The sequence below is a fragment of the Helianthus annuus genome, chromosome 5 (genome assembly GCF_002127325.2).
Source record: "Helianthus annuus cultivar XRQ/B chromosome 5, HanXRQr2.0-SUNRISE, whole genome shotgun sequence".
Lineage (NCBI taxonomy): Eukaryota > Viridiplantae > Streptophyta > Magnoliopsida > Asterales > Asteraceae > Helianthus > Helianthus annuus.
Genome location: NC_035437.2, coordinates 11,527,878 through 11,599,966, shown reverse-complemented (window position 1 = coordinate 11,599,966; position 72,089 = coordinate 11,527,878). Strand labels below are relative to the sequence as shown.

The following is a 72,089-nucleotide window of genomic DNA, read 5'->3' as shown; positions in this document are numbered from 1 at the left end:
TTTAACTTGTGAACAAGTTAAACACTTGGATACGTATTCAGCTATATCCTTTTTCATTCCTATCCACCAGAAATAATTTCTTAAATCTTGGTACATCTTATTGTTTCCTGGGTGCATAGTATACCTAGATTTATGAGCTTCTTCTAAAATCTTATTTCTTAACTCTCCTTGCTTAGGTACCCAAATTCGTTTCTTATGGAATTTCCATATTCCATCATTTCCTTGTTCTAGTTCTTTTAAGTAACCTTTCATTCCTTCAGCATCGTCTTGGATTGCTGTTTTCTGAATTTCTTTAATTTGTGCTATTAAATCTACTTGTAGATTTAACCTCAGAGCACGGACTCGTTTCTGTTTCTCATGGTACTTACGACTTAAGGCATCTGCAACTACATTTGCCTTTCCTTCGTGATATTGAATATCACAGTCGTAATCGCTTAGCATCTCCATCCATCTTCTTTGCCTCATGTTTAATTCTTTTTGCCCAAATATATATCTTAAACTTTTATGATCGGTATAGACAGTAAACTTACTTCCATACAAATAATGTCTCCATATCTTAAGGGCAAAAATTATGGCTCCTAATTCTAAATCATGAGTCGTATAATTTTCTTCGTGCTTTTTCAATTGCCTAGAAGCATATGCAATTACCTTTTTGCGTTGCATTAATACACATCCATATCCTAATTTTGAAGCATCACAGTATACCTCAAAATCTTCTGTTCCCTTGGGTAAAGCTAAGATTGGTGCATTCGTCAATCTATGCTTTAAAATCTTAAAGGCTTCTTCTTGTCTAGGTCCCCATTCAAACTTAGCAGCTTTACAAGTTAACTTAGTTAATGGTACGGCTATCTTAGAAAAATCTTTGATAAATCGTCTATAGTATCCAGCTAAGCCTAGAAAACTTCTTATCTCCATTGCTGTTTGTGGAACTTTCCACTTCGTAATTGCTTCTATCTTAGCAGGATCTACATGGATACCTTCATGATTTACCACATGACCTAAGAATTGTACTTCTTGCAGCCAAAATTCACATTTTGAGAATTTGGCATAAAGCCTTTCGTTTCTTAACAAAGTTAAGAGAACATGTAAATGCTCACAATGTTCTTTTTGGCTTTTGGAGTAAATAAGTATATCGTCGATGAAAACGATCACAAATTTATCCAAGTATGGTTTACAGATTCGATTCATCATGTCCATGAATGCTGCTGGGGCATTCGTTAATCCGAAGGGCATGACTGTAAACTCATAATGACCATACCTAGTTCTAAACGCAGTTTTAGGTATGTCCTCTTCTTGTACTTTCAACTGATGGTATCCGGATCTTAAATCTATCTTAGAGAAATACCTAGCTCCTTGCAATTGGTCAAAAAGATCGTCAATCCTAGGTAGTGGGTATCGATTCTTAATCGTAACCTTATTCAATTCTCTATAATCGATACACATTCTCATCGATCCATCTTTCTTTTTCACAAATAATACCGGTGCACCCCAAGGGGATGAACTCGGTTGTATGAATCCTTTGCTTAGTAATTCATCTAATTGCTTCTTCAATTCTAGCATTTCGGTAGGTGCTAATCTATATGGTGCTTTAGCTATTGGTGCAGTACCTGGAATTAAATGAATTCTAAACTCTACTTCCCTATCAGGTGGTAATCCAGGTAATTCTTCTGGAAAAACGTCTGGGTATTCTGACACTACCGGAATATCCTGAAGTTCTTTATCTTTAGTGTTAATGATTATTGAAATCATATACACCATTTCCTGTTTTCTTGAATAACTAGCCAATTTCATTACTGAGATGAATTTCAGTGGCTTTCGGGGTTTATCTCCAGTAATTAAAATTATTTCTCCTGAAGGGGTTTGAATTTCTACTGCATTTTTGTCACATAGGATTCGTGCATGGTTGGCTATTAACCAATCCATTCCTAATACTACATCAAATCCTGCTAAATTCATTGGTAACAAATTTGCAGAAAACTTATGGCCTAATAGTTCTATTTTTCCTTCTTGCCAGATTTTATCTATTTTCACAGAATTTCCTTCTGCGGTTTCTACTGTGAAGATTTGCCTAAGAGTGGTTAAAGGTAACTTAAGATCTTGGCAAAATAAAGTATTTATAAAACTTTGGTTCGCACCAGAGTCAAATAATACTTTTGCAAATACGTTGTGAACTAAGAACGTACCAGCTATCACATCTGGAATGAGTTCGGCCTCTTGAGTGGTCAGCTGGAATGCACGAGCATTTTTCTTGGTTGTTCCTTCGGCTGGTTTGGCTTGGTTAACTATAGGTTTAGCTAACTTAGGACATTCAAATTGAAAGTGTCCCCTCTCTCTGCAATTATAACAAACTTTTGTTTTCTTCCTGCAATCTTCTTCCCGATGTCCTTTCATTTTGCAAAAATTACAAACCATGTTGCATTGTCCATAATGCTTCTTTTTGCAAACTTTGCAGAAAGGAGATGATGGGGATTGTCCGGTTCCTCTCTTCTTGACATTACCCACACGAAATCCTTGGGTAATCTTGTGAGCTAATTCCTTTTTGCGATCTTCCTCTCTTGTGCGTACCAATTCATCTGTTAGGGTATTAGCTAATTCTACAGCATCGTCAATAGTACGAGGTCTCGCAGCTTTAACGATGTTTCGGATTTCACTAATTAACCCCCAGATGTAACGAGAGATAAGTACCGGTTCTGGCGAAGCCAGTGATGGCACTACCCTTGCGTATTCAAAGAATGTCGAAGTATATCCCCGACAATCTACTCCTAGCATACGATGACTTAGGAACTTGTTTGCCATTTGTTCCTTCTCGTATTCGGGACAGAATTTTCTTTCTACCAAACTCTTAAATTCTTCCCAACCTACGGCGTAGGCTATCCTTCTTCCTTTTGCCTGGAGGACCGTGTTCCACCATTCGAGTGCTCCTTCTTTGAACAGATTTGATGCATACATCACTTGATCCTCTATGGCACATTTGCTTATTGCAATTACTGCTTCGGTTTTCTCTAACCAACGCAGTGTTGCAGTTGCCCCTTCATTACCTGCAAATTCAGCGGGTTTGCAAGCAAGAAATTCTTTGTAAGTGCAACCAAGCGTTGCAGCTTTCATTCTTTTAGGGAGTGGGGCCTGTTGCGGATCATGATCGTCATGATTACCGCCTCCATTTATGCTGTTACTGCCGTTATCTTCTGGAATACGTTTACTAGGAATTAATTGTGGTTCGGCAGGTTTTCGAACAGCAACTACAATTTCTGGAATAGCATGAGCTATCCCTTGGGCGATAAAATGCTCGATATCTTGTCTAGTTATATATTGATCTTCCTGTTCTTGCTCAGATTGATTTACTTCATTAATTGGTTCATTGTTAGCGTTCTCCATCTGCTAATTGGTAAAATTATTAGTGTCTTAATTTATCAATGCTAAAATTCACATAGATAAACACATAGATTATCACAACATTTAAGTATAACCAAAATTGTCGATTTCTCGATTTTACTTTGTTAGTATATTGTATATGCATCCATACACACCGTATTTTACAGAGTTTTATTGCCCATTTTACAGAATTTTAAGTTACTATCATACAATACGGCTTTCTGTGGTTTAACTGACGGTTCTAGTAACGATGCTCCCTCTCATCGTACTTCCAAGTTAGATGTTCCCCCATTTCCCTGATCCTATTACCTGTACCTATCAGTTCTTCACCGAACTGACGGAGTTCAGCTAGGTTTTCATTACTCATGGGAGGATTTGGGAGTGGTTCTGGGTCAAATTGTGGAAGGAAACTATAAGGACTGTTGACTATATTTTGGAATTGCCAGTCGTTGGTCCACCATTCCTCCATTTGGCCTAATGGTCTGGTATGAACTAGTGGGTCTGGAATAGCTGGTCCTAGGTTTAGTGGGAATTGAACTGTAGCCGGGTAAGAAAAGAGATTATCGTTGATAGGCTCTAAAACATCACAGTTCTCTAATAGGCGATCTATTTCATCCTGGAACGTGATTTCCTCCGACTGTTTAGAGCTTTCGCCAATCTCTATTCCCTTTTGCTTCAGATCTATTCCTATTTCTTTTTCAAGTGATTTCGAACCTTCTCCAGTTTCTATTTCCTTTCCCTTGCTCATACTCACAGGATTTTCTATTTTAGGGAGTTTCCTAGTGGCAGGTTTCCTACGGCGTACTTTCCTCCACCCTACATATCTTCTCTTCTTTTTAGGTTTGGCTTTTTCCAGCGGTGGAGCTTGGAATTCCACAGGTTCTTCTATGTCAGCAATGTAACCAGTAAAGTCGTGAGAGACTTCGATAGGTACTGGATATAAGTTGAGATTCTGGAATGTTTCCGACATCTCATTCATGCTGCATAGCATATATGCAAAATGTAATGTTAAAACTTTGGAACAAAGTTTAACAAACAAACACTGAAGTTTTATTGCATACTAATTTATACAAAGAACAACAGAAATAAACACACTTAGGACTTTATTTATTTACGGGATTGTGATTTCTCTTACTAGACCCAACTTATTGGATATTTAGAGATTAGCATTTTCTGCTACAGTAGCTAGCATATAGAGATTTGCCCATTTCCCGTCTATTTTATCTTCCCAAGGTGTATTATTACCCAACTCTTGAACTTCTGGGTTAAACCTAACTCTCTTGGTTCGGGGTTTCTTTGTCTCCTGACTCTTTTTAAGTATCGAATCCCTTTTCTCGGGGGAAAGTGGATTCTCATAGTTTGCCTTGCGGACAAAGATTCCTTCTTCTAGGTTTACTGGGTTTCTAGAAGAAGATGCCTCATCTAGTTTGTGGTAGATAGCAGATAGCTTTTGCTTACCCATACTGTAACTAAAATAGCCAGTTAAGAAAACATATAATCACCGAATAACAATTAGTAAAATTAAGCACTGTGGTCCAAAATGCTTAATTTAGGCTTAATCAGTGGCTCGATCAGTGGCTCAATTTAATTATTAGCTCTGATACCACCTTCGCTGTCACGGCTCCCCGACCCACCCTGGACGGAGTCGGGGGACCGCGAGACAGTTCCCGTGGTTTTTAATTTATGCGGCAGCGGAAGTCTTTTTATAACAGGATCTTTTATCCGTAAAATATGCTCGTTTAATATATTATACAAAGTTTAAGGGATAATTCCCATAATGTACAATAGTTGATTTCACACAGAAATCTTTATTTTTCAAAACATGTTTTATTCATTTATTTATACTGAGCCACTTCTCTGAGCTTGATAGTGCTTTACTGCACTTTTCCTGGATCACACAGATCACCTGAAACATGTTTGAAAAAGGTTTTGTCAGCGGGGAAATACTGAGTGAATCATTCTGTTTTCTAAAACGACCCGTTAGTTATAATTTACAGTATTAAGAGCGATTACAATGTTTCTATCAACCAATTATCAAGAATGGGTATTTGTCACTCGATTCATTTCTGTGACTGTGGTCATACCACTATTGGGTCCCGTTGCCCAAATAGTGACGGTGTACTCACACAGAGTAATAATAACTCACATAGAGTAATATTCACTCACATAGAGTGATAATAACAGTACTGTGCACAATACCCCACATACCAGCTGTAATTTGGTGATTACAAAGACTTAATCCCTGTAATTATAACCTTGAAAATAATTTGAGGTATTGTAATACTTACTCACAAACTGTGAGAAAACAATTTAAAAAGAAGAATGACTCACATTGCAGATTAACGAGCAATAGATATAAGCCTACTGATTAGCCTTGCTTAAACCTAATTTAACACAATGCACACACACAGGTTAGTAACTAATACAGCAGTTACGTCAATTCACGAGATTAAACTTTCACAACGATTAATCAGTGCAATACTCGATAATTCAATCGGATTCACAACGAATAACAGAGCATAGTCCGAATTCGAACAGCACTCTAATATTCAAGTCGAAATCACGATGAATAATCAAAGTACAAGCTCAATTGAGCAGCACCCGGACTATCGTTGGATAGTTATAATCGATCGGACGTTGAATCGTAATAGCGATCGAGTTATTACCCTGATTGTGGCAGCACCTCGTGATTCGTGTGTGTTTGATAGTGATTTACGTCTAACTCAGTGTGTATTATGAGTTTGGACGTCGCAGTAACACCGAAGTTCAAGTGCCACTGCCCCCTATTTATATCTGAAAATTGGACTCCCCCGCGTGTCGCGACAGGGAGACCTGGTCCTGTCGCGTGTCGCGACGGGTAACAATTTAGGGTAGGGTAGGTTCGTGTCCCAGTAGCTTGGATGAGTTGTTAATCAATGAAAATTTTACTTCTCCAGCAAGTTTTGAAGATAAACGTCAATAGGGTTTAACCCCCCTGAGTTTTAGGGGCCCTGATCCTAATTCCGATTGTTATGAAAATTTTAGGGTTTATGCGGAATCACTTGGGTTTCTTAATTAGGGTTTTCTTATTACCTAATTACCATCCTAATTATGGATTTTCGTGACAGTTGTTACACTATTTAATCATGTAACATTTCAATTTTTTAATTATAAAACCAATAGCTCTACTACACTCAAAATAAAGAATATAAAATGATAGTTTTTTATTGTAATTATTTTAGAATAATACTAGCGTACATAGAAGTTATGACCGTTTTAAAATCGTGAGTTATTTAAGTATTTTATTAGGGAATAAAATGTAAATACTAACTAACCATCGATAAATTGTTTAAATCATGAGGGATTTAAAGTGTAACTAATATTTGAAAAATTAATATACCATCAATTTTGACTTGTACCTTATGCATTAAATTATAAAATAAGTTATTAACTTTTCAGTATCTTAAAATGCACTTCCCTAAAAGGGTGCCAGCGCAATGCGAGGGCGAGAAACACAAACACCGTTAGGGTGTGTATGGTTCCGTTAGATAGGCTATTACCCTCAATCGAAGCCAAAATCGAAGATATCAGTTACTCTATTTTGATAACCAATCGGTTAGATTAACGATTTTCAGTTCGTTCATTCAATTTCAGTTAATAGCCAAAACCAAACTTGGGCTAAACTTTTTCTTAGAAATACGTGAAATTGATGTTTAAATACATGAAATGGATGTATAAATACTTGAAATCGAAGTATAAATACATAAACTGAAGGTATAAATACAAGGGCTGGATGTATAAAAGACATAAATATATGAAATTATGAATGGTTTAGTTCGGTTATATTTGGTTAAACGAGGGTACAAAAAACCTAATTTTTTTGGTTAATTTGGTTAATTGGTTATCAGTTTTTATTGCAGTTTTCGGTGGATTTCAGTTCAATTTCATCTGTTACAGTTCCATTTCAGTTGACAATTTAGTTATTGTTCACTCTTAGACACTGTTAATCACGTAACATATTAATTTTTTAATTACAAAATTATAGCAATACTATACTCAAATTGAAGAGAATAAAATGCTTGTTTTTATACTGTAATTTTTTTTTTTAAATATTCATGTATGAAGAAGTTATTGCCATTTAAAAATGGTGTGAGTAGTTAGTTTTTGGGAAAATGTAATGTAACAAAGTTTGGGGATTATTCCAATTAAGTCATCCTAACTTTTATTGTCTCTTTAAAGTAACTAAACTTTGATTTGGTGTTCTAATATTGTGTAATTACCAGGTCATCAGGTAAACAAATTTTTTCTCTTATTATTTTATTTTGTTGAATGCTTATGTTTTTTTTTTTTTTTTTTGAAAGGCAAATTTCATTCACAACGACCGGCGACTCATCTGTAAGTAGGAGAAGAAATCGACCAACGGCCACAAACATACAAATTGCACAAAATCGAAATTACACCACATTGTCCAATCAATTGAAACCTTTTTAAATCTACTTCTAAACCAAAGGAAACCCAAAGCTTTGATATCCGTCACCATATGCCTTTTATCTTTGAAAACTCTTTCATTCCTAGCTTTCCAAATCCTCCTGCATGAAATGATAACTATCCCTTGCGTCATCGTTCTCTTTATCTTCGAATTATCAAAAAAAACTAAATCAAATCATAATTAAAACCTCCCAGCCACCATTTACGTGGATTTTATCAAACCATAAATCATATTAACTTTCAATTTTTCATATCTACAAAACCTTCATCCTTCGAATACCTCCCAACCCAAACCCTAGACGACAATGAGCAAATCTTGGCCGGCGACGACCCAAACCATGAGCGGACCCAACAACGACCCAAACCTTGGACAACGCGACGACCAGCCACGTTATTCAACCGTTGAAGGCCACTTCGACATGTTTTCAAAGGACGATTATCAGATTCAATAATTTCTAATTACGTCTTAATAATCATGGAGTATGGGAATATCAATTGCAGTTAGGATGTTTTGATTGTTGGATTAACAATTCCGGAACTGCAAGGCAATCCCGAGTATAGTGCTAAAGAGAAAGCTCGTCCGGTCGCTAACAAGGTACACTCAATACCGGTGTTCTGTAATCTCCATTGTTATCTTTCATGACCTTAAGTTTTTCTAATTTGGAAATGCATTTATGTTGCAGGTGAAAAGGACAATTTTGGATTGAGGCTTCTGTATCTCTTGAATGTGATGTTTTTTAGCTATTTTTGGTTGTGTTCACATTGGTTCTCGCGGTTCTTGCAATAAATGTGGTTTTCGCATGAACCTTACCCTATATATATATGTATATATATAGTGTGAGGTTCATTTAGAAACACTAAAAATTGAGGAATCGGGAAACAGTGTATTTAATATGTTAAATATATCTTATAAAATTAACTTAATATGCTAAAAATCGATTTAAAAAAAATCAGTGCTTTTCCTTATAAAAATGAATAGAAACTATTCCAATAAAAAAATCATTTTTGTTGAAAACAAAAATTAGCCTTTTCTTAACTGTTTTTTAAACATTTTTTTTTATTTTTAGTTTTTAATTTTTTATTAAAAATGCTTCTACATGTATTTATAAGGAAAAACGCCGATTTTATTTAAAAATAATTGATTTTTAACACGTTAAGTTGAAGTTTTTAGAGAGTTCTCCGTTTCCTCTATTTTTAGTATTCCCCAATAAACCATCCATATCGTGGGGTTCATGTGAGAATCACCCTCATCGCGAGAACCACAAGAACCAATATGAACACAACCAAAATAAACCATCCCACCACCATCCAAAAATCTAAAACCCCCCCCCCCCCACACCAAAAAAAAAAAAAAAAACTAAACCCCCCACCCCCAAAAAAAACCTGAAAATCCTAAACCCCCAAAAACCTAAACCTCTCACCCACCCCACCCAAACTAAATGTTAAAAACTAAACTGCATAACTAAATGCTAAAAATGTTTATTTTTAACAGTTAAATCGTGACTTTTTACAAAAAAAAATTATAAATAAAATGATGCGATTTTTAACGGAAAATTAAAATTACTAGACAATAAAAAGATTGTTTATTAGGCTATAGGGTGTGGGGATCATGGTTGGGACATGATTTGCCACCTAGGAACATGAATGGAAGGCTACACCACCCCCTTGATTGATCCACCATGGTTTGCATGGATTAAACCATGGCAACCATGGTCCTCCTTTCCATTTTTCAACAAATCGTTTCCTTTTTGTTTAGACAAAGATAATAAATAAGGGGCTAATGGTTTGGGTCATGACCATACCCTTAGGGTAGTGGTTTTGGATGGTGGATTAAAGATTAGTTACATGGCACTAACATGGAGGGTCATGGTGGTCATGAGGGTTATGACCACACCCTATAGCCTTAGGAGTTATGTAAATATTTAGGGTTCTGAAATAGTACTCGTTCTATATATATATGATAGATTATTAAATATATTTTTAAAATTACTAGACAATAAGATCTTATATATAGAGAGAGAGTATTAAATATATTCATCAAGTCCATATAAGTGGGCAATAAAATTAGTTTAATATTGCTTATTCTACATGCTTAATTATTCCAAGAAATATTTTATATTAATAGACCGTGGGCCAACAAATACGGATCCTATACGTCGAATTTTCATTTTATCTTCTTAATTGTTTTGTTTGAAGTAGTACGTTGGAAACATGAGTTAATACACATACTCCTTGTGGTTTAAGTAAAGGTACACCTTTGGGTTGAAGGGTTTAAAGTTGTAAGTTTGGGTTTTAGACTTTACTTTTGTAATAAGTTCGGGTATTTCTGGTTGTTTGGGTGGTGCCAGCAAGGGGAGAGGGCTGGGAGTTGTTATTTGTTGTTTTTTCTTTTACCTTTTTAATACACCATACATAAACAGTCCATCAAATATAAAAAAGTCTTAGAAAGTTACATAATTAGTCTTAATATGTTTAAATGACTTAAGTACCCTTAACATAAGTTAGTGTTAATACTTAAACTCACAAAAAAAAATTAAATAAATAAATAAAAAATGAAACCATAAACCCTAAACTTGTAACTCTAAACGTTAGACCTTAAGACTATGGGGTATGGGGCTTGGGTTGGGGGAAAACGCCCAAGCCACCACCCTGGGTGGGCTTGGATTGGGGCGTGGCCCTTGGGGCTTGGGTTTGAAGCCGGGCATGGGGCGGGCTAGCAAGGTGACATGGCAGGCTCTCAATGGCCAAACCAAACTAGTCATTTCACATGCCCCCATGTGTCAACTCATGCCCCCAACCCAAGCCCCACCATACCCCACAAGCGTGCGTTTGGGTTTGTTTTCCATGTGTCAACTCATACCCCCAACCCAAGCCTCACCATACCCCATGGTCTAAGGATGTTACTTTGCACAAATCAAAAGTACTAACTGTATAATTAACTCTAGAAAGATATTCAAATTGAAATCAAGTAGTGGGTTGTAGACATTTTTTTTAATAGCATGAATTTTTTACCATGTCTTTAAATGGATACATTAAGGTGTGTAAGAGAAGGTTACCTAATTTTAACACGTGTAAAAACTTAAAAAATTTTCTTGATCCACTTTTTAAGTTTATAAAAATACAGTAGTAAAATTGGCAATGAGTCGGGTATGACTAATTACACTCTCATACTTGATGGTAAAATCTTATCACATATTTGGCTTATTATTTATCGGGTATTTACCAGTCAGGTATCGGACATACTCGTGAGTATCGTGTATATCGTTAGTATTATAAAAAAAATACCTGTTGTGATTTGCATTTTTGTGTATATTACTTCCCATTATAGTTTTATATTTTTTAAATCTTTAAAATATATTAAATTATGATAAATAATATACGTGTCATTATCACCATAAAAATATTTAAAAACGTAAATTAAATATTAATATCATAAAAAAATTGAATTTCGTTCACATAAATACAGATAATGTCATCAAAATATATATTTCAAAAGAAAAGTTTATTTTTGAAGTAACGAAGATACTAGAATAAAATATTATTAAAGAATAGTTAAAAGAAAATAAATAATAAAAGTTAAAAGTTTTTGAGTATAGCCTTTCAAAAAAAAAAAGTTTTTGAGTATAAGGTTTAGTTAAACTACAAATGATGTCATCAAAATATGTATTTAAAAAAAAGTTTATTTTTCAAGTAACGAAGATATGAGAATAAAATATTATTAAAGAATAATTAAAGGAAAATAAATAATAAAAGTTAAAAGTTTTCGAGTATTAGGTTTAGTTAAAAAAGTATATAGTTTCGGTAACTAGGTCGGATATCACCTAATCCCATACCCATCTCATAGTCGCGTAATATGTTTTTCATTTCAATACCCATCGAGAATCGAGTATACTCATCCCAGATGCTTCGGATTCCAGATATACCTGTCAGACTTGGATGTTTTTGGCCATCCCTAGTTCATGGTTTAACATAATAATTAAGAAAAAAAACAATTTTTTAGCTCCCCTTGACATAATTAAAAACTCAATATGGGTCATTCAATAATTTTTTCTTTTTGCTTTTTAGTTAATTTTTTATACATAAGAACCTTAGACCATGTTTCTTTAACGGTAAATTCGGATCACTAGAGTATCATCATGCCATCAGTGGAACCATCTGATCATATCCATCTCCGCTAAACTGTAATGTCTATACATTAATTAAGGAGGAAACCCAATAAATATTATAAAACCCCCTTATGAGAATTAATCCCATGACTAATTGATTCCAAAGCCTTATCCCACCCTCAAAATATCACTAGACTATAAAACCACGGGCACCTTAGACCATGTGTAGTGGGGGCATTATAGGGCAAAAAAACGCCCCCTTCCCCATTACATAGGGCATTATATATAAAATGCCTAACATGGTTTGTGGAATGGTTGACTAGGTTTGACCCACCAATGAGAAAATAGTTTGCTTTTTTTTTTGTTTAATGATTGGAAGGGGCATTATCAGGCATTATTCCCACTACGCCACTTTTGCAATAACGCCCCATGCTGACTGGACTGACACGTGTCGAATAATGCCCCATGGTGGGGGCATTATTTTGTTTAACCACTACACATGGTCTTAGACCATATGTAGTGGGACATTATCATAATGCCCCTCCCTTAGGCATTAAATGACATGTGGCATTATGAGAGGTGAAGGTAAAAAGAGGTGTAGTCGTATAATGATTCACTAGTTTAAGAACCCGCAAATTTCGCGGGTTGATAAAAGAAAATTTCTTCATTAATACCGCCGACATTAAATATTATTATTTTATACACGTTAAAACACAAACGAATATATTAGATTACAACGACAAATTGAAATACATGAATATGCAACGATCACGATTCGTTGAAAATCTCTATATAAATCACATTAGTTGTTTTATCTGTAGGTTTTCCGTTGTCAATTATTAGTATTTTGACTCCATCTCATGTTTTTGCCCTTGATAAAGCAACATATAATTCAACATACAATTGTCATAATTTGAAAAGCTTTATAACCTTGATACATTAGTTTACTTGTCTATGTTTACAAAAAGATAATAAAAAGTACATAGGCTACCACTATATTTCTTCAAGTGAATTTCTTACAATTTTAAACTATGAACGTTTGTAAGTGTACCAAGTATCACAGGGTCGGTATACTATACCTTACTTGCATTTAGTAATCTTCGTTCGGGTTATAGCATAATACAAAGTTGAGCGGCGGCTGATTTTGGCAGCCATCATGGATCAATGATACTTGTCCGTCTTCCTGAACATAGCAAAACAAACACACACCGCCAAAGCCTTAACTTTATGTTATGCTAAAAACAAACACAATAAGAAAAAACTTTGTGTAGAAATTATACATAGTTAAGTGGTAAAGTATTAGTTCTCACTAAAACACATTCTGAATAAGACGTATTCAACCTAAACAGGCGCGTAATCTCAATTCTGAAATGGGTCAAATTAAAAGTTTTAGCTAAAAAAACAATGGGTCAACTACTGAATTGATAACATCATAAATAACATATTACTTAAACATGTACTTTATCTCAATTCTCAAATGGGTAAAACTAAATTTTTAAGCTAAAAAGATATCGGGTCAAACATGTCAAAGGTTTCCCAAACAGTACCGAACCGGTACCGAAAATCCTAAGAAATGGGTATCGTTACCGGTAGCGAAAATATCCAGTACAGTACCAGTATTTAAAGGTAAAAACCGGTACCGAAAACGCAAAATGTCGGTACCGAAAATCGAGCCGGGTTGAGAAATTCAGTACCCGGTTCCGAACCGGTACCATTTGCTCATTTCTTGATTCGTTGTTCAATTTGATGATTTTTTGGTTGGTTGTCTCACTGGTACCAAGGTTGTGGGCTAGCCGCCACCAAAAGAAAATCCATGCCCCTTTACTAACCTGCAAATCAACAATACTTGTCAAGATTAGAATATGCCAAAGGAAATAACAACGTTTAAACTATATCCAAACAAATAGTCTATAGTGTATGAAAATTTTAAATTAAAACTCAAAAACAAAGCGTATATAATTGTAGTTGTTGCAATTCAACATAATCCTACAGATTTGAAACATATCATTCTTAATCTATATGTAGACCATAATTGACAGTAAAAAGTTAATGAACACATACCAACAGGTTTTGTGGTGTTGGAGTAAGGAATGAAACTTTTGCACCATTAGACCCTTCAATTGCAACAATTAAACCATCATAATGAATAAGAATTAAAGGATTCAATTTTGAGATCATTCAATCATGTGCCTTTGCCCATTCTTTGACCTGTACAGAATCGATCAAAATTAGCATATAGATAGTTCTTTGCATCACTTATAGCTAGTAAAAAATAAGAATAAAAACCCTGCCACGAAAACAAACATCAATCTAATTCATCCAAAGCAACAATTTTGACTACATTTGACAAAAAATGTGAATACTGATATAAAACAATGAAAATTGTATATTGAATCTTCAATCTCATATTCAAAACGGTTATGGTGGGAGTTATGTATATGAGTATATCTGATTTTATAACACTCCCCCTCAGATATACATTACTATTCATTATACACAAATTAACAACATGCGTCAGGATGATGTTAAATCGGTACTTCAGGACCTATGAGATAAACTGATACTGCTGGACCAGTTATGCTGCCTCGTTAAAAACCTTACTAAGAAAACCCAATGGGACAAAACTTAGTCAAGGAAAAGAGTACAGCGTGTATAATTCTCCCCCTGAATTTAACAAACATCTTTCAATCTACGGAGACCGATCTTGTGTGATAGTTGCTCGAAACTGTTTCTTGGTAAAGATTTTGTGAATAGGTCAGCTAAATTTTCACTTGACTTGATTTGGCAAACATCAATTTCTCCTTCTTTCTGCAAGTCATACGTTGAGAAGAATTTTGGTGAAATGTGCTTTGTTCGATCACCCTTGATGTAACCTTCTTTGATCTGAGCTATGCAAGCAGCATTGTCTTCATAAATAATTGTCGGCTCCTTCTTGATCTGTTCTAATCCACATGATTCTTGAATGTGAGTAATCATTGATCTCAACCACACGCATTCTCGACCAGCTTCATATAGTGCAATTAGTTCGGCATGATTTGATGACGTTGCTGTAAGTGTTTGCTTAGTTGACTTCCAAGAAATTGCTGTGCCACCATATGTGAATACATAACCTGTTTGAGATTTTGCTTTATGTGGATCTGATAGATATCCAGCATCAGCATACCCAACAAGTTGGGACTTTTGATCTTTCTGGTAGAAGAGACCTAAGTCTTGTGTCCCGCAAATATACCTGAATATGTGTTTTATTCCATTCCAGTGTCTACGTGTTGGGTTGGAACTATATCTTGCTAGTACATGTACCGAGAATGCAATATCGGGTCTCGTGTTATTTGCAAGATACATAAGGGCACCGATCGCACTTAAGTACGGTACTTCTGGACCAAGTACTTCTTCACCTTCTTCTTGAGGACGGTAAGGATCCTTTTGAGGATCTAGCGGTCGGACAACCATGGGTATGCTAAACGGATGAGCCTTTTCCATATTAAAACGTACTAACATCTTCTGGATGTAGTTTGACTGATGTATGAATATACCGTTGCGCAAATGCTCGAACTGCAGGCCGAGACATAATTTTGTTGTGCCAAGGTCTTTCATCTCAAATTCTCTCTTTAATATATTAGCAGTTTTTTCTATCTCTTCAGGAGCTCCAATGATGTTTATATCATCCACGTAGACAGCTATTATAGTGAATTTTGAGAGTGATCTTTTTATAAAAACACATGGACTGATTACATCAGACTTGTATCCTTCTTTTTCAAGATATTCACTGAGCCGATTGTACCACATACGGCCAGATTGTTTAAGACCATATAAAGATCTTTTTAGCTTTATAGCACACATGTCTCGAGGTATTGATTTTAATGCTTCGGGCATTTTTAATCCTTTAGGGATTTTCATGTAGATGTCATTTTCTAGTGTCCCGTACAAGTATGCAGTGACGACATCCATAAGTCTCATTTGAAGTCCTTCTGAGATTGCAAGGCCAATTAGAAATCTAAGGGTTATCGCATCCACTACAGGGGAATACGTTTCCTCATAATCAACTCCTGGGATTTGGGAAAACCCTTGTGCTACAAGACGTGCCTTGTATCGTACAATCTCATTCTTTTCATTTCTTTTTATAGCAAACACCCATTTATAACCTACTGGTTTGACGTCTATGGGTGTTCGGACTACAGGTCCGAAAACATGTCGCTTTTCGAGCGAATCTAACTCAGCCTTTACGGCCTCTTGCCATTTTGGCCAATCAGTTCTGTACATGCACTCTTCTAGAGTTTTAGGTATGTAATCATTGTCATTGATTACATCTGTTGCTATAGCATATGCAAATATATCATTAACACGTGTTTCATTTCGGTTCCATATTGTACTATTTTGTACATAATTGATAGAGATCTCGTTTTCGTTTGGTACCAGTGCGTCTTCTGGATTTTCATTTTCCTCTGGAATTATATTTGTCTCTTCTGGGACATTTACCTCTTCTAGGGTTTCATTTACTAGATTTTCACCAACTGATTTATTCTGCTCTTTTCGCTTACGTGGGTTTTTATCTTTGGAACCTATTGGTCTCCCACGTTTTCTTTGTATGGTAATCGCTTCTGGGATTACTTCAATTCGAGCAGGTGCATTTGATGCTGGTATATGTGACTTTGTCACCATATTTGTGTCTGTGAATGCATCTGGTAATTCATTTGCGATTCTTTGCAAATGTATAATCTTTTGGACTTCAGATTCACATTGACCACTTCGGGGGTCGAGATTCGATAATGATGATGCATTCCATGTTAACTCTTGTGTTACCAGTCTTTCTTTAGTCTTATCTCCCCCTAAGACTGGGAATACTGTCTCATTAAACTGACAGTCAGCAAAGCGTGCTGTAAACATGTCACCCGTTAATGGTTCTAGATATTTAATAATAGACGGTGAGTTAAAACCGATGTAAATGCCCAATCTTCTTTGTGGTCCCATAATGGTACGTTGTGGTGGCGATATCGGTACATATACCGCACAACCAAATATTTTGAGGTGGGACAGATTTGGTTCTCTTCCGGAGACCAGTTGTAATGGGGAGTATTCATGATCGGCAGTTGGTCTTAATCGAATTAGTGCAGCAGCATGTAAAATAGCATGTCCCCACGCAGAAGATGGCAATTTGCATCTCATCAGGAGAGGTCTAGCGATTATTTGTAATCGTTTAATTAATGATTCAGCTAAACCATTTTGTGTATGAACATGAGCTACTGGATGTTCAACCTTTATCCCAACCGATATACAATAATCGTTAAAAGCTTGGGATGTGAATTCTCCTGCATTATCCACTCGTATGGTTTTAATTGGATTTTCAGGGAAATGAGCTCTCAACTGTATGATTTGTGCTAAAAGTCGGGCAAACGCTACATTTCGGGTAGCTAAGAGACTCACATGTGACCATCGCGATGAGGCATCAATTAAGACTAAGAAATAGCGAAATGGACCACAAGGAGGATGTATAGGCCCACAAATGTCCCCTTGGATTCTTTCCAAAAATGAGGGGTTTTCTTGTGTCAACTTAGTCGGTGAGGGCCGAGTAATGAGTTTGCCTAGAGAGCATGCCACACATGATAAATCTTGTGATAACAAGACTTTTAAATTCTTAAGAGGGTGCCCATTTGCACTTTTAATTATTCGCCTCATCATTATGTTACCAGGGTGACCTAGTCGGTCATGCCATATTGTGAATGTGTCTTTATCTAGTACCTTATGGTTACTCACCACCATGTATGATTCAATAGGAGTAATATTGGTACAATATAATCCAGAGGATAAAGCTTTTAGCTTTTCTACAATGGTATCTTTACCATTTTCATTTGAAGTAATTTGTAAGTATTCAATATTATTTTCGGATGTTGTTTTGAGGTGGTAACCATTTTGTCGAATACTTTTAAAACTAAGTAAATTTCGTCTTGATTTACTTGAGTATAGTGCATCATTTATAATTAGTTTAGTACCCGATGGTAATATGATGCTTGCTCTTCCAGAGCCTTCTATAAGATCACATACACCAGAAATAGTACCCACAAGTGTCTCTGCAGGAGACAACTCAGAGAAAAATTTCTTATGTTTGAGAATAGTGTTGGTAGTACCACTATCTACGAGACATTCATCACCAATGATAGCTTTATTGGAGCTTGTAAACATATTTCCTCTGGTAATAATAAAATAAATTAATATAAAGAGCTACTTGCTTGAGTATGATAAAAAAAAAACAACACGTCACATCACACAAATATGAATCAAACATCATAAAGATTTTAAGTGAAACCATAACAAAAGTTCAAAACATAAAATATCAATAGAGTTGAAATAAAATCCACTAACAGTCTTATGATCTCGTAGCCTTAAATGAACCCACTTGTAGCGAGTTTTAGAGAGTAAGACCAACTTCAGGTGGTCAAATCTTTCTTGAATGTCTTTTCCATAACTCGAGAGGGGACTCGACAGTACGGTTTTCCCTCTTTAGGTCTTCATGAAGATGAAGGCGAAGGAATGCCATAGCTTTAGCTTTTTCTAGAGGTAGAACTGCAGGTTCCATATTTTATGTCGTTTTAACAGTAGAGTAGGAATTTTAAAACTCTTGTATGATTTCGTATTGTAAAAAAAAATAAGTTGTGTTTTGATAATTTAATTAGATAGAAAATATATGAAACTTTAACTAAATATGTGAATATATTAAAAATAATTTAATTAAACTAATTAACCACTTTTAGTATTTAATGATTTTGATTATCTTAAAGTTGACCATCCGTTATGGATTTAAAATTCATATTAACCTTGACAAACTCTAATATACAATATTTAATTGCATTTATCTCTGTCTATATATATTAAAATATATTAAATGCTACATACATTAAATGCATCCGTTGACAAACGGCATTTACCTCTTCTCTATATAGTAAAATATATTAAATGCTACATCTGTATGCCTAACGCCTGTATTCCATTTCATATTTTTTTTTTCTTCAGAGAATGCAATGTATTCCATTTCATCTAATAGTATTAAACAGCTGTATATTAATTTCATTAATATTTATATAAAGGTGAAATAATCAAATGTATCAATTCCTTTTTCATATCTAAAGTTGAATCCCCCCTTTTTTTTTTTCTGTAATTTACCCTGAACTGAACTGTAAGAAAAAAAATATCGAAAGATCTACGGGTTTCACCATCTACTTCCGATTTGCACGGTTATTGATCGTACATGCTGCGTAAATCTCGTCGGTGTGTAGAGCGGTTGAAAAGGTCGGCGACGATACTTGTCACCGGAGAAACTAGCGGTAGTATACAAAAAAAAAAATTGCGAAGAGATAGACCGTTCGATAAGGGTTTTCATGGAAGAAACGAAAAAAAAAAATTAAGGTTACAGAGGCGGCGACGACGATTCGAATACTTCTCACGAGTGCTAGCAGTGATTCCAAAGATGCGTTCTTGATCGTCGGCGTCACATCAACGATTGGAAACATGTAGATAAAAACGTGGTGGTAGGGACCGCCAATGCTAACTCTTGAATCAGTATCATGACTTGATCAAGCAGGTGGAACTCATATGTGTATATATATTTTTCAAATCCAAAATAAATCAGTCTGTTCTAGAAAACAAGATATGGAAATCCTATTTTTTCTAACATATATGCTAAAAGCTAACCACGAATTCAACTCTACTATTCAGTTTTGAATCCTATTATTCAATTCTACATAACAAGCTATGTTGTGTTTCTATTATTTTATCTCTTATTTGCCAAAAAAAATAGAGATTGTGGGTTGTTACATACCTGAATGGGTGAAATAGTGAATTTGGAATAAAAGAAAAGCCGATCGGATGTTAGCAAGATAGTGGCGTCAACACAGCAACCACCAAACAAGCACTTGAGAGATCTTCAAAAGAAAATATAGAGCTCGTGCTGATAACGTGATATAAAACAATGAAAATTGTATATTGAATCTTCAATCTCATATTCAAAACGGTTATGGTGGGAGTTATGTATATGAGTATATCTGATTTTATAACAAATACTACCTTAACAATGATTTTTAACCTTTACCTCAACTGATTAAAAATACGCAAATTAACATATATTCAAACGAATAACCGATAGTTCAACTTTCAGTTTTGGAAATAGTTCTGTTCAGTTTCGGCATATCTCAGTATCTAACCTCCACCCCAAAAAAACCCGAACCAAACTTAGCGCAAAAAAAAAAAAAACTAAATAAGCACACAAAATAAGAGACAATTATGAAGGAAAACATAACAATTGATTATTTTTTTCAAATTACTGATCTTTGTTTGACATTCATTTTCCATTCTTAAGAACATTTTTTAATTGGGACATGTGAAGTGCATTTGTTTGCCCTTTAGAAAAGTCAGCGTGAACAAATGGTCTGATTAATGAATATTTTATTGATAGAACAATAAAACCGGTAGATATATAGGAGGCATGCTCACATAACTAAAACATGATGCATATTGAAAAAGCCTTTAGGTTTGCCGCATAAGAGTAGATAGCAAATATAAGAACAAAGAATAGTTTAATCATACTAATAACACTTATTCATCAACTTATAAGAACAAAAATAAGAATGTAGGCACCCTACATTTAAATCCGACTACCTCAGCCTTCATTTACCAGCCCATCTTATCCCAAGATGTTTATTGGTTGACCCATTAACCAACCAGCCTAGCCAATCTATTTTACCACCTATAGAAAAGATTAACCGACCTCACACAATCAAGTTCCAAATACGCTGACTTAGTCTTAATTTATACCGTTCAATTAGTGATTTTAAAACCATCATTCCTTAGAATCAAACAATATGATATATGAAGAAGAATGCTCAAACCTGAATAAACAAAGCCAAATGTGGATGCATCTTTTCAAGGGCTTAGAATCCAGGAATTTGGAGCAAATGTGATGTAGCATAGCTGTAAAGACCGATCACCAGAATGAAGTGAAAAAAAAAACTAAAGGACAACATGTTATAAGCAGCAAAATAATAGCAAAATCTTCATTATGTTTTGTGTCCATCTCAAGTTCATTGACACCCAGCCTAAACGGGTCGCCTACATTAGCAACAAAAGAGTTTGTAAATTTTTTTAGAATCAAAGAAACCACGAGCATCCATAGTGCAAAGCTTTGAACTGAATGGGTTAGAAAACTATCTAAACAAACTATAGACAACAAACACAAATATATATATAAAGAGACGAAAGGTGCGTCTAAATGCCAACTGGTTTATAAGAATAGCATGCTGGAGCTAAATTACCTCAAAATTAGGAAACATAATTAGAGCAACATCTTCAAGCAATTTCACAATTTATAAACTCTAAAATCCAATCTACACATGGTGAATGTAACCAAAATTTACCCTAAAAAATTCACAATACAGTACATGTTTCAAACCATATCATATAAACCTAATTCCAATCAAATCAATAACCTATACATATGAATAACAAAAAAAATAAGCCAATAATAAACTATTAAATAATCCAAAAAACCAATAGAACATTTACCTGAGCAAAAACCATAACTTGAAAACTAACAGAGATCTGCTACCATTAAAGAAAAATTTTAGAAAATTGAAATAATTAGAAGCCAAATGGTATATAGAATCCAATCAGTGGAATCATCAAGGGAATTCGGTTCATAGCATGGTTTTGTAGAAGTTTGAAGGTCTAAAAATCGCACATATCATAATTAGGGTTTTGTAGAAACGTAAGATTATAAGATTAAAACTTAACATACCAAGAGGGTAACGATTAGGATGAATCAGAGATACATGAGAATCGCTTTGCTGCGAATTAGGGTTCGTGAAATATAAATCAAGATTAATCAAATATGAAACACGAATCAATGAAAAAAAACATAAGTGTATCAGATTAAGGATCGAAAATAACTTACTGTGTTGCCTTCAATCGATGATTGAATCCTTGCTTTAGAGATCTAGGTTTGTGATTTGCAAAATAAGATATAAAGGAAAGGTTGAGGAGAGAGATGGTCGTGCGAAGAAACTTACGTGAGAAGGAAAATAGAGAAAAAGAGATTGCCGCCCAAAGATTAATTCTCTTGCTAAAGAGGATGTCCACATAATCAAAATGGTTGACTAAGAATATGCCATGTGGCTAAGATGTATTGTTTTAGTATAGTAGATAGATAATGCCACAACAATGATTACTCAATTATTATCTTTTTTAGAAAAATAAAACAAATAAGTGAGTTGGAAATATCTTATTGGTCAAATCAAGGTTGAGAAAGCGTGATTAAGAAAACGCCAGACACCCCTTTTGAACTAAAACACCCTGGGGGTGATGTATGAGGCGTTTTTAGGCCAAAATACGCCCAAATAAGTTACCACTATGGGTGGTTTTATGTGGGTTATTCAATCACATTTTCTTGACTTTTTGTTTTTTTAATTACTTTTTAAATAAATTGTTATATAACGGAGTGAAATCCATCAACGATTTTTTTTCTATTTGTTTAATTAAATTTTAATTTAACTTTTATAATATTTTACTGTTATAATTGTTTTTGAATAGTATTTTTTAACTTTTAAGATATGACTTTTTTTATAAAATTATGGGTATGTCGTTACGGCCTGGTTTTGTTATCTACTTTTAGGTGGGCTGCAAATGAACCAAACGTTTGGCAAATAGTTCGTGAACTGTTTGACGGAAGTTTGTTTGTGTTCGTTCGTTTATTAAACAAACGAACACGAATAAGAAATTTCGTTCGTTTAGTTAAACAAACAAACAGACATGAATAGAGGCCGCGTTTGTTCATTTATGTTTATGAACATTCGGTAAAGTGTTCGTTTGTGTTTGATAGTTTATTAGTGTTTTTAGTTTTTATATTTTATTTTAATAGTTCAAAATTCTCACAAATAAAATAGTTAATAAGTGTAAGTGCATTATATATTATATTTATGAACGTTTGTTTGTGTTTGTTTGTTTCCGTTTGTGTTCATGGACATTAGTTTGTGCTCATTTGTGTTCTTCAATGTTCGTTGCCTAAAATTAACAAACGAACACTAACGAACACGAATAAGTTCATTTTGTTAACAAACAAACACAAACATAAAATCTCGTTCGGTAGGTGTTCATGAATAGTTCGTGAACACATATATTTCTTAACAAACGAACATGAATAAGGTCGTGTTCGTTCGGTTCGTTTGCAGCCCTACTATTAGGTACAAATTTCACTCGAAACCGACTTATACACGGTAATATACAAGTGATCGATGCACAAACATAGATGTCATCTAAGTTGCCTTATGGTTTAGTTTTTGTTGTACATGTAAAATGACGTGGTTCATCCTTATCCTTTTCGTTGTTTGAGTAAGATAATATCACGTTTTATAACCTGTTTACCCTTTTTGTTATTTGAGTAACATTATATGACGTCTTATAAAATTCCGAGTATACTAGTGCGACGTTTTTATTTTTTACCTAAGGTCGGATAAAAGTTTATTTTTGAACTGGTCAAGTATAATCAATTTTTTGTCCTTTAATGTTATGGACTGAGTCAATAACATCCGAAGAATATCGGTACCAGTGTTTTTGATTTATAGTTTTCTCGATGTTGCCATACAAAATTCATTGAGATTTCTTTACAAATTTACGACGCTTGCCTTTTTTGTTATTTGAGTAGCATAATATAGTGCTTTATAAAATTTTGAATATACCGTTGCATCATACTCATTTATGTCTTTGAGTCGATAATTTTTTTACTTGAATGGTTTAAATATAGTTGATTTTTGTGTTCTTTACCACAAAAAACCGAACCAATGGTGTTCTAACCACATTAGTACTAATACCGTATTCGTTTTTATGGTTATCTCGTGATGAGGGTATAAAATTTATTGAAAACAGAATTGTATTCGTACCAAGGTATTTTTTTAGTATTGTACGCTATAGTGAGATCAAGTGACTAAACCGATGTCGCCCCAACACCATCGCTACCCATACTAGTAATTTTTTATTTTTATAATTTTCGATCGATGTAAAACACGTGTCTATATCTAGTTTGACGCATCTTTTTTGGTTGCAATGGAGAGTGTGATCGATACTGTACGGATACTTTAACAAAGCATGCCAATACTAACCGAAGCAGGTTGCCAACTACCAGAAATTCCACTATGTGTTTATTAATTTTGAATGAACATGTTGATAAATTATGAATATTAAATAAATAAATTAAATAATATTTTTTAATTATTTAGTCCATCACATTTATAAATCATTATTGTTCTACTTCTATAATCGAATCTATTCCTATATATACACAACCCAACTAACGAATCAATCAGAACAAGTTCTCAAGGGAAATAGGCTGAAAGATGGATTCCAGTGGCCAAGATGAAGTTGTTAAGCGAGCCCCATCGGGCAACCCACCATTCACTCTTGGTGACCTAAAAAAAGCCGTACCACCACACTGTTTCAATCGATCTCTCACCCGATCTTTTTACTACCTTTTCCGTGACCTCTTCTTTATCTCCTTGTTTTACTACGTTGCAGCCACCTACATCATCCCCCTTCAAGCCCCCTTATCGTATGTAGCCTGGCCGGTTTATTGGTTCATTCAAGGTTGTGTCCAGATGGGTTTCTGGCTTCTTGGCCATGAGTCGGGGCACCAGGGTTTTAGTGACTACAAATGGGTAAATGAAACCGTTGGTTACTTTATACATACTTCTATGCTTTCTCCTTATTTCTCTTGGAAATACAGTCACCGTCGTCATCATTCCAACACTGCTTCAGTTGAGTACGATGAAGCTTACCCCCCAAGAACAAAATCTAGCCTTGGTTATGCCGACACACTATTCAACACCCCACCTGGCCGTCTTTTTAGGCTAGTGATCTTATGCGCCATTGGCTTTCTATTGTACGTTTGTTTCAATGTTGCTGGCCGAAAGTATGGTAGATACACTAACCATTTTGATCCAAGGAGTCCTATTTATAGCGAGAGTGAGCGGCCCTATGTAGTTTTATCTGATCTTGGTCTTCTTGTCATGTACTATGTGCTCTACAAAGTGGCAATGGCACAAGGGTTGACATGGCTAGTGCTGGTCTACTTTGCTCCTATGGTTGTTGCTTACGCGATTTTGGCGATCATCACTTGGTTAAACCACACTCACCCATCACTGCCTCACTATGATTCCACTGAGTGGAACTGGTTGAGAGGATCATTGTCTACAGTGGATAGAGATATGGGCTTTTTGAACACGATTTCGCATCACCTATGCGATGGACATGTTGTTCACCATATGTTTAGTACCATGCCTCATTATCATTTTAAGGAGGCCACAAAAGCTATTAAACCCATCTTGGGTGAATACTATCAGTTCGATGACACCCCAGTGATCAAAGCAATGTGGAGAGAAGCTACCAAGTGCTTTTATGTTGAGCCTGATGAAGGTGATGACAAAAACAGAGGTGTCTATTGGTTCGGCAATAAGATGTAAAAAATTGTAATGGCCCTTGTTTCGATTTGTATTATCAAGCTGTTAAATTTACTAAATAAGAGGATGTTTAGTGGGGCTTGAAGATCAAGCCCCTCCCCTTAATTAAGCGTTATTTGACACGTAACATCCTACTCAGCAAGAGGTATTATAGGACCATTCATTCATTACCTAATTATTTATTTTAATTTCTTTTTATAGAAAATAAAACAAATAATATCCCATTAAATAAAAAAATTACATTAACATTAATTAAAATACTAAAAAATAAATACAAAACATTCAAAAGTACTAAAAATAAAAACATATGAATGCTTACAAAAAAAATAAAGCTCTAAAGTTCGTATTTGTCACGGATTTGTTACCTACGAATTTGTGCTAGGCGCAAGGCATCTCCTTGGAGGTGCTCGATTGGTTTAAACAAATACTCGATGTCTCTCTCCATTTGGCTCGCTTTTTGGATCGCGACGAACTTTTTATTTCGGTATTTCTTTCTTGCAATGTTTCCAAACGCCTATGCTCAAGGTCTCGTATATCTTGAAGTTGTCGGTTCATCTCCTCGAAATTTTGTTTCATTTCGGCACAAGCTGAATACGACTCTAGCCTTCTCCCCTTTCCACTACTTCTTCTATTAGGCGGTCGAGGCAATCCATTTCCTCCTCCTCGTCATCCACATTATTAGGATTGTTTAAATCGATGTTTCGAGCATCGAAAGTGTGTGTTCCCGAATCAACTAAATAGGAGCTTTTGGACCATTTTCCCTTGCGCCTACTACTAGACGTCATCGTTGGTACGTTGGCCCACTTAAAACTTGTACGTAGAAGCTCCCAACACTTCATGTATGTGAATATCCCTCGCGTTAAGTTGTACTCCTCCAACGCTTTTGTTTATATTTCCGTGTCGCTTTCACCGCTACACCAATTGTCCTTCATATGTTGGAAAACCTCTTTAAACACATGGCATTTGCAACCGTGGAGGCACCGATACCGACGTTGTGGAACACTAATTTTGGTGCAACAGTGGAGGTGGGTTATTGGGTGTCGAATCTAACAAATAAATTTAAAATAAACCTAACACACTAAAAATAGTATGAATGGAAGTCAAGTTCGTGTCCACAGGATTAACTAGTTATGCCAAACGTTTTAGGCACCGATACGGTTGTTTTGAAAGGGAGGTTATTAGTTTAAACTAGAATGTAGAAACAATTTTTATTTTTAGATTTTGTAGGATTAAAAAGAAACGCCAATTAAAATGATTAGAAAGTTCAGATGTTAAAAACTAATTTCAAAACCAGGGCAATTTCTTGATTCGGTTCGGCCCTTCGGCTTACGATTATTAACGGTCACGGTGCAATGATCTTTGTTAAATAAAAGCTTGTATCAATACTAGATGTCACACAGTTCGGGCATCCACTCCATCTAATATCTAACCAAGTGAAGTTCGTCGGTTAGAGCCAACCCGCTACTCTAAGCTCACGCCGTTCGGTTCTTAACGTGCGGTTGCGTGATAGAAGCATCGATTATAATTAACCACTCACGTCGTTCGGAATGTTTAATTATATTATATGATTCTATAATAGTTTGGGTTCATAAACAAACTCAAAATATTATTTTGTTCCTAGTATCAAAAACTAAAACTTCATTAAGGTTATAAAAATTAACTGAACTTTACTAGAAAAATTAATAAGTTGATCAAGTTTATTAACAATCTAATATTGTTCCGGATTAATCCATAGTAAAAACAAGAATCACACAAAAAAACCATTAAATAATAGAATCTAACGTGCCTATTTTCTATAAGTTTATAAATCAAAACAAAGAAAATAAACCCCGATATCAAAACCTGTTATAGCTATAACAGTCAAGTTAAATTTAAAGCAAAACATCTAAAAAAACTTAAGAAACAAAAACAATCAAAAATGTTTGTTGTTCTAGAAATCACCCAAAAAATAAAAATGCCTTTCTCGATCTCCGGCTCCGCTGAAGCCGTCCAAAAGATTCCTCCTTGTGTTTCGTCCATGTTGTTTTTATCTCAAGTTTTTTTTTATTCCCTTCGTTTTTGTTTCTTTCTGTTAGCAGACCAGCTCACTTGGTTATTAAGCCCATCAAAACCTTTTAATTCACATCTATATTTTGATGTCAACCGATGACCCACTAGATTAAAAGTAAATTGAGCCCATCATTATTTAACTTGGATGTTGCAATTTTCAATTTCCCACCTACAAAATCAACAAATATGAACCAAAGTTGCATCCTACCAAAACATCTATTTTCCAAAATAATGTAATATGTATGGTCTAAATGCATAAAATGCAATGAAAATATATACTAAAAATATAATAAAGTATGCCTAAAAATGCATCTAATATGGGTTAAGTTGTTCCTTCGATTAATGTTTGCCGGTGACAAAACCCAAGTTGAATCTTTGTCGAGATTCGGGCATAGTGGAGGTAGCCGGAGAAGGTATCAGGAATTCAGGAGAGAGGAGAGTGATTTTAAAGTTTTTATGATGGTTTGACAAAAATGCCCTCTCACTTGGCAGAATCCAATATTTAACGATCGTTAGTCTTAGTACTCAGCATTGTTACAAAAAACAAACTTAATACCACAACATATTACTTGAAACCCTTAGTACCCAACGTTCTTACTTTTGACAAACCACAAGGACTAAGCGTTTAATTAACTCATCTTTTAAGTTATTGCAATTTGTTTGTTTATACGAAATTGTTTAGTCATAGTTATTTGTTTATGTTAATTATGTTAATTGTTCAATTGTTTAAATTTTATGAACGGCGTTTCTTACCTGACTTATTTCTTTGTTTGAATAGCTTAATTTATAAAAATGGTCCCTTATAATATTAAACCTAGTTAGTATAAATTTTTTTTACATCGTTGCATTAGCGATATAAGTTCATCGTCATATCACTAATTCTTATTATATATAACTATACAAGTTTATATTTAGGAGACATTTTCTTTTACTCGCAGATGGTATCCAAGAGCCCTCAAATTCTCAAGGACGACCCTAATTATCGTAACATTTTAATAGTCCTAATATTTGAGAAAAATAAAGCAGAAGACGATATTGAAAAAATAATATTACAATAAATATGTTATCTAAATAGCTTGTGTGTATTTATAAGGACACAACTAACAAATTACTATGGATAAACCCAAAAATAAACTAAAAAATCTAAAAATATATATATATAAACGTTAATTACAAAATCAATTATTTGCATAATAGAAACATAATTAAAAGCTATTGTGTAGAAGCAAGAAAATGAGGCCGTAATCCTTTTACAAAACGAGGTTGTGTCAATTTCGCATAAACACCATCCTTATTTGACACAAGAGAATCATGAGTCCCACTTTCCACAATCTGGCCTCCATTAACAACCAATATTTTGTCAACTCGTCTCATCATTGACTCTCTTCGTGCAACTAAAATCGTTGTTTTGCTGCCAATTAAGAGTCTATCTAGTGCCTCTTGTACCACACGTCTTGACTCGTCTTCAATTCTACTGTCTGCCTCATCTAGTAACAAAATGGGCGTGCTTTTCAACACCACACGAGCAATCGCGACTCGAAGTTTTTGTCCCGGTGTTAACTCCACTCCACCGGGACCCACTTTCGTGTCATACCCTTTAGGCAAACTACTAATAAAATGGTGTGCATTCGCGATTCTCGCTGCTTCTTTGATCTCAGTTTCACTTGCGTTATGTCTTGCGTAAACGATGTTTTCTCTAATGCTCGTCGAGAACATCACAGGTTCTTGTTGGACCAAACCGAGTTGGTTCCTTAACCATCTTAGATTAAACTGTTTTAAATCTTTTCCATCTAAAAGTATCTGCCCGGAAACTGGATCATAAAATCTTAGAATTAAAGAAAGTAGAGTACTTTTTCCTGAACCCGAGACCCCGACTACACCCACCGTGTGTCCACCGTCAACTTTAACGGTGAAATCCCGCAACACCATGACTTCTGGACTTTTCGGGTAACAAAAGTGGACATTTTTAAACTCGATAGTTCCATAAGCATTAACCGGTTTAAGAGCAGTAGACTCATCATGGCTAATCTTGGGAACATGATTGATGATATCGAACACCCGGACAAGATCTTTTCTGGTTTTGTCTGTGTTACGTGTCATGATCCCGAAAGGTTCCACGAGTGCGAAAGTAACAAAAGTGAAGACAATGTATTCTCTAAGGGCTGTTGGAAGGTCAATATATCCATTTCTTATAGAAACAGCAGTGTACCATAGTAGAATACCGTTGCAAGCGAAAAACATAAATCGTGAAAAACCGAACATGAATCCGGTTAGCATCCCATGGAGTAAAGTTTGTTTGTAAACTTTTTTGAGGTATAAACTATAGACTCTTGATACCTCATTACCAGCACAATATGCCATCACAATAGAGATGTTCTTTACCAAATCTTCAAGAACCACGGAAGCCTTCTTGTGAAGCTCCTCAATCCCCCTTGAGAACCCGGAAAATCCCCTTCTCTGGATAAGGAAGATTGTAATTAACATATTTGTTATGGATTAAAACAATGAAAAAGGAAGATAAATCGTTAATAGACAAGAACCGAACCTGTGCAACTGTAAAGACGATAAGAAATGGTATGGTAATCGAAGCGACCAACGCCAGCCTCCATTCTAGAGAGAATCCAATAACTATAGCAGCAAAAGCAGCACAAAAGTCTTGGATAAGAATACACAGGCGGTCGGTGAAAGTAGCACGAACATATGTGGCGTCGTTTGCTAATCGTGACAACAAATTGTCACTTTTGTTTTCATTTTTATCAAACCATCCTATTTCGCTCTCGAGCATGGATGAGAACATCATTCTTCTGATTCTTTCGGTCAGTTTTTCTCCCACGATTCCGAAGTAGAAGTGTTGTAACACGGTGGCTACTAGAACAACGATAGCCATACAAGCGATTATCAAGCACCATTTGTCAACATCAAAACGACTTGCATCACGTTTATAATATGCGGTCATTATCAGCCCTACAATGTAGGCTAGAATTGGTCTAAAAGATCCAAAGATGGAAGCCCCCACACTTCCCAAAACTGCATACAACCAGTCTTGTAAACTTAGCTTCACAAGTCTCCCTAAAGATGGCAAACTCTGATGTTTACTGTTGTATTTCCCGATTAACTGAACCATATCACCAACTCGATTACTTAAACGCGGGGTGCCGTTAACTTTATGGTCCGAGTTTGAACTCATTTCAATACCGTTATTTGAGTCATTCGCATTTTCATTCTTACTTGGCAACCTGAAAAATATCATAGTTCATATGACATTATAACCATGGTTGCAAAAGTCGCTAGGCGCTCCCTAGTCGGTCGACCGGGGAGTTGAGAGTACTCGGTCTACGCGGAGAGTACTCGGGGAGTACTCGGACATGTTAAATTATAAGGAAATTACTTTTTGGAGATTAAATATATGTCAAAGAACACAAATTTACTAATATTTATAACAAAATACGTGAAAATGATATTCATTCTTTAATATGATAGGCATAGAAATTATGTTATATTATTATTTAAGTCAAACTAGGCCCGAGTTGACCTACTAGATCCAATTCTGGCCGAGGTTGACCGCGTTTGACCGACTCCGAGTAATTAGGCGGTCAAAGAAAGTCGCCTCGGCAGCCTTCCTTGGAAACCTTGTTTTACAACCATGATTATAACCATCACAAACATACATACACACACAAAAGGAAAAGATTAGTAATGTACCTTTCAGGAAGTTTGACCACTTCTTCACATCTAAGTAGCTCTGAATACAACCCGTGTGCGCTAATCAGTTCATCGTGTGTACCCATTTCAACACACTGACCACCATCCATCACAGCAATCGAATCCGCATCTTTCACAAGATTTACTCTCCGAGCAATCATGATAGTTGATCTACCAAGTGTGATCTTATGTAAGGTATCATAGACAGCATTTTCTGCTTCCAAATCAAGTTTGCTGGTAACGTCATCAAGCAGCAGAATTGAAGGGTTTAAAAGAACTGCTCTAGCAATTGAGATTCTTGTCTTCTGTTCGTCTGTCAATGCTAACCCAAATTTACCCACCTATCGAACATCAAATGTTTTAGAATAAAATGAAGTGCACTTGTCACAAGTTGTGACGGAATTCTGACGGATGGTTTAAGTTAATTAAAAAATAAATATTTCGTCATAAATGTGTAGGAAACGATATTATTTCTGAGAGATTTGTGACGCAACTGTCAATTAATTAGGGTTTTCTTATTTTTCGTCACAAATTTGTAGGAAACGATATTATTTTCCCTTATTTATTTGGCTTATATAAATATTTATTCGGTAAAGAATAATAATTAACCTTTTGTAGGTTATTTCTGACAGATTTGTGACGCAACTGTCAATTAATTAGGGTTTTCTTGTTTTTCGTCATGGATGCATCGAAAATTTGTAACAAAATGATGAAATTTTTTTTGTAGGAAATTCGTCATAAAGGTGTTGTAATCTATGACGAAAAAAATTGTGTAGGAAATTGTCCCCTTTTCTAGTAGTGGTGTAAGAACATAGTGGTTACGGGACAAGTTAAAATCGTGTATATAGACCTGAGTCTCGTATCCACTTTTAAGAGAGCTTATGAATGCATGCACATTTGCTATTTTAGCAGCCTCCTGAATCTGATCCAAAGTTATGTCCGGGCGCCCATAAGCAATGTTATCCAATATGCTTAAACATGCTAAAGCAGGTTCTTGTGTCACAAGCCCTATTTGTTGTCTCAACCATTCTAGCTTCAGGTTTTTGGTATTAACTCCATCCAAAAGAACCTCTCCTGTTCCCCATAATAAACATTCGAATAAAAAAATGGTTATCCGATATAACGTAACAAGCTATGCTGCGGTTATGTTTCTAGTAACCAGTTCATTTAAGTGGAACTTTGAAGATTGCTCTAAGTGAACACTTTTGAAAGTTTGTGACTTTTTGTGAGTTGAGTAAATTATGATTTTAGCCCTGTGGTTATATCATTTTTACCCTTTTAGCCCAAAAAAGAATTTTTTAACGTCTGAGCCCCCAACGTCTTTTTTTCTGACCCTTTTGGCCTTAACACTAACCCCATCCATTAAATGTTAGGGGCCAAAAGGGTTAGAAAAAAAGACGTTAGGGGCCAAAAGGGTTAGAAAAAAAAGACGTTGGGGGCTCAGATGTTAAAAAACAATTTGGGGCTAAAAGGGTAAAAGTGATATAACCACATGGGCCAAAATCGTAATTTACTCTTGTGAGTTCAAATAAAGTTGGTTATGCGATACATAAACCAAGCCAACTTTGATTACCATTTTATGCAGAAACTTCTAAGAAAATAATAAAGATGATCGAGTTGAATAATCTAACCAAGATTAGGATCATAGTGGCGTGCCAGGAGGCGAGTCAAGCTACTTTTGCCTGATCCACTTCTTCCGACAAGTGCCACGGTTTTTTTGGCAGGGACGGTAAGGTAAAATCCACTTAAGATAGGAACCGCAGGACAAGAAGGATAACTGAAGAAAACATTTTGAAACTCAATCTTTCCTTGTACAGAAACTAAAGTATCTCCATCCAAATTAGCAGTCGAACCAGAGTGTCTTATAACCTCGTAAAGTCTATATGCAGCTATACGACCTTGCTCAAATGAATATAGGTTCGTTGAAGCCTGATTCAACCCACTACAAGAAGGTATTAACAAACAAGTAGCAATAACTATAAGCTTGTTTGTGTAAAGAAGTTAGAATGAAAAGATGCTTACAGGCCACTTAAAACTATAGCAAAAACGGCAGTCAAGATTTCCGCACCACTGTATCGTCCACTTGTAACTAAAAACCTTCCTACCCAAAGTTGCAAAGCACAAGAACACATTCCAAATCCATATGTGAATCCAACTCCAAGTCCTTGAACAAGGCTTATTGTGATACCATATTTTAATGTATTATATAGAGATGCTGCATAAGAATGCTTGGCCAATGCTTCATTTGTGAATGCATATAGTGTCCTAATGTTTGCCAGTGCCTGCAAAGAACCAGTAAGAGGTCTGAACCATTAAGAGCCTGTATAATACTTAACCGTTCAGAGGCAAATGTCTGACCAATTCAGATTAGAGGTCTTAACCATTCAGACTTTGTATAAATCTTAACCATTCAGAGGCAAATGTCTGAACCATTCAGACATCTACTCGTGAAACAAACAGTCTGAACCATTAAGTGCTGAACCAGTAAGAGGTCTGAACCATTAAGAGCCTGTATAATACTTAACCGTTCAGAGGCAAATGTCTGACCAATTCAGATTAGAGGTCTTAACTATTCAGACTTTGTATAAATCTTAACCATTCAGAGGCAAATGTCTGAACCATTCAGACATCTGCTCGTGAAACAAACAGTCTCTGAACCATTAAGTGCTGAACCAGTAAGAGGTCTGAACCATTAAGAGCCTCATTAAGAGGTAAACAAACAACCCCTTATTCAATAAACACAAAATCTAGATATGTAAATAACACATTCAGATGTACAAGCACGTTGCACGCACCTCTTCAGCAACATTTGCAGCATGAACATAAGCATCTTGAAGGTTTATTTCAAATTTACGGAGGAATACGTTTGAAATCCAACCTGTAGCGAAAATGACTGGGCCTGTTGCCAATGCTACAAATGCAATCTGCCAGCAGTTTATCAATGCAATGACAAGCCCACCGACACATGCTGCAATGTTGTGAATATAACTCCGAACCTGACAATATAAAGATCGTTATCTTTATTACATATGCAACAACTAGAATAAAGAGAAACAAATACGAGATGATGAAATATTTATACCTTTTCACTAAGAGCACATTGAATTACTTGAACATCAGTCAAGACTTGGTTCATTATGTCCCCATTGTTTCCGTATGTATCAAAAAAGCTCATATTCTGGCCTAATATAACTTGAACATACTTTGTCCTTATTACAGCGGTTTGTCTTTCAGCCGTAAGAATCCAACACCAAACCTCTGTAAGAAGAAAGCAAGTTCAAGTTTACAAAATGAAATCAATACATAACAACATAACTCTTTTCAAAAACTGAATTTGCTCGAAAGTGATGTCGAAAATGATATGGAATCAAATCTGCTATTTTCATTCCAATCACCAGGGCAAATTACATAAGGATAGCAGGTAGACGAGCAACAAACTGCGCCGCCATCACTTTCTGAATAGAAAACCCTAATCTACTAAAAACAAAGTCTCGCCCCTGAGGGGTTGAAAAGTTGTTGTGGACCACACGCTGAACTCTAGATAAGAACCGAACTGCCTCTGGCGCCAAGGAGCCGAACGTGTCAAACGCCAGGGGAATTAGTTATGAAATTTACGTTTGTTGCGTAGAAAATAATTTAAAATGCAACAAAGTTTCTATCTTACCAATCCATCCAGCAGCAAAAACAACCAAGCCTATATACACAATATATAGAGCATACTGCATATTAAAAAACAACAATAATAATTTGTGAGAAATAAGAAATTCAAAAATAAACCTACAATCAATTACCCAAAAAAAAACATATGACAAGTACCTGAGAAAAATGGTTGAACACTTCATTTATATTACTATGGAAGCTCAATAAATGAATAATCTTTCCGAATAAATGTAAATACACCGCAAGAGATGCACCATGAACCACAGCACCCAACGACCCCGCTACGATAAGAATCCAATCAAACCCATCCGCACAATTGAACAACGCCATAAACGGCACTGCTGAGGGAGTCACTTCCTCCTCATCAATATTATCATTCTCTCCTATACTATTCTGGCGACTAGTGGCTGCGCGAAAGGAGGACAACGGAGAGTCCAGAACCTCGGAACTCTCGGACACTGGCGTCAGAGGCCCCACGCCATGCGGCGGAGCCCACCCAATTTCAAGCATCATTGGAATTGGAAGCTCAATTGAGTTGTGTAGTAATTGAGAAATTTGGTTGGTGAAAGTTGGAGATTATGAATGTTTAGAAGAGGTAATTGGAGGTTTGGAGATTTAAACATCAAATGAAGAATCAAAAAGTTGACTCTTTGATTGTAATTTGGGTAGTTGATTCTGTTTTTTGTTTGTGTTTGTGTATGTGTTGGTCTTGTCTCTAGGTTCCCGCCAATCCGAGGAAATAAACGGTTGGCTTTAATTTTTTTATACTTGATTTTTGGAGTTTGTTTTCGTATTTATCAAAGTATAAGATTATGGGGTATGGGGCGGGGGTAGAGGTGTACAAATCGGTTAATCGGTTTTTAAAAAACCGGTTAAAAAAAAAACCGGTTTTTTTCACCCAAAATAAAAACCGGTTTTTTTAATAACCGGTTCGGTTAATAACCGGTTTTTGAGGTCCAAAACAATAACCGGTATAACCGGTTGCGACCGGTTTTTAACCGGTTTTTCCCAAAAAAACCGGTTTTTTTCCGGTTTTAACCGGTTTTTTAATAACCGGTTCGGTTAATAACCGGTTTTTGAAATCAAGAATAGTAACCTGTATAAAAACCGGCGGTTAAAAAAAACCGGTTATAAAAAAAACCGGTTAAAAAAAAAACCAGTTTCGGTTTTTTTTCCGGTTTCGATTCTAAAACCAGTTTCTTTGTACACCTCTAGGCGGGGGTTTGGGCGTGGGTTGAGGGAAAACGCCCAAGCCACCACCCCGGGTGGGCTTGGGTTGGGGCGTGGCCCTTGGGGCTTGGGTTTCAAGCCGGGCGTAGGACGGTCTTGACATCCTAGCTGGCGGCCTCCTATTCGCTGACCCCGCCATGTCATAGCAGGCCATTTGAAAAGTTTGAATTTTAAATTCAAACCGTTTGGCTTCGCCAAGCGGTCACTCCAACCCCAACATCCCCTATAAATAACCCCAAACCCCACCGTGTGGTCCATCCCAAACATCCCACGAACCCGCTACCCCAACCCGAAGAACATGACATCCTGGACCCACGAGGAAGAATTGGCTCCTGTCACCGCGTTCGACAAGATCGACCTTTTTGAAATTTATTTAACGCTCTAGGTTTGTTATTTTGTAATTTTTAGAAATTATGTAATTTTTAGGATTATGTAATTTTTAAAATTTTAATGAAGTTGTAGGTTTTTTTTATAAATGTTGTGTGATTTTTATAAATTTTTTGTAATTTTTTTTAATATTCTGCCACGCGGTGCACCCAACCCAGACCCAACCCACGCCCCGTCATACCCTGCGGACATGTAACTAGGCGGTGGGGAGAGGGGGGGGCCTCCCATTCCACGTGTCAACAAATGCCCCAACCCAAGCTTAACCCAAGCCCCACTATACCCCACGGTCTAAGGCAAACATTATATTCCCTTTTTAATTAAAAACGAATAGTTTTTGGTAAGTAATTTCATAGAACAAAAAGAAGTTTAAAGTGTTACAAAAAAAGAGTAGCGTAATTACAAAATTTTAATTAATAATTACATTACAATTGATAAGATCTAAGTTTGAAACAAATACAATTGATAAGATCTAAGTTTATACAACCGCCAATGATGTCCAGCCCAGCTGGACGGAGGTGTGAGGGTTTTCCACACAGGCTCGGGTTCGATCCCGGTCTGTGACGGTTTCCCGCACAGGATTGTGGGGGGTCAGTCCCCGCTTGGAACTCCCGGTCAGACCAACCGGCCAAGTGTGGGACTCGATCCCGGGTCTTCTCGTTTGAACCTTGTGTCGTTTGCCAGCTGATCTACACCTTTCAAAAAAAAAGTTTATACAACCCAAAAATGAAAAAAAAAATAGTATATTAATGTTCCTTTTAACACTCATTGGTTTCAAATAATAAGCTACTTGGAGATTTTTAGTTTAGTTTAATAGGTTATTTTGTACTGATTATATTGTTCTGAGTAGATTTTTAGTTTTAGTAAAGCATTAAAAGTAATGCCACTAGAAAAAAACCACGCTTAGGCATTTGGTTCATTTTGTTATTATATATTTTCTTTGACCGAAATGGTGATTACACCTTCTTTAATGAGCTATGATTCTTAGTTTTGATTTATCATTTTGAGCTCTTTATTACGGGTCTGACTTAGAAATGAGCATATCATTTTATTTTTTATACCCAGAATTGGTTCCTAATCGTACCTGATTTTTGAGTGAGTGTGAATGAAACCGGTTCTTGTAGGAACCGGTTCCAGTTCCTACCCGGTTTTAGACCATTAATACTAGAACCGATACTAATCGATTCCGGATAGGGTTGTAACCGGTTCCTCGGAAGAACCGATTCCTCGGAAGAACCGATTCCTTTGGGTAATTCAATGAAAAAGCTGCAAAACGTGTTGGATTTGGTTCCAACGGCTATAATGCCCTTAGAAACCAATTAATGGCCATTATGATCGGTTTCTACTATATATATAACTTACACCTTTCCTTTTCAAACACCTACTCCAAAAATACATAACTTACACCTTCAAATCTATATTTTCAAATCTCCACAATTAAAATGGCATGCAACGATGAGGTCGTTATGGTTTTGGAAACAAAGATGAACCCCGCAGTTTGGAAGCACTTTGATTTGTGTTTAATGAGCGATAGCCACGAGATGGCATGGTGCAAAGCATGTGGCAAATTCATGAAAGCTACGGCCAACTCCACATTAAAAAAACACACCGATCGTCATTGTCCGGTTACAAAGGAGAAGAAAAATGAAGTCGGTGAAGCATCCGGAACCGGTTCTTCGAATGTATAGTGTGTTTTATGTAACCAGTTACTATCTAGGATTTTAGGAGTTAAGTTATGTTTAGCTGTTAAATAAATGTTTAGTGTTTTATGTAATGTAGGATTTGTAGGATTTAACTTTCGTTTAAAATGTCATGTAATGTAACCGATTCTAATTTTATGTATGTTTTATGTCATGTAACTTTCGTTAAAAAACATATTGCTTGGTTGCAACGGCTAGGAATCGATTCCAACGGTAACATCATCAAGAATTTAATGCACCGAGTAGGAATTGGTTACGGAGGAACCGATTCCGGGTACAAACCGGGTACAGACCATTTTTTTATAAAAAGTGGAACCGGATAAGAACCTAGGGGTTTTTTGAACCCGGAACCGGTTCTTCAATAAAGCGGGTAGGAACTGGAACCCCGGTTCCAGGTCAGGTCTACCGGGTCGGGTTTAGAACCGGTTATTATGCCCATCTCTAGTCTGATTTGATTCAAATATATCGTTACCAAGACCCGTAATAAATACACAAATATATAGCCGTTAGTTTTGATTTACGTTTCGACACCACCGCAACGCACGGGATTATTTACTAGTTTGTAACAATGATAATGAAAATTAGTATTATATTTGACCAGACTCGTTAACAAACAAAATTTACGTCAAAACGTAGATCAACTAAAAACATACATAAAAATAAGCATGAAATATTTGACTCGACTTATTTGCGAAAGAAATTTATGTCGAAACGTTAACCAACATGAATTTATATCGACACGTACATAAAAATAAGCACGTAAGAAAATTATGTTTTTTTAAGTTAAAGAATCGTATGGTACGTTGCGGCGGCCTTGAAACGTAAAGTAACTAAAATTTATACCATCTAGTGAAAGCGTATTATATTTGATACAACTCATTTTAGAACAAAACTTATGTTAAAACATAGACTAACTGAAAACTTACATAAAAATAAGCAAAGAAAAAATGTATTATATCTGAGCCTACTTATTTCCAAAAAAATTATGTCTAAACGTAAATCAACTTGAATTTATACCGAAACCTACTTAAAAGACAAAAAAAAGGACCAAATTAACAGAAGTTCATGTAGACACCACTTCTTAGGCAATGGAGTATGATGTAGTAAATTGGATCATAGATTACCACACGGGACATGGTCTCGTGGTACACTCACTTCCCCCCTCCCAAACCATAGTGGTTTGCAAAAACTTCACATTTGACATGTAAACTAGCTAACATTGGCAGGGGCGGACCCACATTGGTGCCACCGGGGTCCCCGGACCCCAATCTTTTTAAAAAAAATAGTAGATTCGGTATATTAAATAGTATATGGAACCCATAAATACAATTAGGTGGACACCATAGAAATAAAAAGAAAGCTGGTGTAGTGGTAAATCTCCCTCTTTTCCACCAAGAGGTCATGGGTTCAATCCTTGATAAGCCCATTTTTCTTATTTTTTTTTTAAATGTAGTTCAAACCTCACTTTAACTCGACCCGAACGAGGACCGACCCGAAAATGGACCCCATTGAAATAAAATCCTGGGTCCGCCACTGAACATTGGTCATGTCAATTGGTTGGCATGTAATATCAAGAAAAAGTTAAATTAGGCATACATAGCAGACAAAAATTTCACATTTGACATTTATGACCTTTCTTGATTCCATTGGAAAACCTTCTTATCACTCAAAAAATCTTACATCGATTAAAATATGTAAGTTTCAGTATGAACAGATACCTTACATATTTTTAAAACCCATTTTGAAATTTTAAATAGGTAATAATTTACAAAAATAAATAATAAAAAATAACACAAATGTGGCTGTAGTTTAGTGGTAAGAATTCCACGTTGTGGCCGTGGAGACCTGGGCTCGAATCCCAGCAGCCACATCTCATTTTTACTTTTTCTGAACTGATGCTGTGGTTCTTTTTCAAATAAAAGATGAAAATATGTTTTCTCAAACAAAATGTGGCTGTAGTTTAGTGGTAAGAATTCCACGTTGTGGCCGTGGAGACCTGGGCTCGAATCCCAGCAGCCACATATCACTTTTTTTTGCCGAATTACGCTCTCATTTTTCATGAGCAGCCTATAACTATATATTATATAAGATATACAAGTTGAGATGCAGGGTCATGATCTGAAAAGTAAGGGTGACAACTCACAAATTAAGTGGTTGGGCTGGTTGGTGGATCAAAACTTTATACTTTGGTGCGGGCCGGGTTGACCCAAAAGCCCAAGTTTGGATGCTGTGAAGAGGAGTTGTTTTTGTTTAGTTCTTAAATAATGACACAAGTTTAGTTTACCAACTCTTAAGGCACCTACTCCATGTTATCAACTACACCATTTTTGCATCCACTATTCTTTTTTCATGTATATATAAACACATCACATTCCACATAAACCATCAATCATTCACCTTCACCTTTTGTACTTGATCAAAGTTTCTTAATGGCAGCCTCTACCTTCACTTGCTTTTCACTCCTCTCCCTTCTTTTCCTAGCCACAACTTTCTCTTTAGCCACCTCGGCCCGGACCCTCATTGAGGACCCAGAACCTGTGGCCCCTGTGGTTGCACCAGAAGCAGGTGATGATGTGACTCCCTTAGGCGCCATCCCACCTAACCCAGCTTCTGGTGCTGGTGCTGGTGCTGGTGGTGCTGGTGCTGGTGGTGGTGCTGGTGCGGGTGCTGGTGTGGTGCCTGTGGTCGAAGGTCCTGATCACACACTTACTTTCTTCATGCACGATATTCTTGGTGGGTCGAATCCCTCGGCTAAAGCCGTCACTGGAGCTGTGACTAACCCGGCTGTCAATGGTCAAGTTCCGTTTGCAAAACCGAACGGTGCCAACCTCCCAGTGAACAATGGAGTTCCACAAGACGACAACAACAATGGGATTATCAACAACAACAACCTCCCATTCCTCACCGGCTTAGGCGGGACCACCTCAAATGTTTTTCAAAACAATAACAATAACAACAACAATAACAATAACAATGTGTTTGCTGCAATTAACGGTGGACAGTTACCTCAAGGTAACGCCTTACAACAGTTTATGTTCGGGACATTGACAGTGATTGATGACGAGTTAACCGAAGGACATGAACTGGGGTCCGGTTTGATAGGGAAGGCTCAAGGGTTCTATGTATCGAGCTCGATAGATGGTAAGAGTCAGACAATGGCATTCACTGTGATGTTTATGCATGGGAGTTATATTGATAGTTTGAGTTTTATGGGGGTTCACCGTAGCGCGGTGGCAGAGTCGCAGCTGGCGGTGATGGGTGGCACCGGAAAGTATGTGAATGCTAAGGGACATGCTGTGGTGAAGACATTCCAGGGTACAGACCAGCAGAACAATGATGGTACAGAGACACTACTTCATTTCACTGTGTATCTTGCTTAATAGTTTGTGGGGTTGGTTTGTAATTGTATCATCTTTTTTTTATGTTTATGTAATTTTTATGAGAAATTTGTGTGCAGAATATGAAAAGTGTCAAGAGTTTATGTCATTTTGTAATTTTTTTTTGTAATGTTTAATTGTTTATGTCATCAAGACTAGTGTTGTGCATCGTATCGTCTTTGTCCCCCCCCCCCCCCCCCCTCTTTATTCTCTCAAGGGTTCCAAGCCTTTCTTCAACATAGGTGACAACAAATAGGAGCAAGGTCACGATGGAAGAGATCAAACACAAAACCTGTTTTCGGATTTTCCAGGTTGCTGTTTGGAGTATAACTCATTTAGATCGTTGAAGGATTACGATAAGAAAATATTTCAAATTGTTATTTGTACATGAATAAATTTAATTCATACACTGTTGATATAAAATATCAACGGTACATGGTACAAAATTTCTTAATAGTTTTAGTGGTGTTTTAACTAAATGTTTATTTTTTCCAACAAAGATGAAAATACATGACAAATTAGTCTTAAAACAAAACATGAAATTAGTCGTGGTAGCATAGTGTTAACTATTCTCGTCTGTCACACGCGTGACCTAGGTTCGACCCCATTGTCGGCCTTGGGGAGGGGCAAAGAGGGTCACTGCCCATAACCCACTATTATCCCAATAAAATTATGTATTTTATATATTATGTACTTTTTCCAATAAAATACTATAATTAATTTTAAAATCCCAATCTATTTGTTAAACCCATTGACTTTCGATTTAGTTTAGCTTCATTAAACAATTAAACCCATCTACTCAACTAAACACATCAAACCCATCAGCCAAATATTATTTTAAATTATACTTTTAAACTCAATTAAATAAAAGTTTCAAGTTTTCGCAACACAAGAAAAGAAAAGGTCTGCCGACAATTGAAGGTTTGAATCAGCACAAAGTGCCACGGCTAAAGAATTAAGACTATTAGGAGTAAATGGGGCTTGAAAGAGGGCGTGGCGCGACACGTGTCTACATCAGCAGAAGGGTTTTGCCCTTCAAGGCCCAAAACACAGTGTAGAAGAGGCTTGAAACGCATGTTTAAAAAAACAATTAAAATAAAACTAACCAATCAAAATAAACCAAAAATATTATAAGGTGCAATTTGGTACAAAAAATTCGTCTGAGTTAAGGTTAAATGACATAATATTATTGTACCAAAAATATTATTGTGCGTTTTTGGTCAATTTTCTTTAAAAATAACGCCCGAGGGTGTTCTTTTCAAGTATTGACGGCTTGAAGCCGAATAGACTTTAAACTGAGAAGATCTGGAAAAGTTGGAAGGTGACGATGGAGAATGCATTCAAACTGCTCCTTTCATGTCCCTCTGGTCTCTCCTCTTCACAGGTAATAAATCCTCTCGCATTTCAATCATACTTTCCCCATCAATTTCAACTCATTCACTTTTCGATCCTTTCATAATCTCCGATCCCTTCGTTATGTCACAACAATTAGTTCTAAGTAATCGTTTATACTAACTTGTAATTTTTTAACCTTTTGTTATAGGTTTCGGTGAGGTTCGACGAATCGTACGATAGAGTTCCTCATCCGGACGCTGAATTGGAAAATTCCATTTCTGAGGTCTTCTTACTTTGCTGTATTTGTATATTTTAGTCGTAGATCTTTATATTATATTGCGAGCTGAATTGGTGTCATTCTGTTCATGTTTGTGATATTGCACCTAGTGTGAGGTTCATTGGGGAACACTAAAAAAGTGGGAACAGTGGGGAACCGACTCAAACGAATTCCAGTTGGACTCATTCCAGCGGCGTTGGTACCGGCTCGTCGAACACTAATTAGGATCTCTTAACCCTAAACCCTAAATCATAACCCCTAAACCCTAAATACATTAGGGTTTGGCTTTTAGGGTTTAGCTTTAGGGTTTATCTATAGTGTTTAGCTTTAGGGTTTAGCATTAGGGTTTATGGTTTAGCTTTAGGGTTTAGGGTTTAGCTTTTGGGTTTAGCTTTAGGGTTTAGCTTTAGGTTTAGCCTTTAGGGTTTAGCTTTTACACTGTGTTCCAGAGTTTACTAACGGAAGGAAAGGAAAGGAAACAAAAAGAAAGTAAAAATATTTTGTGTTCCAGAGTTTCATTTAAGGAAGGAAAAGAAAGGAAAATAAAACATGTCGTGTTCCCGAGTTTCATTTAAGGAAAAGAAAGGAAATGACGGGAAAACTAGGCTAAATTTTTTAATTTTTCTTTCCTTCCGATTTGGGAGGAAACGGTGGGAAAGTCATCTTTTTTTTTCCTTTCTCGTCCTTTCCTTTCTCACTTTTGCTTTCTTTTCTTATCCCTCGTTAAGTTAACTCGGGAACAGAGCGTTAGGGTTTATAGTTTAGATTTTACGGTTTAGCTTAGGTTTTAGCCTTATTTTCTAGCTTTAGGGTTTAGAGTTTAGGAGTTAGGATTTAGGGTTTAGGGTTAAAAGATCTTAGTTAGGATTCGACGAGCCGGTTCCAACGCCGCTGGAATGAGTCCAATCGGAGTTTGTTTGAGTCGGTTCCCCGTTGTTCCCCACTTTTTTAGTGTTCCCCAATGAACCTTCCCCATTGCACCTATTATCAGTTAGGATTATGGAGTCTGCTTTGATTTTATTTATTGATTTATCTTTGTATGATAAGTATAAACTAGTAACCAGACCCCCGCGCGTTGCGGCGCGGGTACTTCACAAATATCGAACGGATTAGTCCAAGCGTTATGTGATGTGTTAACCATATGAAAACGCACGTTTTTGACGTATCCGATTGAACTCAATGTATCCTATAGTTGCATTGCGATTGGATCAAACGTAACGTAAATCGAATTTATATTATACGCGACCTGACTAACTCGAATTTATATCGTCAAGACAAAAACTCTCAAGGGGGTCAAAGTGGCATTTACAAAGTTCATAAAAAGTTAAGTCGTTAAAAATTGCATTTCCTAAACTTAAGGGCTAAGAAAGGGTAAAGATAAGATTTGATTAAGTTTTGGGGTAAGAAGGAAACTATAACAAAGTTGGGGCTGACAAGGAAACTACCACAAAGTTGGGGTGTCAAAAGCAAACTATTTGTAAAATGGAGTAGTAGTTTAGGGACTAAATTTGCCATTTTATGAAACTTTGAAGATACCAAAGTCAAGCGGCTAAAATTGCAACATCGTGAAAGTATGGGGGAGAGGGAGGCAAAGCCGGTGGGGTTTCCACCGACTTTGTCTTTTAAGAGTATTAGTAGTTGGCTTTGAGATTATGTTAACTCTGCTTAAGGAAGTTGACCTCTAAATAGACTCGTAATGACCGGTAAGTTGATTTGCTGAATTAATGCAGAGTAAACGGCTTAGAAAGTAGTATAAAATGTATGCATCAAGGTTATGAGACCTCAGTTGGATCTCTATTCGAAACTATGATTAGGTACTTTGCTGTGTGTGGCATTCACCTTGATTTTCTTTATGTTTATGGTACTTGAGTGTTAAGGATTAGGTACTTTTCATTCAGTGGCGCTTGTTTCTGTTAATCGCAAATAAGATTGCGTAAATGAGCACCAATATTGATCCGGTGTACGTATCTTTTTTATACAGCTAATACGTGTCCTCTTATCTCATTTTCAGATATGGGATAAAAGGGTTCAACAAAGCTCATCATTGTTCAATGGTAAAAAGTTTAGGGTGCGTTGATTTATCTAAAAAGTCCGATTTTTTTAACACGCTCACCTGTTTGAAGTTATCAAATTTCGCCATGTAATATTCAGCATTTTCAGCTGTTAAATGCATCAATAGTTAAGATGTATAATAAGATAACAGGGTCTTATATACATTATTCTGACTACTTTAATGGTTGTTGCAACTTAGTACGGAGGACATGATGGCGCGGGTCCCAATGTATGCCTTCACCTTGGTCTAACAGATTATAGGTTCTCACTCTTTCTCGTCTATGTTTATACCGTTTCTGTATATAAATCAGTCATTTGTATGCCATTTTACTGTTTCAGGACTTTTGTCGGGACGAATTTAAATCCTTTATGGGAAAGATTTCTTGTATCGTCTGAAGGTAAAAAAAAACGAATCATCCGTTTTGTCATGTTACATTACATGCAATGATATCTACATCACTTCACCTGTAATATTCCGAATTTAATATTTTTGTAGATGATTGTAAGCAGTGTCAACACACGTCTAGTCCATTGGGTAACGGTGCAGTTGTAGAGACAGTTGACAATACGATACTCGTGCTCCAAAGAAGCAATAATGTTGGTGAATTTCCTGGATACCTTGTCTTTCCAGGTGGTCATCCCGAGGTACAACTTCCTTATTTTTCTCAAAAGTGGTTTGTGGGCAATTATGTTTATTTCTTTTCCTAATGATTTGGCCGACTATATTTGTTTATGGTTGACAGCCCGAAGAAGTCGGTATTACATCCCATACGTGTGAAAACGGGTCGCAAAACTCAGAATCGAGCAACAGTAAAGTCTCTCAGGAGATGTTTGACAGCATTGTACGTGAAGTGGTTGAAGAGATAGGAGTACCGGCTGCAACCTTGGTAAGAATATATCCAACTATATTATTATTATTATTATTATTATATAGAGTAAACTGCCATTTTGGTCCTTGTGGTTTGGTCAATTTTGGCACTTTAGTCCAAAACTCAAACTTTTTGCATCTGGGTCCCTGTGGTTTCAGTTTTATTGCCATTTTGGTCCAAAAATGAAATCAGGTCATATTTGTCTTATAAAATCCTGTTATTTTGTCATTTTCCGCAGGGGCAAAATGATCATTTCTTTTTTATAAATAAATACCATATTTTATAAGACAAATATGACCTGATTTGCCCCTGAGGAAAATAACAAAAATGCAGGATTTTATAAGACAAGTATGACCTGATTTCATTTTTGGACCAAAATGGCAATAAAACTGAAACCACAGGGACCCAGATGCAAAAGGTTTGAGTTTTGGACTAAAGTGGCAAAAGTAACCAAACATTAGGGACCAAAATGGCAGTTTACTCTATTATATATTTAAAAATATTAGATTCTACCATGTTATATATGTATAAAACCTTAAACTGCAGTGTATCATGTCTTTATTTATTAATCTTGAGGTTTTAAGGAAACCGTTAATGTGTTACAACTTGGTTTGATGCAGAGCAAGCCGTTGTTGATTGGTATATCCCGCAGGGTATTGAACGTGAGACCAACTGCATTTTTCTTCATCAAGTGCAATCTTCAATCAACACAAGTTCAAGAACTCTATTCCAGTGCACAAGATGGCTATGAATCAACAAAACTCTATACTATCCATCCTGTGAGTTACTTAATACCTGCTGTTATGGCTAGCCTTGAAAAAGAAGAAACACGCAGAGACGAAGATGGATTAACTTTAATCAAAACACATCCCATCTCGTCCCGTTGATCCTTTAACTAAACTTGACTGATAGCTACTAAATGCAATTGAATCTAACACTTTCAGCCCCATACCATCATTTTATCATTTCAAAATATAGGTAGCAAGATGGGTCGGTTTGGGTAACGGGGTCAATACAAGGTTGGGTTCCGTTATTACAAGTCATTTTGTGTGTGCTTGAAGCAGGGCGGGTGGTATTAGGGCTGCAAACGAACACGAACAAGACCTTGTTCGTGTTCGTTTGTTAAGGAAATGAACATGTTTGTGTCGGTTTGTTAATTTTAGGTAACGAACGTTGATGAACACAAACAAATGTTCATGAACACAAATGGAAACAAACGAACACAAACTAGGGGTGTTCATTGAATCGAATATCGAATTTTCGAATTATTCGAATCGAATTGTTCGAATAATTTTTATTTTTCCTTGAATTCGTATTCGATTCGAATTCGATTAAAACCTACCGAATTCGATTCGAATTCGTATTCGAATAAACCCAATTCGTATTCGATTAAAAATTCGAATTCGAATCGAATTCGAATAAATTCGATTTAATTCAGATTCTTTAAAAACATGTAAAAAACATTCAAAATGAAACATAAATTTTAAAGCAGCCATAAAGCACGATATCACACTAAAAAGTTCCAAATAAAGTACCACAAGTCTAAAATTCAAAACGAGAAGTCGGGAATAACCACTCCACATTACAAGTTAATATTTTTATGCTTAGAAATCTATTGATAGATTTGTTACTTAGGTTTTAGTTATGGGCCATGTAGTGGGTTTGGTAATGGGTAATTTTAATACTTGGAAAAAAATTGAAAATAATTATAGTATAGCCTAATAAAAGTTATATATATTATATATAAAAATAATAAATAAAAGTGTATAATTTTTATTCGAATTTCGAATCGAATTTGAAATTATAAATTCGTATTCGATTTACTTGAGTCGAATTGAATCGAATTCGAATTCTTATAATCGAAACGAATTCTTGATAATCGAATCGAATTTAAACGAATTTCGAATTTTTCGAATTCGAAACGAATTCTGCACACCCCTAACACAAACTAGCGTTCATGAACATAAAATATAACACACCGACACTTATTAAATATTTTTTTGTTGGAATTTCGAAGTATTCAAATAAAAAATAAAAATTGAAAACACTAGTGAACTATTGAACACAATCGAACATTAATGAACATGTTACCGAACGTTCACGAACATAAATGAACGAACGTGGCCTTTATTCCTGTTCATTCATTTAACTAAACGAACAGAACTTCTTGTTCGTGTTCGTTTGTTTAATAAACGAACGAACTTCCCGCCGAACGGTTCACGAACTGTTCGCTAAACGTTTGGTTCATTTGCAGCCCTAGGTGGGATGACCTGCATGAACTTTTTTTGTTGATTGTTTTTTTTTTTTTTTTTGACAATTTTATAAAATATTCAGAGTGAATTGGAGAACATGGCATCCAAAATGCCCGGCTGCCACCGAGGAGGTTTTGCACTTTACAAGTTGATGTTAGCAGGTGGGAATGATCTCAAGTGAATGTATTCAATCCCCAGGTTATATATATATATATATATATATATATATATATATATATATATATATATATATATATATTTGTTTAATTTGAAATTGAGACCCCAATGATATCATGTGATTGTGACACTACAGTAAAGAATGTTAACTAGATTTTCTTGTTTTACTAAACGTTGATTTGTTATTAACTGTTTCTTTTTTTTTTTTTTTTTGCTACAACCCTCAGCAAATATATTGACTTGCTGGATTTAGTTTGGTGTTGAATGTGCGGTATCATCGTTCTGCATTATTGTTGCGGGATCAATTTCTGCGTTATCTTTAGTCTTGTCATAATGACATTTGAGCTGGGTTGATTTAGGTGATTTTTGTTTGCTAAATGGATTGATTTGGATCCCTCAAACGAGTCACTTCTATGTGTAGGCAACCCAACTCAAATACGGCACAACACGAGTTGTGCTATCATATTACGATAAGTTGATTGTGTGTAGGCAACCCAACCCAACTCAAATGCATTTTAGTGACTTACTCATGGAACCATAGAAGGTTATGCACGAGCATGATTAATTGAAGCACTACACTAAGCTGGTGCACCCCTCTTAAATTCAAACTAATGTCATGACCAATCGTGACATCACTTTTTGATAGGCTAATAACTTCACATAACACCACATTGCTAGACACCTCCACTATATTTAACTTCACACTTCTAAAAGTAAAGTGTAGGGTTTCTTTATTTTTGATATGGTATTTGTCGTTAGGCTATGGGTATGGATGGGATGGTGGTTTGCCGTTTGGGTCATGAATACCGCTACACCACCCCCTGTGCAAACCATAGTGGTTCGCATAGTTTAATTCATGACAACCATGACCCTTTTTCAATTAATGATGGGACTTTGATTGGTGGGGGAGGATGATAGTGGACTGTGGGGGTCATGGTCCACACCATATAGGGTGGTGGATTAGGCTGGTAGATAAGAGTGAGGTGACATGATGTTGACATGGAGGATGGTGGTAATCATTCACGTCATGACCACGCGGCCTTATGTGAAATTTCATTTAGGAAAACGAAATATGTAATTTTGATCTGGGATTGGGTAAATATGCAAATAACGAAGTTTAGAAATGCATATATAAAATTCTCCCTTCTAAAATAATCGTCCTAATATAATACAAATTTTTGTTTGATATTTAAAGATTTATAGTTTTCCTGTTATAAATCACGTAATCAACAGAAACAAACCAAAAAAGTGTTTTTAAGCATAAATAATAAGTGTCATATTTACATCGTGAAAAAAACAACGAATTTTCATAAATATATTACCCTAAAGACTTAACAAAGTCGGTGGAAAATCCCACCGGCTTTGCTCCATGCCCCCCTCACTTTAATAATTTTACAATTTTAGCCCTTTACTTTGTCTTTGCACCATGCCCGCCTCACTTTAATATTTTTGCTATTTTAGCCCTTTACTTTGTCTTTAAACTTTTATAAAATAACAAATTTAGCCTCTAAACCTCCTACTTGAATTTCTAAAACCACAACCTCATCTTTCAAATTTTACCAGCACCAACCCTCTACTTTGGTTTTTCACCATCAACCCCTTAGCTCTTACATAGTTACGCCACCAACCATCTTCTTTTACATTTCTACCAACACCCCCTCATCTTTTACACATTTCCGCCACCACCCCTAAACTTTTACACTTTGTTTTTTTTAGACTTTGTTTTTTTACCCATTGGACTATTACTCTATTTTTACACATGCCCAACGTTTAAAAAATTGCAATTGTAACCCCCTAAACTACAACTCATACTTTTGCAAATATCAATTGATTGTGTTTTACGAAATGCCTTAGGCATTGTGTTTTAAATTTTGTGTCTACCTTTATGTTTTACATCTTTTTTAATTGTCTTTTACGCACTGCGTTCTACGAATCATGTTTTGTCTTATTATATGTTTCCACCCGTCGCGGGCGGCCGCAACGCGTGGCGGGCAAAATACTACTACAATCTTAAAGGAGAAAGTCGGTGGGTTTCCCACCGGCTTTGCCTCCCTGTCCCTGTACTTTCACGGTGTTGCAATTTTAGCCCTTTGACTTTGGCATCTTCAAAGTTTCACAAATTGACAAATTTAGTTCCTAAACCTCCCCCTCATCTTTTACACATTTCCACTACCACCCCTATACTTTTAAACTTTGTCTTTTTTAGACTTTGTTTTTTTACCCCTTGCACTATTACTCCATTTTTACCCCCACCCAACTCTAAAAAAATTGCAATTGTAACCCTAGACTACAACTCCTACTTTTGCAAATGTCAATGCATTGTGTTTTACGAAATGTCTTATGCATTGTGTTGTACACTTTGTGTCTACCTTTGTGACTTACACTTTTTTTTGTAATTGTCTTTTACGCACTACGTTTTACGAATCGTGTTTTGTCTTACTATATGTTTCCACCCGTCGCGCGCCGCTGCAACGCGCGGAGGGCAAAATCCTAGTCTAAAATAAAAAAGGAACAATATACTTGTATATACATCCTCTAGGACATATAAAAATATGGGAAAAGTTTTGATTAAATAATTAGGGAAGGTGTTAAGAATCTTTTTAATATTAAGAAGATGAATATATTTATTTTTAAAAATTAGAAGACTGACACAATTTGTTATATAATTTTTTAGGAAGAATTTAAGAATCTTTTAAATTGACACATTTTGTTATATAATTTTTTAGGAAGAATTTAAGAATCTTTTAAAAAATAAATAAATAAATTCCATTTGGGTGGGGGAATTAGAATGTTTCGTTTCCCGAACGGTCAATTACCTAAATACAGTTGTAGCATGAGAGAATTTTGCCATTTTGTTTTCGGTGATTATAGTATTTATTTATTTAATCACATGCCGCAACTTCGAGACAAAATCTATTATTATTTCATTTCTTCTGGAAAACAAATAATTTTTTATCCGAAACTTTGAGAAATGTAAAACTGAAAACTGCTCTACAACGACAATAAAATATTGTCAGAATTTTGTGTTATGGTTTTATTTAATAAACTAGTTTAAAGTGTTTGGATCATATGATGTATACAATTAATAATTTATGGGGATGTGTTTCCTTGCTGAGAGCTTCACAATCATGTATTTCTATGATGATTTTTAAAGGGAGGTAGGTGTTAATCTCTCTTTATCATCTAGTTCTATTATACCATAAACAGGCTAAAAAAAGAATCGAACTTCTCATGTTTGCATACATGATACATTTTGTAGGAAACATATATCCCTTTTTATATGGACCACAAAAATACTATACATAAGGCACTAGTAAGTAGTGACCAATAGGCTTGCAGCGTAGCGATACTAGTTAGATGAAAAGATATGAGGTGGTTAGATGAAAAGATATGAGGTAGATGGTTCTATTCTCATGATAGATAAAAGGTGTAGATTTAGAAACAAGATTAGTAGATATGTGAGTTAGTCTTTAAAACAATTATAAAAGAAAGACACCAATGCAATTTTCAGAAAAGTTGATTATCTCCACAATAGATCTGTTGTGCCCTCGGATTCGTATAATAAACGTTTACATTTGTTTGACGAATTATATCCGTTGTGCTCTCATATTCGTATGTGAGTAAACCTTTACATTAAGTTGTTTTAAAATAAGTGTGTCAGAAACAACCCTCTACTAATTTCTTCATCTACTTTTCTATTCTTATCGTCACTTGATTTCTGTTATATTTTTAAGATGCATTTTATATTTTATTAAAATATATTTTTTATATTTTATTGAAATATATTTATTAAGTGATATTATACAATTTTCCTAGAATTACTAAACAAACTACAAGAATTACTAATTTTTCTTACATAAAATATAAAAGACAAAACAAAATTAGACACCAATATGTCAAATGGTGTGAGAATATAGATGTATAAAGCTAAACCTATTATTTAATATAAAATTCTGAAAATTTCATAGTTAGAATACAACAAATATCATTTACCAAGATAGCTTAATTTCTAAGCATCATGGAGATATCAAATCTTAGCCTCGAATCAGTCGGTAATTGTGTCACACCCCTAATTTCCACGTGTCACCGGTGTGCCCGGTGGAGGATTAATGTGACGTAGTTGATATCATCATAGTCAAACAACACAAATTATAATGCACAGCGGAAGCAAAGATAGATTCATTTCAACTTAAATTATTATAATATTCGAGTATCACAAAATGTCGAAATAGAATCCACAGGCAGAATCAAATAAACAGGAAACTTCATTTCAACAGACTTCATGCATCCTAAGCTTGTGAGACTTCTATGGATGCTTAAGGAGTGACCAGCCTATTACGCGTAGTACCTGCACTTAGTCTTTTTGAAAAATACGCCAGTTTACACTGGTAAATACAATTTAACTGACTCATTTTGAAAATGTTTAAAATTGATTTAAATGCTCATGGCATAAAACTTTTTATAACTTGGGATAATTATTTGCTTAATAATCTTGTAAAAGAATTACATGTTCGTTCTGCGTTTGCTTAATAGACACACCACTTAATAAAATTCCGCCGCGAGACTTCTCTCGTACCGACGATTATATATGTTGTACAACACTACGGGTGTACGCCTACACCCGTGTGCTAAGGTCGTGGCCATTCATTGAATGATGCCAAGGATATCCGGGACATGGTCATTAAGCCCCCAAAGGCGTTAAACAAACAAAACAACATTTTCAAACGGGTTAATTTGACTGCGCATAACCAAGACCGGTTAAGGTCAATTCCCCGACCAAGCGGTATTTTATATACCGTACCCCAAGCCCGTATAGGGAAAATAAGTTAAACGTATTTACCTATAAACCAAATATAACGAGTGCACGTAGCTTTTACTGGGCTCCTAGATCTGGAAATTAAGGTTTTAATAACCTATTAGAATCCTAACGGGTCTTTAGCTTAGACCGGTTAGCTTTATATATAGATTACGGTTTTAAACGCACAATAAGGCGAAGACCGTTTTAGAATGTGGTTTTGTCCCAACAAGCTTGCACACTTGTTTTATATGGGTAACATAATCACATTCTGGATTTTGAGACCAAAAAGATATGTTTTGACCCGTTTCGGCTAAAATGGCCAAACTAGTCACATAAGCCGATCCGAACGCATATAATGCGTAACGAGTAACCATAAGAGTCAAATACAAGTTTCTGAAGTCAATATGCTCAAAATATGTTGTGATATCAGAATGATACCTTCCATTATGCCCCAAATGATTTTAAACCAAAACTATGCCTCATAAGGGCGTTTTGGTCATTTTATAAGGTGTAAAAAGGTTAAAATGATAACCTGAGTTACAGGTCTGAATATATTAGTAAATATACTTAATTTACTAAGCTATAACAGTAGGGTATCAAATTTATGTGAAATTTATTATCTTTAACCTTACTATGCACCGTAGGGGCATTTTGGTAATTTCACATGTGCCTAAAAGGTCAATTTTGGAATTCTGAGTTCAAAACATTTGCCTACTATTTAGAATATAAAAATTTACTAATTACATCAGTAGGTTCAAACCCTTAAGCTTAATAAGGTTCTAGTGCACACTTATGTGTTTAAAAATGCCTAAAAAAGCGATTTGAAGCCATTTCCGGGTTTTCTATAAAAAGCTGATATTTTTAATATTCCAGAAGGCTCAAAATAATTTATTTATTACAACAAATCAGTAGAAATTGGTTTGAGGTCAAAAGGATTTGTAAAACTCATTATGCATTAATTCGCAAATAACCTTTCTGTTGACTTTTTATAATAAGCTTTGACTCGACAATTAGCATAGTTAGAGTGGGATTCTGGAAATACCCTTTTAAGGGTTTGTTACCCACATAATTACCTACTTATAGGTATTTTTAATTCGGTATATTAGTGAGTAATTATAGACTAATCCCAAAGTCAAACCTTAATTACGATGGTTTGACTTTTAGCTAAATAACTAAGCTAAAAGTAATTAGAGAGGGTTAAGGACACTTACAAGAGTCCTAAGAAGGATTAGGGATTTAATGAGAACTTGATGTTGTCCAGAAAAGCTCCAGAGAAGTCTTGAACCAAAGTTGCAAGTGAGCATGTAAAGTGTTCACAACTTCAAGCTCTTATATAGTGAACCTTGAGGTCCAAGATGATGCCAAGATAGTCTAGAGTGGTTACAAGATCATCCCAGGTGTCTCTATGATGCTATATACTGCCTAGTAAGTCCCTGGTTTCGAAAACCACTCATTTAAGTCGGTGTAACAGGCTGAACAGGCAGCTGTCCATTTTCTGCTGCCAGCGACTGCCTTACGGACCGTAAGCTCAAGGCCTTGCGGTCCGTAAGACCCTCTTGCGGACCGTATGCTGAAACAGTTATGGTTCGTAACCGACCCTTGCTGAAATCGCCCAGGTACCCTCCTTACGGACCGTCAGACTAGGGCCTTGCGGTCCGTAACCGGTGATCAGAAAACAAAAATTTCACAAACTTCAAGTCTTGACCATGCAACCTCGTGGATTCCGAATTACATGCTAACTTTCTCAGTTGTGGGACCTAGTGGCTCAGCCATTGCATGCTTGTATGTCCCTTACACGTTTCTACAACTTTGGCATCTTGTAATCTTTTAAAGTGATGGATATTTCTAAGTCTTGGATTCTCACAAGAGTTGGTCATGATAGTTAACTATTATTAATTTCTTTTATACAAGAATTTTATTCAGCATTTTAGTAACAACATTCCCAATAATCCAAATTCCGTATAAAAGATGGGACTTTAGAAACGACCGGTTAATACATATATATAAGATGTTTATCAAACGATTTAAGGATCTTGGGATTTATAAATTTGGGTCGCTCAGAGGTATTTTAATAACATGTCGCCCTTGGGTCGTTCAGAGGTATTTTGAAATAACATGACGCCCTTGCATTTAAAATCCTACCATACATCTTTATATTTAATCCGGTTTCCCTGACACGTTTGTTCCTCATGACACGTGTCTTTATTTTATTGGACAGGAATTTCCGAGGTGTTACATCCTCACCCCTTAAAAGAAATCTTGACCTCGAGATTTAAGGAAACAAATGAGGGTATTTTTCCTGCATTTTGGACTCTAACTCCCATGTATATTCAGGACCTCTACGAGCATCCCACTTTACCTTGACAATAGGTACAAGCTTCCTTCGAAGCTTTTTCACTTGTCGATCTTCAATCGACACAGGTTTTTCCACAAATTTTAAGCTCTCGTCTATATGCACATCCGTGTGTGGTATGACTAGCGATTCGTCAGCTAGACATTTCTTCAGATTGCAGACGTGGAATACATTATGAATACCATCGAGCTCCTCAGGTAAGTTTAACTTGTAAGCCACTGATCCTACACATTCGATGATCTCGAATGGTCCTATATACCTTGGGCTTAACTTACCTTTCTTGCCAAATCGCATCACCCCTTTCCAAGGTGATACTTTGAGCAAAACTTTATCGCCAACCTCAAACTTGAGAGGTTTTCGCCTTTCATCCGCATAGCTCTTCTGCCTATCTCGAGCAGCTTTCAGGCGGTCACGAATTTGGACAATCTTGTCCGTTGTCTCGAAGACTAAGTCAGGACCTGATAATTGCGTATCTCCTACTTCTGCCCAGCAATTGGGCGTTCTGCACTTTCTACCATATAGTGCCTCAAAAGGCGCAGCCTTAATGCTAGTATGGTAGCTATTATTGTAGGAGAATTCGACCAACGGTAAATGCCTGTCCCAACTACCTCCTAAATCGATTACACATGCACGCAGCATGTCTTCCAGCGTCTGAATAGTACGCTCACTCTGCCCATCTGTCTGAGGATGGTAAGCCGTACTAAAATTCAATTGAGTGCCCAGAGACTGTTGGAAACTCTTCCAGAAATGAGATGTGTATCTAGTATCCCGATCTGAGATAATAGATACTGGTACGCCATGCAAGGCCACAATCTTATCTACGTACAGTTGGGCTAGCATGTCAGAGCTGAAGGTCTCTCTAATGGGCATGAAATGTGCTGACTTAGTCAGTCTATCAACTATGACCCATATAGTATCATTTCCCTTCGGCGTCTTAGGCAATTTGGTGATGAAGTCCATCTTCACCATTTCCCATTTCCAAGTGGGAATTTCAGGCTGTTGCAGTAAACCTGACGGCTTCTGATGTTCAGCTTTGACTTTAGCACACGTCAAGCATTTAGCTACATAAGCAGCTATAGACTTTTTCAAGCCTATCCACCAATAATTCGCCTTTAAATCCTGGTACATCTTAGCAGCTCCAGGATGGACGGAATAGTTGGAACTGTGGGCTTCCTTGAGGATAACGTCACGAAGTCCTCCATAAACAGGAACCCATATTCGTCCATTTAATCTCAACATCCCGTCTTTGTCGTAGGACAACTGTTCTTCAGTCACCCCTAACTTCTCCTCAGGATAGTTAGCTTCCAACACAGCTTCCTTCTGTGCAGCTAACAACCTTTCATTCAAACTGCACTTGATTTCAATGCTCTTGGCATTGATCCTTATCGGCTTCACCCTTTCCTTCCTGCTCAAAGCATCTACGACTACATTGGCCTTGCCTGGATGGTACCTTATTTCACAATCATAATCGTTCAAGGTTTCCATCCATCGTCGCTGCCTCATGTTTAAATCCTTCTGATTAAACAGGTGTTGAAGGCTCTTATGGTCGGAATAGATTACACACTTCGTCCCATACAAATAATGCCTCCAAAGCTTTAGTGCAAATACAACGGCACCCAACTCCAAGTCATGGGTGGTGTAATTCTTCTCGTGCACCTTTAGTTGACGTGAAGCGTAGGCTATGATCTTGCCCTTTTGCATTAACACACAACCCATTCCGGTGTGTGATGCATCACAATACACCACGAATTCTTCAATGCCTTCAGGTAGAGTTAGCACTGGTGCGTTACTTAACTTCTGCTTCAAGATATCAAAAGATTCTTGCTGCTTAGGCCCCCAATTGAACTTAATGTTCTTACGTGTTAATGACGTCAAGGGTGCAGCAATTCTGGAGAAGTTTTCAATAAAACGCCTATAATATCCAGCCAAACCTAGGAAGCTACGAATCTCTGAGGGTGTCTTGGGCTCCTGCCAATTCATGATAGCTTCTATCTTTGCGGGATCCACTTGAATTCCACGCTCACTCACAACGTGTCCAAGAACTGGACTTCGCGAAGCCAAAATTCACACTTTGAAAACTTGGCATAGAGCTTCTCTTGATGGAGCAGCTTAAGAATGCACCGAAGATGCCTCTCATGGTCAGCTTGGTTCTTTGAGTAGATGAGGATGTCGTCAATGAAGACGATGACAAATTTATCCAGATAAGGCTTGCATACGCGATTCATGAGATCCATGAATGCGGCAGGTGCGTTAGTGAGCCCAAAAGGCATCACTAGGAATTCGTAGTGACCATAACGAGTCCTAAACGCGGTCTTATGTACATCCTCCTCCTTAACCTTCAATTGATGATAGCCTGACCTGAGATCTATCTTAGAAAAGTAACTCGCTCCCTGTAGCTGGTCGAATAGATCATCGATTCTAGGAAAAGGATATCTGTTCTTGATAGTAACCTTGTTTAGCTCTCGGTAATCAATGCATAGACGCATTGATCCGTCCTTCTTTTTAACGAACAGAATTGGCGTTCCCCATGGAGATGAACTAGGTCTAATAAAACCTTTAGCTAGTAAATCATCTAGCTGTGTCCTTAATTCCTTCATCTCTGTTGGTGCTAATCTATATGGTGCTCTGGCTACTGGTGCAGCTCCGGGGATGATGTCAATCCTAAATTCCACCTGCCTATCTGGTGACAACCCAGGTAGTTCCTCCGGAAAAACCTCGGGATAGTCAGAAATGACTGGTATGTCTTCGATCCTGGGCTTCTTCTCGTCAATGATTACTCTCGCCATATAAATGACACAACCCCTACTCGTGCACCCGGACGCCTTAAGCATGGCCACACGCTCTGGCATTCCGTGTTGAGTATCTCCCTGAATAGTGAGCGGCTCACCAGATGGGGTCTTGATTACTACCTGCATTTTGTTGCACATTATCTGGGCTTGGTTACGCGATAACCAATCCATTCCTATTACTACATCAAAGCCTTCTAGCTTAAAAGGTAACAAGGACAAAGGAAAAGAGTGGTTCCTAATGGATAGGACACATCCATCTAACACAGTCGAAACTGTTTCTATTGTTCCATCAGCTAATTCCACTTCATATTTCATACTTAAAACTTCAGGTAATTTCAACAGTTCATAGAACTTATTATCTACAAACGATCTATCCGCCCCAGAGTCAAATAATACCCTTGCGTAGACATCATTAATGAGAAAAGTACCTGTTATGACATTATCGTCCTGAATGGCTTCCTTTGCATCCATGCGGAAGACCCTTGCATTAGTCTTCTTTCCTTCTTCTGTTTTCTTGGCAAGCTTCGGGCAGTTGGGTCTAATATGTCCCTTCTCATTACAATTGTAGCAGGTGGCATCCTTAAGCTTCTTGCAGTCTAATGCCTTATGATCCGGGGACTTGCAAATCCCACATAGTTTCTGCTGAGATTGGGATCTAGACTCCTGCCTGCATTTCCCGAAATGGTGCTTTTTACAAACTTTGCACCTTGGCTTTTCACCCGATTGATGATCTCCCTTCTTGGATCCCGACCCTTTCTTGTGGTCGTCATTGCCATTTCGCTTTTTATCTGCGCGTCGCGAACCATCATCTTCGCGTTTTCGTTTTTCGGCATCTGCAGCTCTCAGGGATCTCTGTCTAACTGCGTCCTTTGTAAGGGACAGAGATATGTCAGCCACTGATCGAAAAGTAGTGGGCCGAGAGGCCTTGACGCTTGCTTTAATTTCTGGGGCCAGACCCCCAATGAAACGGGCTATCCTTTTTGGTTCAGGTGTTACAAGGTAGGGAACTAGCCTTGACAAGGTATTGAAGGTTGTGAGGTAAGCCTGGCAGTCCAGGTTCTTCATTACTAGAGACAGGAAATCAGACTCTATTCCTTCGACCTCGTGCTGGGGACAGTAATTCTCCTTGATTAGGGCAACAAATTGTTCCCAAGACATGTTGTATAGCGGTATCTTTCCGGTGGCTTGAATCAGCGACTTCCACCATTGAAGTGCATCACCTTTGAAGGATTGTGTCACAAACTTCACAATATCTCTTTCAGCACAACCACTTATATCCACTAATGTCTCCATTTCATCAAGCCAAGTCATACAGTCCACTGCCCCTTCTCCCCAGTGAACTCCCGGGGTTTACAAGACACAAAGTATTTATACGTGCAACCCTTGGCACGTGGGGCATCATAAAGCACAATCTTCTTGGACTGATTATCATTTTCATTCGAAGAGTGTCTATCATCCTCCTTCTTGGATTCCTCCTTCTTGGATTCCTCCTTTTTAGACATGGGTTGGACAGAAGGTGGCTTGCTGTGAGCCTCCGAATGAGTCTTAGACTTATTATGCGGTGTAGACAGGGTTTTACTATGGGTCCCGCTGTACTCACTGTACTGTCTTTCTAATGCCTTAGTAACCGCATCATCTACCAGTGCTTTCAACTCCGCACCAGTTAACTGTATCTTTACATTATCGTGGTTTTCCACCGGACGACTATTCACTTCATCCGACCCCGCCATGTAGCTTCAAATGCTACATATAACAATAATGGGCAAGGTTTTATTTAACAGCTAATACAACATTTTATGTATTTTATTAACCATGGTTTTAAATAGCCATTGCAGGTTAATTTATTAATCAAATATTAATTCAGGATCTGTATTATAATCCTATATTATAGTTAAAAAGTTAACATATAACTTAGTCACAAGGACAATGTTAGTTTATAACCCGGATTCTTACAGAATCAAGGTATTAGGGTCTGAATCACAGTTCATTACCCTATTCTAGACAGTGAGTTGCAGACTCAAACTGTCTCTTAGTCCCTAGGACATTAATTATTACCCGTAGGCACTTCATTCTCAAGGAATGGACATTTACTTACAGGGAATTTTAAATTAACCCAATTTTCAATGATGGCTCATGTGACTTTTACCGTGTCACAATTTGCCCAATATATTAACATACTTACAGATGTTAACAGAATTTGGAATCTTCTAGACAGGTTCTACCATCTTGGCCATGTCTGCGACGACACGTGGCTAGGTCTTACCCCTTAGATTCTCTTTATAACGCAGATCAATCCTAGGTTGAGACGTTAATTATGGACCTGAATCTAATTATGGAGATACCATCTTGGCCTTGTCTTAAAATGATACGAGGCTAGGTCTTGTCCCTTTTTAGATTTTGTCATTTATATTAATGGTAGGTCTTCTTTAATTTATGAAATGTTATTTTCATTTTTACCTTTTTAATTTAAGTTTATTCATATACTTATTTATAGCAATAATCATGAAAATTTAAATGCAACATTTCATTAAATAAAGATTCAACAATACAATACTTGCCCTAAACGGGACTTCTACAAATAACATGCCCACGCAGGGGCGAAACACAACTAACAATAACAAAACAACAAACAAACCCACGCAGGGGTTAACTGAAAGACATGCCCACGCAGGGGCAGAATACAAAGAGACAAGCTCGCGCAGGAGCTGAATACAGAAACAACAAGTCCACGCAGGGACTGATTACAACTAAGCAACAAACAACAAGGTCTTCAGTGACCCCTCCTCTTGGACTTCCCCTTTAGCAAGTCTGACAGACCCTTGAAGAAGCCTTGTCGCTCTCTGCGGTCTTCTCGAACTTCTTGTTCGACCTGGTCAACCTATCAAGAACCTCCTGCTGACGCTCCGGCGGGATAAGCTGTGGCTGCGGTGGCTGGTACAACGGCTGAGGAGGTGGTGGCTGCTGGAACACATACGGAGGGTACCCGGTAGTCCAAGGACCACCATAGGGCCCTTCAGGGTGTCGAGCGTTGTAATCCCAAGCCTCCTGATATGGGTCCATGTTGGCATAGTTAAAGCTGTTGTGGCCCGGCATTTCGAACGGGTTGTATGCCGCAGAATAAGCAGGAATTGGGTTGTCAAAACCCGGCGGAGGTGCCACAGGCACTGAGTTGACTTCTGGTATGGGGTTTGATGGACCCCCCATTTGTGGTTCTTCTTCTTCCTCCTGAAGTGGCGGATAATGGCTGCCACTTGATGGTTGGGGTGTGCTGATGCGGACACCCCCTCGTACGGACATCCGTGCGTTCGACCTCCTCCGCCTCGGTGGCTCCGGAGGCGGCTGCTGTTCCACTGGTGGTGGAGGTGGCGGAGTGACTGCCACAAATCGTTGATCCTCAGAAGGATCTTGCTGCTGCTGTTGCTGTTGTTGCTGATATGGGGACGAATGTTCGGAAGGCGTGAAGTACCAGTCCCACTGCTTGAACCTCTCTTGATAACTATCCGGACCGCGGTATGGTGATCCGTGGAAAGATGACCCATCCGAGATTTCGATGGGGTGGTTCGGCGTTCCTGTAGCAGGCTCCATTGGATCAGTATCCTCATCCATGTTATTTTCCCCAGAGAAGTGGTCTTCCGGTCCGAGTGGGTTAAAACCCCCGGGCTCAGGAAAAATGTTGGCCGGGTTGAATCGGCTTTGGAAAACTGGGGTTGGGTCACCAAAGGAATGGTGCGAGTTGGATCTCTGTAACGGTATGAAAGAGGGTGGTTGTTCGTTGGGCTCGTTTTCCGATTGGGGCCCAAAGGAGTGCTGGTAAGAAGGTGAAGAGCTGAGAGAAACTGACCGTCTCCCGGGTTCAACATAGAGCCTCCACGGCTCTTGTGGACTAGTGCTCATGGTGATGGACGGGGTACGCCGGTGCGAAGGCCCGGCTTCGTGATCGTGACCCGTGACTGGTGCTTTGCCTCGACCGCGAAGAAATCTTGGTGGCATGTTGACCTGCATACAAGTTTTAGATAACAACAACAACATATAATAAATAGACCCAAAAATAAAACAAAACAGAGTTTGTCCTCTGTTCTTTGTCTAGACTCGGAACTCGAAGAATGTGCAATTCGTGCACTGAGACTAAACACAAAAGGCTAGTGTTTAATTCACTCAGTGTTGGCTCTGATACCAACCTGTCACACCCCTAATTTCCACGTGTCACCGGTGGGCCCGGTGGGGGATTAACGTGACGTAGTTTGTAACGCCCTACTTATTTGTACTTTCCATTTATAGCAAGTCTTGTTCGTATTTCTATTTTTAGAACTCTTGTTCCTTTTATATTTCATATTTCGTTTCAAACCATTATAAATCTGAGACTTCGATCGTAATGAAATGAATCTTTTATATGGAATGCTATTTTTTTTTATAAACATGCTTATACGCGTTGCAATACTCGGGTTATACGTTACCAATCTTTAATACATACGCGCAACCGATACTCGACATACTGGTACTCGTAACTTATACATGCTTATTAACTATTATATATGTGGTTAAATAATAATAATAATAATAATAATAATAATAATAATAATAATAATAATAATAACGATAAATATAATAATAATAATAACGATAAATATAATAATAATAATAATAATAATAATAATCTAATATTATATTACATCTAACGTAAAGTTAGATGAAACCAACAAAAAAAATAATAATAATAACAAGTTTAGAAGTGGTGTACATGTTTGATCGGAACAGTCTTGTTGGCTAGTTTCTTTGAGTTCCTTTTAATATTCAAACAACCTAACCATAACATATTTCTATAAGTTAGATATGTATGCACTAATATAATATGAAACATTATCTAACCATATGTTAAATTGTTAAAAAAAATAAATAATAAACAAATAAATAAAGTAAGGCTGTTAAACAGCCAGGTCCGATCGCAAATTGGCTGATTTTATGTTCTTTTCCTTTTTGAATGTTTATAAGTCACCTAGATTTTTATTATTTCAATTATAGGTGGACTTAATATAATATGTGTAGTATGAATAACATCTACTTATATGTCATAATGAAAAAAAAATGGGGAAAGATGTTATAACAGCCTCTCGGCCGCAATGCCTAAGGCAAAAAGTTTCTTTTTTTTATTTGTTATAACCCTCAACTACTTACATTCAATGCTCACCAACTTAAACCCTAATCCTTCCCTATAAATACCACATAATCCCAGCCACTTTCTCACTTTTACAACCCTTAAACACTCTCAAAAACTCTCTCAAACTCCCTAAATTCGTAGCTGAAAGTGCAGGTTCGGACAGAAGTACCAAGCTCCACTAAAGTGAGCATAACTCACTCAATACTTGTCCGATTTAGTCCATTCTTTTTCCTATGTGCTTGGATTGACCTTGGCTTCGATTCCATGGGTTTTTCACAGTAAATAAGTCCCTGGAACTTCGGCAAAAAGGCTCCAAAGTTCACTGTTCATTTCTGATTTCATCTATTCTTTACTAAACTTGTTCAACTTGAGTCTAAATCATCTCAAACCTATGTCCTTATGCTTATAACCACTTCTATGGTTAGTTAGGCTTAAAAACAAGGTTGAGACATACAAAATCAGAGGTTAATCCTCAAATACTTTCTGTTTTGTTTAGGGTTTTTGACCCACAAGAGGTGTTCAAGCTTCAAGCTTGATAAAGGTGTGATTGTGGACTAACTTGGGTTGTCCAACATAAAATCCCCACATCCCTTGATGATTTCTCATTGTGTAAATGTTTCTTATTCTTGTATTGATATTAGTTCATGACCCTCCTTGTATGTTTTTACATCAAGTGTAGTGGTGAACCATAAGAGGTACCTAAATGGAAGCTCGTTCTTCCTACCTCCTACATGAATTCTATGACACAATAGAGGTACCTAAATGAAGATTTATCTTCTACCTCATGCTTGATTATTAGACTAAATGATACATATAATACTTATACATATATTTACTATTCGAACTCTTGATGATGGACTTGTGTTCATTCGTCAAGGTATTAGAATACATCATCTAAAACACAAGACTTGTTACGATTCTAATGAGTATACTACTCATGAAAACATTAACCCTTGAGGTTTCATAGTGTCAAGAACAAGTACTTAATGTTGAAGGATGATTACTTTCGAATATATACATTCTTGTGTTTTAACTTCCTAAAATCTCTAAATCCTCCGAATGCCCAAACTCACGCACCTATGTTTCCTTGTGTAGAAGGACTTGGTGTTCCAACTTCCTAATCAACCAACTCACTCGCGGATTCAAGTAGAAGACTTGCAAAACCGTGAGTATACTCGCAACCCCTTTTTATGTTTACCACTTTTTGGGGTGTAACATGTTTTACTATTAAAACTACACTTAAACTTATTCTTTATGCAATGCACAAAACAATCCTTATACATGAATACTATGATATGATACTTGATGCTTACGTGGACCATACTTATGTGATATGTTTTAGTCATTAGCTCTCACGAGCCTCCCTTCGACATGTATAGCGCTATAGGAGTAACGCACCGCCCCCCTTAAACTTGGGTCATGTTGAATTAACTAAACTTACTTGCGTAAACAGAGGATTGGCTAGAAATATTGCATGCCATGTTAGGTTGATCTCGTATAAACTAAGTTGCCATGTGGATTCGTTTTTAAACTTTTACACTTATACTTATACTTATGCTTAAACTTGTATACTCGCCTTTCTTTTGCATTGAATTGTATTTTAAACATGTTACAGGTTGATGATGACGATGCTATGAAAAGAAGTAGCGTTGATGCCTAGATACACATATAGACGTTTAGGTTTAATATGTTGTATCAATTTTGATTATGTTGTTACGTATTTCCTTTTAACATGTTGTTATTTGAATTTCCTTGTATGTTTGACAATCTATCTATGAAATGAAATCGGTTTATTAAATATTGTCACAAATAGCGTTATGATGTCTCTAGCAATCTTCACACTTCGTCTCATCCCGATGTTTCCGCCATTGGTTGGGGTGTGACAGATTGGTATCAGAGCCATAACTATAGGGAATTAGGAAAATTGCTATGCTTTTGCCCTAGTCTATAGTTTTAGGAACTTTGTCTCTTATTTGTTGTTTAAAACTTTTGTACTCTACCATGCATGCTTCCTAGCTACACTTCTTGTTATTAAACTTATGCGCCTTTCCTAAGGCTAACACGAATACACTTATGCTATTTTATACTCTTGTAACATCAACGTGACAACTTTACCAAAATAGGCGTGAAACCCACAATTTGGTAAACGACTCTCACTCTACCTTTAATCTATTTTTGCACGAAATTTCACCATTAAGCTAGGAGTGACATCCACAACTTAATGGTAATTTCCATTTCAACTCTAGTGGACCCTTGTCAAAGTGTCAAAATTTTATTTTGGCCGACAAGTACCAACCACATTTAGGGTACGAAATCGTCAAGTTAGGGGTGAAACCCGCATCTTGTCGATTAAGTCCCATTCCTTGATTTTTATTCTCGCCAAAGTCCCGAATGTTCCAATCATTTAGAGATGTGTAGTAACCGGAAGGGTAAGATACCGTTAATCGCTTCTCGACGAGAGTATCTTACTTATAGGCCAAAGCACAATATCTCTAAATCGAAAGGACTTTCGACCCACTTTGGAATTGTCGACGTTTCTCTACCCGAAACAATCCTATGTTTTATTGAGCCTCTCTTTTATGTATCTCAATTTATATGTGATTTTATACTTGAACGTTCATTCATTTCGAAATGTCGTTTTAATCATTTCGCACGTTACCGCAATCACAAACAATAATAATTCTCGTGAACAAACTAAATTTATACCCTCTTTACGCAACTTATGTGTTATACTTGTTGAATGCATGTGGAAACTTATGCTCTATGTGAACTTTACTTGATACATGAACATTTACTTGCTTTTACATACACAAACCTTATTTTCAACTAATGATCAAGTCTCATCCTTTCCTTCTCTTTTTTTTCAATCTTTTAGATGTCGTCTAGCTCCTCCAAGAGACGCAAGTCAAAAAAGGGTTCGACTTCCACCGCCATGTCTCAAAAAGATTGCATGAAATTTATGGCCAAGCAATTTGCTAAAGTCCTACCCGACATCGTTAGCAAGATTCAAACCGATTCACCGCATGGCTCTGTTGACTCAAAGGCAGACAAACCTAAACCGACCTTCCAGTTTAAGCAATTCATGGCTTGTAAACCCTTAGAATTTACTGGCAAGAATGGCGCTACCGCCATGATGAACTGGTTTGATGCCATCGAGCTTACCTTCTTGCAAAGTGGTTGCCCTGACGAACTAAGAACCTTGAATGCAACTGGGGTGTTTCGTGAAAAGGCACTCGAGTGGTGGACGACCGAACGTAACAAAAGAGGAAACGAGGTCGCACATGCTATGCCTTGGGACGATCTCAAACAGCTTATGAAAGACCACTTCTGTCCTCCTCATGAACTCCAAAAATTGGAGAATGAATTTTGGAACCTTACTCAGAAGGGGAGTGACATGGATGGCCTGATTACGCGCTTCAAACAACTCAGTGTTCTTTGTCCTGGACAAGTCGAGACCGTTCCCAAAACCGTAGCCAAATTCGTCCGTTGTGTTGCACCTTCCCTGACAAACCACCTTGCCTCTGCTAATCCCCAAACCATTGAAGATGCTTTTCGTATAGCCACGGAACTTAACAACAACTGCGTTATCCATGGAACCTATGATAAAGTTTCAACGAAGAATGCACGCCAAGCTACAACTGAAACTACCACTGTTGAGCCCTCACCCTCCCAATCGTCCAAGAAAAACCAAGGCAAGAAGCGGAAGGCTTCGAGCCAAAATTGTGCGGTCGTCACTCCGCCAAACCCTCAAACCTTACAAGCCTTAGCCGCCGTTGCACCCGCAAACACCGAACCACCAAAACAAGGTTATGTTGGAACTCATCCCAAATGCACCACATGTCTGTTCCATCATCCTGCCAACGTACCCTGTCGCAAATGTGCCAACTGTCAGAGGTATGGTCATTTTGCTAACCGATGCCGAAACTTCCCGCAAGCTTCAAATGCCCCTGTGCGAGCATGCTACAAGTGCGGCGACCTCAATCATCTCGCCAATGTTTGTCCCCAACGCTATCAACCTCAACAACAGCAGCAACTACAGCAACCGCAACAACCACCACATCAGCAACAACAAGCTCAGCAACCTGCTAGAGGCCGAGCTTTTGTCATCACCGCTGCTCAGGCCCAAAACGCAAACGACGTCATTACCGGTACGTTTCTTGTGAACCATATTTACGCTTCTTGTCTATTTGATACTGGCGCCGATAAGAGTTTTGTGTCGCTAGAATTTGAGCAATTGCTTAAGTGTAAACGCTCTAAGTTGCCAAAATCTTTCGCTGTCGAAGTCGCTAATGGTAAATCCGTCACTGTTGATTCCGTTCTTCCCAATTGTTCCTTGATTCTCAATGATCATACGTTTTCGATCAACCTTATACCTATGCAAATGGGTAGCTTTGACATCATAGTAGGCATGGACTGGCTTAGGCGAGTTCGTGCTGAAGTTGTTTGTTCTGAAAAGTTTATCCGCCTTCCTCTTCCAAACGGTGATTCTCTACACGTCTATGGTGAGAAACCTTCTCAAGGTCTCAAGCTTATGTCGTGTATCCAAGCGAACAAATGCTTACGCAAGGGTACCTTCGCTTTTCTTGCCCACATTGTGGAAAAGAAGGACAAAGGCCCAAGTATAAGCGATGTCCCTGTCGTACGTGATTTTCCTGATGTATTTCCCGACGATCTTCCTGGTCCGCCTCCTGCTCGTTCGGTCGACTTTCGAATCGATTTAGTGCCTGGCGCTACGCCCGTCGCTAAATCCCCCTATCGTCTAGCACCCTCTGAGATGCAAGAGCTCTCGAGTCAACTTCAAGAGCTTCTTGACAAAGGCTTTATACGCCCTAGTACTTCTCCTTGGGGCGCTCCCGTTTTGTTTGTCAAAAAGAAAGATGGATCATTTCGTATGTGTATTGACTATCGTGAGCTCAACAAGCTTACCATCAAAAACCGATACCCTCTTCCTCGCATTGATGACCTCTTCGATCAATTGCAAGGCGCGACCTGCTTTTCAAAGATCGATCTTCGTTCTGGGTATCATCAACTTCGAGTACTCGAAGAAGATGTACCTAAAACCGCTTTCCGTACACGTTATGGTCATTACGAGTTCGTGGTCATGCCCTTTGGTTTGACCAACGCACCTGCTGTTTTCATGGATTTAATGAACCGCGTGTGCAAAGCATACTTGGACCGTTTTGTGATCGTCTTCATCGACGATATTCTCATCTATTCCAAGACGCAAGAAGAGCATAAGCGACACTTGCACCTTATCCTTGAACTCCTTCGTTCTGAACGTCTATATGCCAAATTCTCCAAGTGTGAATTTTGGCTAAAAGAGGTTCAATTCCTTGGTCATACTGTCAACGAACTTGGAATTCACGTTGACCCCGCAAAAATCGAAGCTGTGAAAAATTGGATCACACCTAAATCTCCGTCTGAAATTCGCTCGTTTCTTGGTCTTGCTGGTTACTATCGTCGTTTCATCTCCAACTTTTCAAAAATCGCTGTTCCTTTGACCTCCTTGACTCAAAAAGAGAGACCTTTTGTTTGGGGTCCCGAACAAGAGGAATCTTTTCAAACGCTCAAGGACATGCTTTGCAATGCTCCTATCCTAACGCTTCCTGATGGTAACGATGATTTTGTCATGTATTGCGACGCTTCAAACCTTGGCCTTGGTTGTGTCCTTATGCAACGTGACAAGGTTATCGCTTACGCATCGAGACAACTCAAAATTCATGAGAAAAACTATACTACCCACGACCTTGAACTTGGTGCAGTCGTTTTTGCATTGAAGATTTGGCGACACTACCTTTATGGTACTAAATGTGTGGTCTTCACCGACCATAAGAGCCTTCAACACATCTTCAACCAAAAGGAACTAAACATGCGTCAACGTCGCTGGGTAGAATTGTTGAACGACTATGATTGCGAAATCAAATACCACCCAGGTAAAGCGAATGTAGTAGCCGACGCTCTTAGTCGTAAAACTCATGTCAAAAGTATCCGTTGTTTCCAACTCGTCCACGATCTTCAAAATCGCATACGTAACGCTCAGTATACATCCGTTAATGAGGGTAACCTCTACAACGAGATGCAATGTGGTGCTGAAAATAGTCTCGTGTCCAAATCTGATGGCATTTTATACTATCTCAATCGCATCTGGATTCCCAACCGTGATGATCTTCGCAAATTCCTGATGAAGGAGGCCCATAACACGAAGTATTCTATTCACCCTGGTGCCGACAAGATGTACCATGATATGCGTACATCCTATTGGTGGCCTGGAATGAAGAAGGATATAGCCACCTTCGTCTCAAAATGTCTCACATGTTCCAAAGTGAAAGCTGAACATCAACGTCCCTCTGGCTTACTCAAACAACCAAGAATTCCTATCTGGAAATGGGAGAGCGTTGCCATGGATTTTATCACTAAGCTTCCTCGCACTACTGCTGGTCATGACAGCATTTGGGTAATCGTTGATCGATTGACCAAGTCAGCTCACTTCCTCCCTATTCGTGAAGATTTCAAAGTCGAGAAATTGGCTAAGGTCTACATGAAGGAGATAATCTGTCGTCATGGTATTCCCATCGACATCATTTCTGATCGTGATGCTCGTTTTACGTCTCGTCTCTGGCAAACTTTTCAATCTGCTATGGGTACTAAACTCAACCTTAGCACTGCCTTCCATCCTCAGACTGACGGTCAAACCGAGCGTACTATCCAAACCTTAGAGGATATGCTTCGTTCATGCGTAATAGATTTTGGTGGCAACTGGGATTCACACTTGCCCTTGGTCGAATTCTCGTACAATAACAGTTATCACGCGAGTATTCAAATGGCACCTTTCGAAGCATTGTATGGTCGCAAGTGCCGTTCGCCTATTTGTTGGCACGAGATTGGTCAAGCCCAAATCACCGGTCCCGAGCTTATACAAGAGACGACGGACAAGATTTTACAGGTTCGAGACAACTTATTGAAGGCCAGGAGCCGACAAAAGAGTTACGCTGACAAGGGACGCAAACCTATGGAATTCGAGACAGGTGACTTCGTGCTTCTCAAGGTATCCCCTTGGAAGGGCGTGGTTCGATTTGGCAAGAAAGGGAAACTCGCACCTCGCTACGTTGGTCCTTTCAAAATTCTCGAGAGGATTGGCGAGGTTGCGTATAGACTGGACCTGCCCGAAGAACTCAGCAATGTACACCCTGTCTTCCACGTGTCCAACTTAAAGAAATGTCTAGCTGACGAAGGACTCCACGTCCCTCTCGAAGACTTGCAAGTCAACGAAACGCTTCACTTCGTGGAAAAACCGGTTGAAATCATGGACCAAGGAACCAAGCAATTGAGGCGCAGTCGAATTCCTATTGTTAAAGTTCGATGGGAAGGAAAACGTGGCGCTGAATTTACTTGGGAGCTCGAAAGTGAAATGAAGTCGAAATATCCTCATCTTTTCCCTACGTCTTCCTAAATTTCGGGACGAAATTTTCTAAAGGAGGGGAGACTGTAACGCCCTACTTATTTGTACTTTCCATTTATAGCAAGTCTTGTTCGTATTTCTATTTTTAGAACTCTTGTTCCTTTTATATTTCATATTTCGTTTCAAACCATTATAAATCTGAGACTTCGATCGTAATGAAATGAATCTTTTATATGGAATGCTATTTTTTTTTATAAACATGCTTATACGCGTTGCAATACTCGGGTTATACGTTACCAATCTTTAATACATACGCGCAACCGATACTCGACATACTGGTACTCGTAACTTATACATGCTTATTAACTATTATATATGTGGTTAAATAATAATAATAATAATAATAATAACGATAAATATAATAATAATAATAACGATAAATATAATAATAATAATAATAATAATAATAATAATAATAATAATAATAATAATAATAATCTAATATTATATTACATCTAACGTAAAGTTAGATGAAACCAACAAAAAAAATAATAATAATAACAAGTTTAGAAGCGGTGTACATGTTTGATCGGAACAGTCTTGTTGGCTAGTTTCTTTGAGTTCCTTTTAATATTCAAACAACCTAACCATAACATATTTCTATAAGTTAGATATGTATGCACTAATATAATATGAAACATTATCTAACCATATGTTAAATTGTTAAAAAAAAAAATAATAATAAACAAATAAATAAAGTAAGGCTGTTAAACAGCCAGGTCCGATCGCAAATTGGCTGATTTTATGTTCTTTTCCTTTTTGAATGTTTATAAGTCACCTAGATTTTTATTATTTCAATTATAGGTGGACTTAATATAATATGTGTAGTATGAATAACATCTACTTATATATCATAATGAAAAAAAAATGGGGAAAGATGTTATAACAGCCTCTCGGCCGCAATGCCTAAGGCAAAAAGTTTCTTTTTTTTATTTGTTATAACCCTCAACTACTTACATTCAATGCTCACCAACTTAAACCCTAATCCTTCCCTATAAATACCACATAATCCCAGCCACTTTCTCACTTTTACAAC

General features: G+C 37.1%; 4 protein-coding genes and 2 non-coding genes across 6 annotated transcripts; 5 read left to right on the top strand and 1 right to left on the bottom strand.

Moving 5' to 3' along the window:
- The first annotated feature begins 24,289 nt into the window (after positions 1-24,289).
- LOC110939961 (delta(12)-fatty-acid desaturase FAD2) lies at positions 24,290-25,544 on the top strand. Its single transcript, XM_022181530.2, has one exon. The coding sequence runs from the start codon at positions 24,317-24,319 to the stop codon at positions 25,436-25,438; it is 1,122 nt and encodes a 373-aa protein (XP_022037222.1). The 5' UTR covers positions 24,290-24,316; the 3' UTR covers positions 25,439-25,544.
- Positions 25,545-28,614: 3,070 nt separating this feature from the next.
- Positions 28,615-34,438, bottom strand: LOC110942666 (ABC transporter B family member 20-like). Its single transcript, XM_035990650.1, has 8 exons — positions 34,269-34,438; positions 33,982-34,182; positions 33,209-33,468; positions 32,818-33,128; positions 32,037-32,260; positions 31,187-31,527; positions 30,030-30,720; positions 28,615-29,941 (listed from the first exon to the last, which is right to left on the bottom strand). The coding sequence occupies exons 1-8, from the start codon at positions 34,359-34,361 to the stop codon at positions 28,697-28,699; spliced, it is 3,366 nt and encodes a 1,121-aa protein (XP_035846543.1). The 5' UTR covers positions 34,362-34,438; the 3' UTR covers positions 28,615-28,696.
- Positions 34,439-39,958: 5,520 nt separating this feature from the next.
- On the top strand, positions 39,959-40,030 carry TRNAH-GUG. The gene has a single exon. It is a non-coding gene; the product is annotated as a tRNA-His (tRNA).
- A 79-nt stretch (positions 40,031-40,109) lies between these two features.
- On the top strand, positions 40,110-40,181 carry TRNAH-GUG. Its single transcript has one exon. It is a non-coding gene; the product is annotated as a tRNA-His (tRNA).
- Positions 40,182-40,553: 372 nt separating this feature from the next.
- Positions 40,554-41,686, top strand: LOC110939962 (dirigent protein 10). The gene has a single exon (XM_022181531.2). The coding sequence runs from the start codon at positions 40,590-40,592 to the stop codon at positions 41,538-41,540; it is 951 nt and encodes a 316-aa protein (XP_022037223.1). The 5' UTR covers positions 40,554-40,589; the 3' UTR covers positions 41,541-41,686.
- A 1,080-nt stretch (positions 41,687-42,766) lies between these two features.
- LOC110939963 (nudix hydrolase 9) lies at positions 42,767-48,653 on the top strand. The gene is made up of 9 exons (XM_022181532.2): positions 42,767-42,921; positions 43,081-43,155; positions 45,161-45,217; positions 45,401-45,462; positions 45,541-45,599; positions 45,698-45,846; positions 45,945-46,088; positions 46,691-46,849; positions 48,405-48,653. The coding sequence occupies exons 1-9, from the start codon at positions 42,865-42,867 to the stop codon at positions 48,501-48,503; spliced, it is 861 nt and encodes a 286-aa protein (XP_022037224.1). The 5' UTR covers positions 42,767-42,864; the 3' UTR covers positions 48,504-48,653.
- Positions 48,654-72,089: the final 23,436 nt, after the last annotated feature.

Excerpts from the sequence above, each read along its gene's own strand:
- LOC110939961 (XM_022181530.2), top strand. The coding sequence starts at position 24,317 with ATGGATTCCAGTGGCCAAGATGAAGTTGTTAAGCGAGCCCCATCGGGC.
- LOC110942666 (XM_035990650.1), bottom strand. The coding sequence starts at position 34,361 with ATGAGCTTTTTTGATACATACGGAAACAATGGGGACATAATGAACCAA. Across the intron at positions 34,183-34,268 it reads AATGTGCTCTTAGTGAAAAG|GTTCGGAGTTATATTCACAA; the intron begins GTATAAATATTT and ends TTATATTGTCAG. Across the intron at positions 32,261-32,817 it reads CCACTATGATCCTAATCTTG|GAGAGGTTCTTTTGGATGGA; the intron begins GTTAGATTATTC and ends TATGGGGAACAG.
- LOC110939962 (XM_022181531.2), top strand. The coding sequence starts at position 40,590 with ATGGCAGCCTCTACCTTCACTTGCTTTTCACTCCTCTCCCTTCTTTTC.
- LOC110939963 (XM_022181532.2), top strand. The coding sequence starts at position 42,865 with ATGGAGAATGCATTCAAACTGCTCCTTTCATGTCCCTCTGGTCTCTCC. Across the intron at positions 45,218-45,400 it reads TCAATGGTAAAAAGTTTAGG|TACGGAGGACATGATGGCGC; the intron begins GTGCGTTGATTT and ends GTTGCAACTTAG. Across the intron at positions 45,463-45,540 it reads CTTGGTCTAACAGATTATAG|GACTTTTGTCGGGACGAATT; the intron begins GTTCTCACTCTT and ends TTACTGTTTCAG.